The 69,330-nt window shown below is 45.6% G+C and overlaps 1 protein-coding gene across 1 annotated transcript; it reads left to right on the forward strand.

Moving 5' to 3' along the window:
- Window positions 1-607: 607 nt before the first annotated feature.
- On the forward strand, window positions 608-44,539 carry GALNT8 (polypeptide N-acetylgalactosaminyltransferase 8; the record flags this gene model as incomplete). Its single annotated transcript, XM_084616965.1, has 11 exons — window positions 608-821; window positions 9,432-9,744; window positions 15,293-15,459; window positions 21,432-21,615; window positions 24,012-24,209; window positions 28,060-28,174; window positions 32,996-33,181; window positions 35,691-35,828; window positions 39,881-39,976; window positions 41,237-41,404; window positions 43,399-44,539. The coding sequence occupies 11 exons, from the start codon at window positions 608-610 to the stop codon at window positions 43,555-43,557; spliced, it is 1,938 nt and encodes a 645-aa protein (XP_084473091.1). The 3' UTR covers window positions 43,558-44,539.
- Window positions 44,540-69,330: the final 24,791 nt, after the last annotated feature.

The raw sequence follows: 69,330 nt of genomic DNA on the forward strand, positions 1-69,330 counted from the left end.
CTCGCCGGCACAGCCCCATCCCTGATTATCTTGAGACATGCACTCCCTTTTGTTAAACTCTCTAGTTCCTTAAGCTATTTTCTCTTCTGCAGTTCTTTGGAGCCATCCATCTTCAGGGGATACACAATGATCTAACTCTACAGGATACTGTCTTCACTTGTTCTGTTTCATTTGCAGACATATAAAAATCTCATCAGATGATCCTGATCAGTGGCAAAGGAATCACTTGCAGTCTTATTGTGTGTGTGTTTTTTCTGACAGTCATCCAGCAATATTAGACCGCCGGTAACACTGGCCGCATGAGAACAATAAAATCCTTTAACTCACTAGGCAAGTCTGTAACAGCTGCGTACCTTCCTATTAAAGGGTAACCTGTATTGCACGAAGTGTAATAAAAGGCTGAAAAAGCCCATCCCTTCCAGGTACTGTAAATTGCTGTCTGCTCTGTTACACATTCAAGTTCAAAGAGATCGCTCCATCTGAGCAGTCTTGATGTCTGCTCCAAAGAGGTCTATTTGGAACTAATTTGGGGCCGCAACAACTTGCACGGATCTGCAACTGAATAAGAATCACTACCAGGACAGATATATATTTAGAGAGAGAGAAAATGGTGTCATGGAGAAGGTTACCAGGTCTGTTTCCAACCATGCTGTTTCTTGTATCCACTGCAAATATCTTCCTTGTGTTTTATGTGAAGAATGTAATACAAGAACTGAAAAAGGAAAGCCACGGATATTTAGAGGTTCGCCCCCCATCTTTCAGCCATGAAAATGCAGTAATTGAGCGGCTGGAGCACTTGGAGATGTATATTCACAACATCTGTAAGTAAAACACATTGCTATTCAGCAGCATATTTAGAACCTCTAACTTCACTAGAATTAGGTCTCTCAATTCTTTTGCCCTGTGGGTACTTTTATAGCATTTTAGAAGTAATTTATGTTTGTGTGTGTTGCTTGGGATTTGTCTGAACACATTTTCTCTGCAATATTCTGATTTAGAAAATATTTGAGGATTTCTCTGTCGTATCTACAAGGAAATGCCACTTGCCCTTACCTGCTTTGCTTTCTAGGCTGGTATCACCCTAAACTCTCATGGAGTTAGACAAGTCTTAATCGTTTAGGGGCCCATAGCTATAGATGTTGGAAACAGCAAGATTTGCAGCGTTAGCTGGAAGAGATTAAGATCAAATGTGAAACACTTGGCAGAGCTGATCACACCAGCCGATTAATCACAAGGGAAAAGAATGTTTTAGATTTTGTTGTTGCTCTAAGAAATCTATTGTGAGAAATGTATCTGTTTTGAAGGGAGGAGAGGCCTTGGGAATCCCCTTGCTCATTTCACCTGGCCTCTGCTGTCCTGGGAAGCAAAGGATTTGAACACGGGAAGCCATGACCATGCCATGTTTTTGTTCTTCTCATTCCCTGAGCTAGAAGGCACTGGCAGAATTGCTATTGGGAAAGGGGGTTGCTGAGATTGGTGACAGCTGCTGATTGACCTGTGTTCAAAAGCAGCACTGAGAGCTGAAGGGGAAGGTTGTTCAACCTTCAGAATACAGAATGAGGCAAGAAACTTCTAAGGGTCTATCTACACGAGAGCTGGAGGTGTAATTTCCAGCTCAGGTAGACATACCTGCACTAGCTCCGATTGACCTAGCACGCTAAACAAAGCAGTAGAGCTGCAGGAGGGTCTAGTCACCCTGAGTATGATCCCATCTGAAACCCTAGGCACGTACTTGGGCGGCTAACCTCCCGCTGCTCAGGTCGCTACACCTATTTTTAGTGCTCAATCTGTTTTAGCATGAGTATGTTTGCCTTAGCTGGGAATTACACCTCCTTGCTGCAGGACAGACATATCTTGAATGGGATGGGATATTTATGTAAGACAAGATCAGGGCTTTATGACTGAAGATGTAGGAAATCCCTGTGTCAGGAATTCATTCTGAGTGGGATTTTGTTTGGAATGGTGTCTCAGGGTAGCTGGCCCCTATGGATAGAATAAGTCCAGCTCCCTTGGACCAGAGCTGGTGAGTCCAATCCAGCCAATTAAAGAGAGAGATGGGCAGAGACAGATTGTGCCCTGGGGAGGGAAAGGCACACCGGATGGAGCTAGCTCCTGTGGTGGGTCCCTGGATAAAGGGTCCATAGACTCAGGGAAGCAGCTCTGGGGCTGTTGCTCCAAGAAGGGAGCAGACCCCACTGAAATTGGGAAACTGCTAGGAGCAGTAGTGCCAGAGACCCTCCAGAGGGGTTGGCCCTGAAGCCAGAAGCTAAGGAATGAGCTAAGACTGGTTTTCTGTTTGTTTGCTAACCTCCGCTAAGAAAATAAACCTCCTTGCAAAAGACTGGACATGGCAGCACGTGCTTCAGCGCTGGGTAGATGCCTAGCCTAGTGACACACAGTACTAGAAGTGGGGCTGGCAGTCAGCCCTGGAATAAAGGGAAAGATGGAGGTGGTAATCTGCCTGATAGTGGCAGGACAGAAACAGCAGACCCAGGCCCTGCTGATACAATTGATGGAAAACCAACAGAAACAGCAGGAGGCCATTTGCTGCACAACAGAGGTGACAAGAAGTTAACTACAAAGAACAGGAGTGAATACAGAAAAGGTTAGGCTGAGCCACACCTGGTAACACAGCTGGTTTTGGGACTAGGGGCTCATTGGTCCCAGGCCTGGAGAATCTTGGACTGGAAAATGATGCTGAGGTCTTCCTCTGAACATTTGAGTGGGTGGCAAAGGTGGCAGACTGGGAGGTGTTGACAGGGGTGGCCACATAGCACCTTCATAGTGGGTGAGGAGCAGGCAGCTTACCTGGTAGTAAGAGATGAGATGGTGAACTCCTATCCAGTGGTGCAGGCTGCCATCCTGGATTGATTAGGGCTGAGTCCTGAGGCATATACACACAGGTTGTGGGTAGAACTGTTCCCACAAGGGGCCCGATGGTAGTAGTGGCCCAGAAACTATGGGACCTTGCAACATAGCGGCTCTCTCCTGAGACCAGTTCAGTGGAGAAAGTCATGTTGGAGCAATTCCTGAAAGTTCTACCCAGGGGAGCACAGAACTGGCCTTAGTGGGGGAAGCGGTGGAATGAGGTGAAGTCTTCTTTGAGGAGAAAGGAGACAAGTGGCCAGGGCACTATGATAAACTGAGGTGAATTCACTAGGGGATGGCCCAGGGAAGCTCACAAGGAGGAAAGACCTTGAGTGACCAAAACTAAGGGACATGCAGGACCTACAAGGTACCCAAGTAGCCCCACTGTTTATTGCAAATACTGGTGAGAGGGAACCAGAGGGGCCCTATGGTTTGCTTCAGGTGTGACCAGTCCGGGCATAGTAAAATGTTAGTAGAGTGGGACCATGCAGTGGGAGACCACTCCAAAACTCTCTTAGGATTGGACATGGCTTACTCATTTAGGAGCCCACAGGAGCCCCTCTGCAGGTAGTAGAAGTTAGGGTGGGGGAACAGTAGTTGAGGGACTTGTTGACTCAGATTGTGGGTGCATGCTGGTTCAGGAAGATTAGGTGAGGGTAATTAGCCTTGACAAGTACACATCTCTTATACTCATGGTAAGACCTGCATCTATCCCACTGCAGAAGTTGAGCTGGAGGTTCAGGATCGAAGAGCTTGACTGCACGCTGTGGTGGTCAAGGGTCTGCCTTGGTCCACAGTTCTGTGGTGAGACCTGGCAGATTTCTCAGCTCTCGTACAACAGGAGCTAGAACAAGAGCCCAGGACTGGAAGGGTTCATGATTGACTAGTTAAAGAAGTACGGGCTGGATGAATGCACTATAAGGTGGGTAGAAAATTGGCTAGATTGTCGGGCTCAACAGGTAGTGATCAATGGCTCCATGTCTAGTTGGCAGCCGGTGTCAAGTGGAGTGCCCAAGGGTTGGTCCTGGGGCCGGTTTTGATGGGGATCATAAATGATCTGGAGGATGGTGTGGATTGCACTCTCAGCAAATTTGCGGATGATACTAAACTGGGAGGAGTGGTAGATACGCTGGAGGGTAGGGATAGGATACAGAGGGACCTAGACAAATTGGAGGATTGGGCCAAAAGAAGTCTTATGAGGTTCAATAAGGATAAGTGCAGGGTCCTGCACTTAGGACGGAAGAACCCAATGCACAGCTACAGACTAGGGACTGAATGGCTAGGCAGCAGCTCTGTGGAAAAGGACCTAGGGGTGACAGTGGACGAGAAGCTGGATATGAGTCAGCAGTGTGCCCTTGTTGCCAAGAAGGCCAATGGCATTTTGGGATGTATAAGTAGGGGCATAACGAGCAGATCGAGGGACGTGATCGTCCCCCTCTATTCGACATTGGTGAGGCCTCATCTGGAGTACTGTGTCCAGTTTTGGACCCCACACTACAAGAAGGATGTGGATAAATTGGAAAGAGTCCAGTGAAGGGCAACAAAAATGATTAGGGGTCTGGAACACATGACTTATGAGGAGAGGCTGAGGGAACTGGGATTGTTTAGTCTACAGAAGAGAAGAATGAGGGGGGATTTGATAGCTGCTTTCAACTACCTGAGAGGTGGTTCCAGAGAGGATGGTTCTAGACTATTCTCAGTGGTAGAAGAGGACAGGACAAGGAGTAATGGTCTCAAGTTGCAGTGGGGGAGGTTTAGGTTGGATATTAGGAAAAACTTTTTCACTAGGAGGGTGGTGAAACACTGGAATGCATTGCCTAGGGAGGTGGTAGAATCTCCTTTCTTAGAAGTTTTTAAGGTCAGGCTTGACAAAGCCCTGGCTGGGATGATTTAATTGGGGATTGGCCCTGCTTTTGAGCAGGGGGTTGGACTAGATGACCTCCTGAGGTCCCTTCCAACCCTGATATTCTATGATTCTATGATTCTATGACTAGGAAAAGAAATAAGAGGGCTAGAGACTGGAGCAAAGATGGCAAAGGGAGACCAAGGGGGAGGTCACAACCTTCCCTAATGACTGAGGCATCAGCTTAGAAAGTACCAACAAGAGTTGGACAATGTAAGCACCTCACTGGGGAAAATCATCAGCCAACTGGCAAGGTTAGAACAAGTGCTGGCCCGGGTTCAGGTAGAGGTTAAGAAGGAGAAGCAGCAATGCTTGGTTCTGTAGGAGGAACTGACCCAGGCCCAGATGAGGAACACTCGGCAGGGTACTTGAGAGACCCGGATCAAGTCCCAGGCTCAGCAGGCTGCTGTAGAGACTCAAACATGGTCTCTGGCTTGGTGGGACACTGGGGAGGCCCAAATGAAATCTCAAATCCCACAGGATACTGTGGGAACTCAAACAAAATCCCAGATTCAACAGGATACCATGGGGACCCAGGCTGAACTACCTGTAAAACAAGCCAGCGTGGGGATTCAGACAGGACTATTCCAACAAGTAGAGTCCTAAATAGGGAGCCAGGGGGAGAAACAGGGCTCCAGTGCAGGGAAAGAGATAGCACAGATCTGTTTTATAGCTCCCCTGCAAAGGCCTGGTCAGTTTATAGAACAACTGGAGTCAGTGGACAGCAAATTATGGAACCTCAAGTTCAAGAAAGAAAAACTAGCTACAGATCTCCAGGTGATTGAGGAGAACAGGAAACATTTACTCCTCATGGTTCACGAACTTGAGACTGAAGTACAGACTCTGCATGCAGAGACGGTAAAGCCTAGTCACGCAGGGACTCCAAAGTCCAGGCGATGGAGATAAGACTATGTAGGAACCGCGCCCAGTGAGCCTGGTTATATGACCCTGGCCCCACTGCATAATATTCAGGGTGACTGGCACTGAGAGTCTGTGCCTGGGGGCAGGACCTCTAGGGCTCAGAGAACACTCCGTGACTCGATGGGACTTGTGGGAAGCGATAGTTGAAATGTTGGTATTATGTTATACCACTGAGGGGAATGTTTGGGTTGGAGTAAGAAAAACTTTCAGGGCCTGAAATGTTGTAAAATGAATGATGCTGCAGAATGTTGGGGCAGAACAGTGTTTTTGCACTGAGAGGGGGAAGAGTGGCCCTGGGCCGGGGCTACTCTTCCCCCTCTCAGTGCAAAAACACTGTTCTTTCCCAACATTTCGGCCCCCAGGAGGCCACCTCACAAGAAGGAAAATGTATGCATTTTTTTATTCCTGGAAAACTGGGGGTACGGGTATGTCACAGGGTAGTTGGTCCCTGTCGATAGACTAAACCCAGCGCTCCTGAACCAGAGCAGGTGAATCCAATCCAGCCAATTAAAGAGGGCTGGCTGCTATAAAGAGCTGTTGGGAGAGGGACAAAGACAGGCTGTGCCCTGGGGAAAGAAATCCACTCTGGAGTGGAGCTAGCTTTTGTGGTGGCTCCCTGCAAGGGGCCGGGGCTAAGGGAAGCAGCCCTGGGGTTGTGTTGCTCCAAGAAGGGAGCAGAGCTGACTGAAACTGGGAAGCTGCCAAGGAGCAGGAATGCAAGAGACCCCTGGAACTGAAGCTAGAGGCTAAGAAATGAGCAAAGACTGTTTGTTTGCTAACCTCCGTTAAGGAAATAAACCTCCTAGTGAAAGATTGGGTGTGTCAGCACAGACTTTGGAGCTGGGGAGAAACCTGTCCTGGTGACAAATGGGTATAGTTCTGCAGCCTTACTCAAGCGAGTTGTCTCACTGAAATCACCCGAATAAGTGCTGCAGTATCAGGCCTTCAGGCCGTGCTGTCATTAGGATATTTTTCCCCATCATCGCTAGGACTTTTCTGTTCCACCAGACTGTTAGCAATGGTGGGAGGGATAGTGCAGCCAAGGCACTGCCGGCTGCCATGGTTTTAGAATCAACGTGTTATCTAGGGCAGCGTTTCTCAAATGCGGCCAGCAGGGATTGGTGTCCTGTGGAACGCGCAGCCTCCTCGGTGGGTCTGGGCAGTGCCTCTGTAGTCACTTGGGGCCAGTGTGTGCAGTGCCGGAGGTGACTCTTGTTAGTGGCTGTGGCGTTTTGGTCACCGGGGTGTTCCCCTGGGCAGCTCCCCCACTCCTGCCCGGCAATGGCATGGAGAATCTGGGACTCTGCAGGCAGCCAGTGAGTTCCCAACCCACCTTCTCCAGGGTGGGTTTCACCCAAGGTTCATGGGCTGCAGGGACAGAGAGATGGGTTGGTGTTTCCTCCACCTGGGGCCACACTCACCCTTTACAACAGCTTGATGGCTCTGGGCTGTTGCAGGGCTTGGTAGCTCCCCAGCAGGGTGAGGCACTCTCATTCTGTGACATGCTCTGAACACAAGAATAGGAGCAAAATCCATGTGTACGGAATGTGTATGGAATGGGGAATCCATGTGTGCAGAATGGGGAGCTCTACTTCTTTCATCAAATATAAAGGGAAGGGTAACCACCTTTCTGTATACAGAACTATAAAATCCCTCCTGGCCAGAGGCAAAATCCTTTCACCTGTAAAGGGTTAAGAAGCTAAGATAACCTTGCTGGCACCTGACCAAAATGACCAATGAGGAGACAAGATACTTTCAAAGCTGGAGCGGCGGGGAACAAAGGGTCTGTCTGTCTGTGGGATGCTTTTGCTTGGAACAGATCAGGAATGCTCTTCATAACTCCTCAGAACTTCTGTTAAGTTAGTAAGTAATCTAGCTAGAAATGCGTTAGATTTCCTTTTGTTAAATGGCTGGTAAAATAGGTTGTGCTGAATGGAATGTATATTCCTGTTTTTGTGTCTTTTTGTAACTTAAGGTTTTGCCTAGAGGGATTCTCTGTGTTTTGAATCTGATTACCCTGTAAGGTATTTACCATCCTGATTTTACAGAGGTGATTCTTTTTCTTTTTCTTTAATTAAAATTCTTTGAAGCACCTGATTGCTTTTTCATTGTTCTTAAGATCCAACGGTTTGGGTCTGTGTTCACATATGGAAATTGGTGAGGATTTTTATCAAGTCTTCCCCAGGAAAGGGGGTGTAGGCCTTGGGGGGATATTTTGGGGGAAAGATGTCCCCAAGTGGGCTCTTTCCCTGCTCTTTGTTTAACACGCTTGGTGATGGCAGCATAGGGTTCAAGGACAAGGCAAAGTTTGTACCTTGAGGAAGTTTTTAACCTAAACTGGTAAGAATAAGCTTAGGGGGGTCTTTCATGCAGGTCCCCACATCTGTACCCTAGAGTTCAGAGTGGGGAAGGAAACTTGACAACTTCCTGCTACATAAATAAATTACAATGATTTGGACAATATTTATCTGTTTTTCCCTAAAGTTAATTACGTATTTTAGGAAAAATTGTCAGAGCGGCTACTAGCCAGACTTAGTAGCCGTACTCTGAGGCCATCAAAAAATTTGTTTTGAGAACCCCGGTCTAGACTTACTCTGCTGTTAGATAGGCTTGTGAGTACCAGGGAAAGGGGATATAGAGCAGGGATATACAGCACAGTGATCAGCCAGAGATGAAAGAAGCCCTTTCAAATGTCTCTTAGGAAGCCCCAGAAGTTGCTCAGAATATGTGGGTTCACTTCTCCAGCTCTAGTAATAAGTACCCCAGCCCAGTGATCACACCACCCTTAATGACAGAATATGACTCCAATTCACCTGGGCACCTACTGCCTTGCATTTCTCTGCCAATTGCTATTAATAGCTATGAAAAGTAACAGGTGTCTTTGGTTCAGTATTTGAAAAAGACACTGCTTTTGTTATTCTAAATCAAAAGGCAAAATATCTCTTTCAAGGGCTATGTGGCATACAAGTCTTTAAGGGACATTTTCCTTTTGAAATACAGGAATTTACAATTCAATAAAATAAAAATCAGGAGAAATAAAGTTAAAATGTTAATATTAAAAAGTTAATATGTAACAACAACCCTGCACACACTGATGGCACTCTTGTTTAGCGAAGTCCAAAAATAAATATAAATACCTGAGATATATACCTATAGACAGTTCCTGTGAATCGCCTGCCTTTTTGATTCAGCCTAATTTGCCAGTTCCCCCAGAAATTTATCTAGGCAAGGGAGATATTATTAAGCAGCCATGTAATGGGGATAGGGTGGAGAGGTCGTTTGTGCTTTATGCTTAGAACTACTCTCATAGCCCATATTGCACAAGCAACATGGTTCAGATAAGGCCAGATGTTGATTTTAGTTACTTCAGTGTATCAGAACAAACTCTACTGAACATCCTGAGTCCTGTTTCTAATATCACTTGTACACTGATTTTCTTTCTGCATGTCTCCATTGATTTCAGTGGAGTTTCTCTTTATTTACACCAGGGAAACTGAAAGCAGAACGTGACCAATAATATTGACATTGTTAGGACTAACTCTTGGAATCCTGCCTTTACAGATTCGTTTTTATAAAGAAGCTAGAAACTGATTCTCGTCTCATGGCAGTTTCGTGGTAATTGTAACTGCATTGATTTATTCCTGATTTAAACCAGTGTGAGGAGAATCTGGCCCATTATCTTTATTACACATTATTCTCTCTTGTCATTAGACCCTAAACACACCTTATTTTTAAGCAGCAAATTCCATGAAAAAGCTCTCTCATAATGAAAGAATGAAACAAAAAGAAGATGACATAAAGCTGCCAGAGGAGTCAAAGGGTGAAATGCACCAGGCTGAGAAAGCAAAGGAGGAAGACAAGATGAAAAAGGAAAAGAAGGTTGTGCACCGAAAGCTGTTTCCAGATTCAAGGCTGTTCAAGCGCTGGGGTGCAGATTTAACAGAAGAGCAACAAACCACAGCCCAGGATCTATTCACTAAATATGGGTATAATGTTTATCTCAGTGACCGTCTGCCCCTGGATCGGCCTATTCCAGATACCAGATATCCCAGGTGCAGTATGAACCCTGTATATGTTCCTAGGCAGATGTATGAATGTAAAGAGGTGCTATCCAAGGCCCCAAGCTGATTTGGAATGGAAGGTTATAAGGGATCCATGAGCAGATCTGGATTTGTGCTGCATTTAGTTTGATGTGTTGGTTTTTTTCCATTCACTTCCTCCTGCATTTTACAAAGAGCAGTGGGTAATTCTTCGCGCACACACAATGCAAGTCAGGAGGTGAAAGCTTATAGGAGACGTATGCAAAAGATATAATAGGGAAGTTTTAAATAAAATAGATTCTTGTTAATGATACATGCTAGCACAGGAGAAAACTAAAAGCAACATTCAAAAGGCCTTCTACTCTCTGCTGTGTTTAAGCTCCACTTGAGCTCCAAGAGTGAAATTGTCCCCTATGCACAGGGCCTGCCAAGGGAGACGCAAGCTAGAAAGGACAAGGAAGCTGTATTGTGTTTATACACATTAGACCATGTCGTCAAAAGCAGAGGGCACTGTGGGGCTGTTAGGAGATGTGAATTCCATGCCAGTGATTCACTGTGGGACATTATGCAAGTCACTCAGCCATTCTGTTCTTCACTTTTTCCATCTGTTAAAAAAAAGGGGGGAGGGGATATTGATACATACATATCTTTATAATGTGCTTGGATAGAAAGGTCAATGTAACTACCTAGGTATTATTAATGGTAGGGGACAGTAAGCCCAGTATCCGATGGAAGCGTTATGATAAATGGCAGGGTGAGCTGGGAGCTGAGATTTATGAAGACGGAGAGACTGATCATGTGGCAATACATGTTAGGAGCCAGGACAAAAGTCCTGGCTAAAAAACAGTTACCCAGGGCTTATATTATCACTGGCAGTATGCTACAAGCCTCTTAAGTGCTTTCTCCCTTTCCCTAGTGCACTGTTCAAGCTCATAGACTTGATGTTCCAGTCATAAATATCACTCTTCTACAACTGTAACTAAAGATGGTCAACAAATGTTGATATATTTTTTTTAAATGAAAACCAGGGACAGATTATTTGCGAAATGTTTCATGGAAAAGTTCCCATTTTTTGATCAGCTCTAAGTGTAAGTTTATTGACTTCAGCAGCATTACTCCTGATTTACACAAGTGTAAATGGGATCAGAATAAGATCTATCCATCTGTGGAGGTATCCCCTCACCGTAATGTCTGAGCACTTCTGACTGTCCTCTGATTTGATCCCCAGAGGTCCCTGGAGCTGCAAAAGGGCTGTTTTAAAGATGGCTCAGAAACAACTTACTTGAACTTCGGGGGAGTTCAGATTCAGAGCTGAATGAAAATGTTGACACCCAGTTCCTACCTCAATAATGGGCTAAAACAAAACAATACTGAATAGCAGCAAAAAGAAACAAAACCATTAATCTCTCTGAAAACTGGTCATGTGGACTTGAGGAAAAATGATAAATTCATTCTTATCTGGTTAGGAAATCCTCCAGCTACCCGCCCAACCCTTCTCATTCATTATAAATTTATTACTTCACCGCTTTGGCCACCTGGGAAAGATTTGTATCCTGAGAAGTAGATTGAGCCTGCAGTAGTGGGTACAAAAGTAATGGAACAAAGAATGTGTAAACACTATAAGGAACAAGGCGTTCTGTTGTACTGTAGGTGAGCATCTTACATGGCGCCAGTTTCAAGGATATAGAGGAATCAGATAATGCTCTGTTTTATGAGGAAGAAGATTGTCAGTTGCCAAGTTTGCTTACAAATAAACTTACTGTGTTGTCTGGTGGATTTAAAAGAAGGAGGCACTGTCTGGTCTCTTAGAAGTAAGGCTTTAGTAGAACAAAAACAGGGTTACAGAAACCAAAGGAGAGCAGTGTGCTCCTAGTTGTGTATCTAGTGAAGCTGACTCTGGACTGCTTCCAACGGGTCTTCCTAGCCCAATCCCCTTCTCTCTGACATGTGCTCTGCTCTTAAAGTCACAGTATGTACGCCTAACACCTACAGTGGAAATCCCAGTCCTGGAGGAGCATGGTATAAATGGATAGGGCCAGATTCTTGTTTGTTACACCAGTGCAAATCTGGAGTAACTATTTTGAGCCCAGTAGAGTTAATCTGAATTTACACTGGCGTATCTGAGAACAGACTATGGGCCATATATAGTAGATGCAGGATAATTTAAGATGCGACAAGGGTACTAGACTTCAAGAATTACCTAGGTATATAACTTGGAGGCAGAACTAAGAAATGCAATGAACATGATGAAATTACATAAAGTATAAAGGGGAGGTTTTCCTAGACACAAATATGAGTCAGTTGCATGACTCCCCCCTGGGGCCTTTGAAAATCTTCCTCCATATCAGTAGGTGCTGAAAGAGGTTATAACATCCTCAAAGATGCTCAAATCTAGACACAACAGACTACAGCGCCTCTGGTTATAACTTATTAGGCAAAAGATCTAGGTGTCACTGGGCACATCTTAAGCTATGTATGTACTACACACTGCGGCGGCGGCATGTAGGTTATGTGCAACTACACTAGGACTGGCAACTTTCTAGTTGCACGAAACCGAACACCTTGCCCCACCCCTTCCCCGAGACCCCACACCTCTATCGCTGGCTCTCCTCCACCCTCACTCACTCATTTTCACCAGGCTGGGGCAGGGGCTTGGTGTGTGGGAGGGGGTGAGGGCTCCAGGTGGGGATGTGGGCTCCAGGGTGGGGCCAGAAATGAGGGGTTCAGGGTGTGGGAGGGGGCTCCAGGCTGGGGCAGAGGGTTGGGGTTCAGAGGGTTGAGTTAGGGCTGGGGATGAGGGGTTTGGGGTGCAGGAGGAGGTTTCAGGCTGGGGGGGTGCAGCCAAGGGGTTCAGAGTGTGGGAGGGGGCTCTGGTCTGAAGCAGTGAGTTGGGGTGCAGAGGGCATGTGGCGTGTGGGCTCCACCAGGGAGTTTTGGTGCGGGAGGCAGCTCAGGGCTGGGGCATGGGGTTGGGATGCAGGAGGAGTTGCAGGCTCCAGCTGGGGGTGTGGACTCTAGAGGGAGGATGAGGGGTTTGGGGTGAAGGAGGGGGATCTTGGCTGGGACATGGGGTTGGGGTGTGGGGGTGGGTGCAGGTTGCAGGCTCCGGGAGGGAGTTTGGGTGCAGGATGGGGCTCCCACCTGGGGCAGGGGTCTGGAGTATCAGAGGGGGTGAGGGCTCCGGCTGGGGATGCAGGTTCTGGAGTGGGACCAGGGATGAGGAGTTTAGGGTGCAGAAGGGAGCTCAGGCCTGGGACAGGGGGTTGGGGCACAGGGGAGGGTGTGGGCTGTGGGCTCTGGGTGGCTCTTACCTCAGGGGGCTCCCCGGAAGTGGCGACATGTCCCTCCAGATCGTAGGTGGAGGTGCGGCCAGGTGGCTCTGTGCACTCACTGCCTCCTCCTGCAGGTGTCACCCCTGCAGCTCCCATTGGCTCATTCCAGGCCAATGGGAGCCACGGAGCCGGTGCTCAGGGTGGGGGTGGCATGCAGAACCCTCTCGGCCGTCCCTCTGCCTAGAAGCTGAGGGACACGTCACTGCTTCCAGGAAGCTGCACGAAGCTGAGTAGCGAGCCTGCCAGTCCCACCAACCAGACTTTTAACAGCCCGGTCAGCAGTGCTGACGGGAGCTGCCAGCCCTTTTCGACTGGGCGTTCCAGTAGAAAACTGGACACCTGGCAACTCTAAGCTACACACTGCGGTGAAAAGCAGGCCGTGTCCAGGCTACGGTGCATCGCTACATGTCTCAGTGAAAGGCAGGGGAGGCAGCGGGGAAAGACGGAGCCTGCCGGAGCCTTTCCCTGCTGCTGTAATCTTTCCATGAGGTGGGGAAAGGCTCTGGCAGGCAGAAGGTGGTGGGACCTTTTCCCACTGCCTCTCCGTTGCCACAGTGTTCCCTGGGAATCACTGCAGCAGTGGGGAAAGGCTCCCGTAGCTCCCTGCTGCTGGAGCCCTTCCCCACTGCAGAGAATCTTCCCCACTGCCCTTAACTGCTGCCTCCCCAGAGTCTTTCGCTGTGGGAGGAAGGGCTCCAGCAGCAGGGAACTGCCAGAGCCTTTCCTCACTGCCCCCCCACCCCCGCCCAGCCAAAGCCTGTCCCTGCTGCTGGAGTCTTTCACTGCAGAGGGGAAGGGGTCCAGCAGTGGGAAGGCAGCAGGACACGGCACTGCTACTAATAGCAGTGTAGATGGGGAGGCACTGCTTCGGCGAGGAGAGCCATGCTAGGAGATGTACTGGGGTACATACCCACACCCTTCAGGTGTGTGTCTACTCTACTCGCGTAAGCCCTGCCTCACCAGCTAGGCTGCTATTTATCCCTGTGCTAGGGGAGCTCTATGCATATGTACACTACATGCTGCCGAAAGAAGCATGCAGCATAGACCTTTTAATGTGCAGCAACAACCGAGAAAATGTATAAGCCACCAGCTTTCTAAGAAGGGCCCAGGGAATAATTAGTTACGTATTTTCATGCCATTATATAAACCATGGGTCAGTCCTCACTTTGAATACTGTATCAAGGTTAAAAAAATGCAACAAACACAGAAAGCACCAGAAAAAGGCAACAAAAATGGCCAAAGGCCTAAAGAGGTATCCTGCATTTGCAAGTTTCCATATACAGAGAAGAAAAACTAGGGCTGGGATTTTCAAAGATGTCTATGGGAGTTAGGTGCCCAAATCCCAGAGAATGTCAATGGGATTTATGTGCCTGATTTTTGTGGGCTCCTTTGAAAAACCCCAGCCTAAGGCTAACATTTTCAATCTTGGCCGCCTAAGTGCATAGGTAGGCAGTGAGTGGCCTGATTTCATCAGGGCTGAGCACCCGCAGGCCCTGCTGGCTTGGCACCTTCTGATTAAATCAGACCTCTTTTACCTAAGTGGTTAAATATGGATGTAGGTGCCTAATTGTAGGGACACAGCTTTGAAAATGTTTTGCCTTAGACAATTGTTGGTGGAAAGGAGACAAATAAGAAGAGGTGATGGAGCTACATAAACTTCCATGCTAAAATTAATATTCAGGAAACCTTAAAGCTGAAAATAGTGGTGAGAAGGCAATGTGGGAGGATCAAGGTGACTCCACCCTTTATATCCTTTTTTGGAGGCATGAGGAAGTACAGGGCCCATGCTCCATCCCAACTTGTCACTCAAGTCCACCCGGCACACGCATACTTAAGAGGGATTTGTGCAATCACTTAAGAAGAAATGTAGAATTAAAGTAAAATGGAATTACTCTGAATCTACTCCAACAGAGGGAAGATCAGCCCTTTAGATTTCACTGAAATTCACGTGGCTGTGTTTAAACACTCACGTTTTCCTCTGTCAAAGAATACTTGCCTTTCTGTGGAGGGGCAAGATCTTTGCAAAGACTGGGGCCTGGTTCTCAGTTATGTGAAAGCCCCTTTACACAGAATCAGGCCTTCAAGGCTCTTTTTCATGGGTAGCCAGTGTTCAGAACAAATTATTTCCCGCTTTGTGCTAGTTGTGTATAACCCTGAAGATGAAGATGGCTGCTTCTCTACTGGGTCTTTTCAGGAATCCTGCTAATATTCTTCTCACTCTCTTACAGCTGTAAAGAGAAAAAATATTCCCACGACCTCCCGACACTTAGTGTCGTTCTCATATTTATGAATGAGGCAATGTCGATCATCTTGCGTGCAATTACCAGTATAATTAACCGAACTCCTTCTCATTTGCTGAAAGAAATTGTCCTGGTAGATGATTACAGCTCAAATGGTAAGTGACACAGTTAAGGCAGAGACATCTTCATTTGCTTTTGGGTGCCCCTTGCAGGTGACAAACCATGTTTTAACAGTGCAAAGTACTGAGTCTGACTCTGCATCCTTTTTTGGTAGCTGTTTTATGATTTTAATATCATTTTCCACCAACCCACTGGATTGTCGTTACATGTCTAAACCCAAACTGCACTGGAAATTACTTAAACTCATGCTCATTGAACTGCAGCCCATTGTCAGGCATTACTATACTAGATATAGATATAGTCTAGCAAAAATAGATTTGACAATCACCTGTTCAGCTGTAGTATCTTCCAGTAAGGCTATCTCTGAGAAGTGAGAGAAACAATCTAGGACAAGTACATAGTTTTTTCCCGTCAACATAAACAAATCTATGCCTACTGTGCTCCAGGGGACTAGTTTTATGGCTCTTTTACTTGACATGGCCTGTATTTTTGGCATATGCAACAGGCCTTGACAGATTCCTCAATATTGCTCTTCACTTGAGGCCAGTAATAAATTGTCTCTCACCCTTCTCTTAGCTTTGTTCAATCATTAAAAGACCATCATGTAGCCTTTTAAACTTATTTTTCTGTAACAGTTTAGTAATCCCATCTAGGACTGAAAACTTCCCCTGAATCAGTGAAAGGGGCTGGGAACATGCTGTCCCAGCCACTCTGTTCCAATAACCTTAATTATTTTCTGTAGGGTCTCATCCCGAGCAGTAGTTCTGGCAATCACAATCCACATTTCATGTGAGATTGGACAAGGTTGTTTTTTTCCCAAACAGATTGACCTATACAATATCTAGTTCTGGACTTGCTCCACTGCATTTTTTTGTCAAATGCTCTAGAGTGTGTGTCTGCAGAGACCAAATCGCTCCCAGTTTTGTACTGAATTTACAAATCAGACATTTGTAACTGAAAAAAGCAATCTCTGTATTCTCAGGGAGTTGTTTGCCAGACCCCTTTTGGTAATGGCAATAAGTGGTATATGGTCAGTTTCAGCTAACACCTGTGTCCCATAAATAAAGACATGGAACATTTCACACTCATGAATGAAGGTCAAAGCCTCTTTCTCTATTGGGTGTAACTGATTCTCAGTTTTTGTAAGGGCTCATGACACATAAGCCACTGCTCTCCAATTTTGACCATACTGCTGTAGGAGGACTGCACTCTTACTCTCCTTGGAGGTGTCTGTGGACAACTTAGTTTTGTGCTTAGTGTTCTGTTACCTCAGGATTGGGGCCTCTTTAATTAATGCCTTCAGTTTCTCAAACTCTTTATTAATATTTGCATCCCGTGTCCACTGGACATCTGTGTACAACAGTGTTCTCAGTTTGCTGGCTTGATCAGATACATTAAGGACAAATTTCCCTGTGTTGTTTGCTGTTCCAAGGAATCATTGTATCCCTTCCTTGTCTGTTGTCTGAGGTAGCTCTCTCTCAGTCAGTCCTGTTGAAGCTGTTTCTATTGTATGAAATACTTAGTCATTGGAACCTGGGTCTCACAGGTGGGTGACCTAGCCACTAGGGTATAGAGTCATTGTTACTCTCTTCCTGGCCCAATTAATATTTAAGTATGTTATACACACCTTCAACAGGTGAGACTGAGACAGATCTACCCCAGAATACCCTATACCCCAGTCATTAGGGCACTGTCCTGGGAGGTGGGAGACCTGAATTAAGTCCAATGAGTGCTCTAACCATTAGTATATAGGATATAAGGGGACATCCTTCTCAGTTTTGTGCAGAAGGTAACTTCTGAGAACTCCTGTTGGATTGGGCTTTGCAGGCAAGATAGATGTAGGAATGCCCATTCTGAGGATCCCACTGGAGTTTAGGTGCTGAGCAGCTAAGTGGCATCAGGACTTGGGTGGCTTTGCAAGTGTCCGTTGTCAGAAATGTAGACATCTAGGGGATTTCACTTGCAGAAACTTAGGTGCCTAGAGAATTTAGGAGCCAATAGGCTTAGGTGACATCTGAGCAGGGTTTTGGAAGATCTAAAGTTTGAATTTAGATACCTAAAGTGACAAGTTAGATGTTTAAATCTCTTAATGGATCTTGCCCCAACTTCCCCCCCAGATCAAAATGTCATGTATGCAAACGTTAGTACCCTCTAGACCATCAAAAAGTTGTATTTTCTAGGTATCAAACACAAACCAAATAGCATTCTACAGATATAGTGTCTGCCAAAGCGAGTGTTGACTGCACAGTCATGTGCTCTGTTTTTCTAAGGGAACCTGACAGAATTCTGCTGACATGTCAGGCATAGAAGAATATTTGGCAACAGGCATCTCTCCAAAAATGTCTCACTTTGTAGGTAGTGGAAAATGTTCCCTTTTCACATATATTTTAAAATGATTTTGGGTCTGTACATAAGCGAAGGGTTTCATCTTTTTCTCTACCACTACCAACAAATGTACCCATGCCAGTGGCCCCTACTTGCTCTATGATCCCCAGAGCAATGAGCCTATCCAGCTCCTTTTTTAGCCTCTGCCTCTTGGGTAATGAGAAGTTTCCTAGGGGTGTGAATTGTGGCATGGGTTAGGCTCTTTCAGTTCTATTCTGTACTCTGCTGAGAGCTTTCCTATCCTCTAGAAGGAACTCTCAAACTCTGCCTTAATTGTTTTGGTCCCTTGTCTCGCCAGTCTCTCCTCTTGATAGGACCAAGGGTTTGACGTGTTTTTACCCAATAACAGGTTCTTTTTTCCCCTGGTAATATTGCATGCTGTATCGCTTCCAGTTTATTTACCCATACGTCAAGTTTGTATATTCTATAAGCGAGGATCAGCTCACCATTGCAAACCCTGTGTTTTACAAGCACAAAAGTTTTTCCCTTCCACATACAGGAGAAGGGCCAATAAAAGATATTACCTTACCTACCTTCTCTCTCCTGTCTTGGATTGGACACGGCTACAACGCTGCGAACAGCTGTGTTTTACTTGCTTATCTTTCACTACCTGTGACTTTTTTTGTGTGTGCTAGTAACACTTTCTGGCAACATGGCTTGTGCAAAAGTATACAACTTAAAATTAATAAGTGTCCCATTTTCTTTCAGGGTGGCAGGCCAAGAACCTTGTGCTGCAATGTTGTCCATTACTCCTAGGAAGAATTCAACTGAGCTAGTTTCAGAGTAACAGCCGTGTTAGTCTGTATTCGCAAAAAGAAAAGGAGTACTTGTGGCACCTTAGAGACTAACCAATTTATTTGAGCATGAGTGAGCTGTAGCTCACGAAAGCTCATGCTCAAATAAATGGGTTAGTCTCTAAGATGCCACAAGTCCTCCTTTTCTTTTAACTGAGCTCGTGGTGCTGTCAATGTCTCCTTGTCCACGCTATGCACCATCTGCTGGCATTTGCAAACTCTTGCAAAATGATGTGCTCAATTGCAGTTCTTTCATCTTTTCTCATATGCTGGGCATTGTTTTGGCTTGTGCTGGTTGTCACCGTAACCATGTACTGTTTTTGCTGGACTCTGACTTTGAGAGCTATGTGCCTTTCTGCCTCAAGTGTCTTTTTGTGTGTGTCACGGGGTCCACTCACCAAAGGTGGTGCCTCCTCCTGGCCACTCTGGGGATTAGCTGATTCCAGGTCCGACACCTCCTTTCTGCTTCTTGCCACGCACCCTGCCTTCTCTTCCTTGCTCTCAGAGAGGCAAGATGCTTGGTGTTCGTGGCTTAGCCCTCCATTCAAGTCACATGTGTCTTCCCCTTCCAGGGTATCAAACTCTTCCAGAGTGAACTGTCCCAGGCAGTCTGCTTTCCACTGCCTGGTCTATGCCACTTCCCCAGTGGCTGGTAGGGGAACCTGGGCCTGCCCTCTGCTCCAGGTTCCGGCACCAGGGACCCTCCAGCACCCAAGGACTGTTCTGTCCTGGACATTACTTCCTGTTCCCTGAGCCTTTCCTTACTTTCTGGCTTTTCCTCTTTCCCTGGGTTTGCCAGCCCCACCTTCCAGGGAGTAGCTATAGCAGGGGTAGGCAACCTATGGTACGCGTGCCAAAGGCGGCATGCGAGCTGATTTTCAGTGGCACTCACACTGCCCGGGTCCTGGCCACCGGTCCGGGGAGCTCTGCATTTTAATTTAATTTTAAATGAAGCTTCTTAAACATTTTAAAAACCTTATTTACTTTACATACAACAATAGTTTAGTTGTGTATTATAGACTTATAGAAAGAGACCTTCTAAAAACGTTAAAACGTATTACTGGCACGCGAACCCTTAAATTAGAGTGAATAAATGAAGACTTGGCACACCGCTTCTGAAAGGTTGCCAACCCCTGAGCTATAGGTTACTTGACTCTATAGCTCCAAACATACGTCCCTTCTCCTAGGGAGTGACCGCAGACTGTGGTATTTTGGATTCTCTCTATCATGTCCACAGTGGCAGAGCCCTGTCCACTCTCATTCTGGACTGGATGACTTCTGTTGCTTGCAAATTTCCAGTTGCTTAGTCAAGGATTAATTCTGGGTTTCCCAGTAATGTCTCTCTGAGTTTTTTGTTCCAGATGTCAACCGCAATCAGGTCCTTTGTTAGAAGTTTAGGTGGGACCTTCTGCCTCCAAAATTGCAAGATTGTCTTTTCAGCTTTAGTTCAGTTGCAAGCTCTTTATAGTTTTACTTTCTTTTTGTACCCTCAGGTTAAAAACATCTCTCCCCTAGGTCTCATTTTTACATGGAGTGCAGAGCTCCTCAAATTTCTATACTGCACCTTCATAGCTGGTCCTCTCTGCCTGAACTGAACGCCATTAAATGCATCAAGTACATCACAACCTGTTATTGTCAGAAATAAGGCTACATTCTATTGTCCTTTTCTCAGGACTTCATTGCTTACAGCTGCACAGTGAAGTGCTTCTTAATTCTCTTCTGATTGACTTCCGTGTTCCCGGAGAGTTTTAGCTCTGGTGGAGCTTTTAACTGCTCCAGTCTTCCACGCAGATTTCTTTAATTTCTTTCTTTAATTTCTGTTTACTCCTGGTGCCATGTGATTGCTCTGAACCCAAAGTGCTTGAATTGCTCTGAACCCAAAGTGCTTGAAAGAGATCCTCTGTATTCAGTGACACAGTTCCCAAATGCCTCTGCATAACAGAACATGGGTTCTGCGGCACCCTGCTCCCTGCAAGCTGCCTGTCTTTGAAGCTAAGCCACTTAACGGTACAGTTCCCAATACCACATGGTGTACTGGGATATAGCTATGAGATGAAAGCAGCAAAGTGAACATTTTAGCTGATTATCTGGATAAACTTCCTAATGGTGATATTTTAGGCTGAGGAATAGGCTTCCTGGAGAAGTAATGGAAGCCTCATTGCTCTTAAAATTTGACTGGACAAAGCATTAGGAAATCTACTGTAGGGAACAATCCTGCACTGGTCCACAAGGAGATGGACTGGTTCATCCATGGATCTTTCCCGTTTTGAATTTCTATAATTTTCTAGGTAGATCCTTCTTATTTCTGCCTTTGGAGAAGGAAATGGTGGCCCCATGTCCCAGGAGAGCACATCCCTACTCATATTACATAGACTCGTGTTTAGCATTTTCATGTTGGTATATTCTTTTGCAGGTGCAGTTAACTGTAGACACAAATGCTAGCAGTTAGACATCTAATTGCCTGCTCTTCGGGAACAATCAGGTATTTAGAGGTGTAATGTCTGGTACATGTGCCCATAATTATAGTGGGTGCAATTAAGTTTGGGCTCAAAATTGTGGTCTCCAAAATAGAAGCTGGGTTTAAAAATCAGGTCTATTAAGTCCTGGATGAGCTGTTACCCTAGGTCAAGGTTTACTTCCTGAGGAGTTCTTCTGAGTAACCAAATAATTCTAGCCATTATTTTTGAAGGAAGAAATTTATAGTGATGTCGGGGCTGGGAGAAGCTGGAAAAGGTGTCATCTAATTAGTCTTTTCTGTTTTCCAATTTCAACAATTTCCATTAATTGGAAAAAAAAACCCACCCTAAAATGTGCCATACTATTTTTAGAGGCTCTAAAAGGAAATTTGGATGAACAGATAAAAAATTACAATGCAAAGCATCCTGGATTGCTAAAAATTGTGAGGCATCAGAAGAGAGAAGGCCTAACACAAGCTCGGATTTCTGGCTGGGAAGCATCTACTGCTGATGTTGTTGCAATCTTGGATGCCCATATTGAAGTAAATGTTGGATGGTAAGATCATGAGGGAATTGTTTTCTGGGAGGGAGGAGTCTAACTGTGGAGCTCAGGTGCATGGCTTTGCCTCTGCCTTACCAAAAAGTGCCATTGTGTACAGGGCTGGCCTTAGGGAAAATGGTGCCTTGGGTGAACCCCCTGCAACTTCAGCTCCTTCCCTAGCTGGGAGCCAGTTTGACCGGCTCACCCCTCCACCAAGTTGGGCCATGGCGCCCATGGTGCCCTGGGCAGTCACCCACGTCACCCACCCCGAAGGTCAGCCCTGATTGTGTATGGCAAGTAGAGGCCACCAGCTGGATGTTTACTTTTGATTGGCAAAGGGATGCACTGGTTTGGAAAAGAACTGGCACATTCAAATTAGGGAAGCAGTCAAATAACTGAATAGGCTATTTAGAGAAGTTCAGGCAAGCAGCGCCCAGCTTCTTTGTATCTGTATTTGTGAGCAGGAGATTGTCTCCCTTGTTTATACACATACAAAAGGACACTCAATCAGAACTTATGCAGATTGTTTTCTTTCAATACCAAAGTCCTGATCTATTCCTTTCTAGGTATTTGTAAAGAGCAATAGCATCCATCAACTGTTAAATAGGAGTTAAACCAAACTAATGTGTACTTGTGGTCTATTTAGCATGGTTAATTATTATTACCAATTAATGATTGCATATAGAGTTATAGATGTGCATAGCTCATTACAAAGAGAACCGAGACAAGGTCCCTGTTAACAGGTACTTATAATATAGTTTAGATCAGTGTATTTACCCTCCCTTTCTGTACCATATCTCTCTAACATACGTCTACCCTGGTTGGTTGGGTTCAGTGCTTGACCACTCCCCACATTGTTTCATTTCCCTAGTGGACAGCATTTAATCTCTGAGACTGTGTTGCATCTCTAATCTCACCCTATCTCATGCTATGGTGGCCTTATTCGTCACAGATAGCACAACAAGGGACTCCTCCAATTTGTTGTTGTTGTTTTTATTGCAATAGCACCTAGAGGCCCCAGTCAGGGGTCAGCGCCCCATCATGATAGGTGCTGTGCATACACAATGAAAAAGAAGACCCCTGCCCCCAACAGTTTAAAATATAAATCTATGGTGAGAGGCAACATAGTGGTATAACAGACAGGCAAGGTAACAGAGAGGTGATTATGGCTAGAGAAATTAGCAATGGTTATGGTGCATGAACTGCTGGGATGGCCTGGGAGAAAGTGTAAGGCTACTAGAGAGAAAGATGGATTAGTAGTACATAAAACCTGTGTGACTGGGGTCCCAGTGGGGGCCTTCTGTGGTCACTCAATTAGGGTGAACTGCAAAGAATGGGACAGACAATCCCCTGAAAGCTGGTGGACATTCCAATACTTAGCCAATACCAAGCCAGCATAAAACAGTTTCTTTTATACCTTACTGGTTACTCAGAAGTTCAAACAACACAGTGTCCTTAAAGTGATCCAGCCTCAGGCCTCCATCCACGTACCCACGTCAAATATGATGAAGATTTCTGAAAATATTATTTCATCATATAAAAGAAAAGGTTCTACCAATCCCAAAGGATTGGACACATTGCCTTCCAGGTTAATGAATGTTTTAGGTTTTCCCCAAATACATGCATACAGCCAATTCTTATTAACTAAACTAAAATGTATTACAAAACAAAAGAGAGAGAGAGAGTATGGTTAAAAGATCAATATACATACAGACATGAGTTCAGTTCTTAAGATTCAGATTCATAGTAGAGATGGTGAGCTTTGTAGTTGCAAAGAGTTCTTTCAGAAATAGTGCATAGGTTATAGTCCAATGTTTATATTTCAGAGCGATCCAGTTAGAACTGGGATCTCAGTCCTTATGGCCTAAGTTTCCCCTGTATGAAGCCATAAGCAGATCTGAGAGGAACAGGATCAGGACCCAAGGGTCTTTTATACAATTTCAGGTCCTTTTTTGACAAGTTGGAGTTCCTCTGGAAACAAAAAATAATTAGGATGACTTTGAAGGAGATCCCTCACCAGTACTTAGCTATATGAATTAAACATGAGGCAATTTACTTGTTCCTCCACCATTCACAGTATATTTCAAAGAGAGATGAATACAGGGATATCCCATGTTTACAATTCATTTAAATGTCAGGATGTTCTTTTGATCTTCTGAACTAACAGAATACAACATAGACAGGGACTGTTGATTACATTGTTGATCCTACTCATACATATGTAAATACACAAAAACACAAACATTATCTCCCCACATGTTTTTAAGGGTTGTTTAATTTGCAGGATGTTTAACCCTTTCTGGCCATCCATCACAACCTGTCATTGCTTGGTAGAGCTGAGACAGGAACCAGGGTTCATCAGGTCCATACTTGCTGCAAGGTGAAAATAACGTAATTGTTCATTATCTTAGGGCTGAACCTATTCTGTCTCGAATCAAAGAAGATCGCACTGTTATAATATCTCCAGTATTTGACAATGTTCGCTTTGATGACTTTGAACTTCTTGAATATGCTGTGGCTGCAGATGGATTTGACTGGGCACTATGGTGTCTCTATGAACCATTACCAAGAGAATGGTATGAGCTCAAAGATGAAACGGCTCCAGTCCGGTAAGTCTGAATAGTATTCTTGAAGGAACAAAGACCCCAGACATCTGAGATGTTTTTAGACTTACCTTTAAAACTAACAAGGATAGGGTTTTCTCACGTGGGTGGGTAAGATATCTGCAAAATGCAGGTGAGTTGAAACTGTCACTGATCTGAAAGTGGTGTAGTAACATTAGAGATCTCATGTTGTCCCATGTGGTCTGTGTAAAAGGCTGGGATCCAGGCTCTCCTGCATTCTAAGTCTGGTCCTAAACATTTCTCCCTCTGCAATCTTGGGCAAATCATTTAATCTGTCTGTCCAAATTTCCCCATCTATAAATGGATAATAATACTTACCTACTGTCACAGTTGAGAGTTAGCTGTACCTTTGGCTCCTCTCTAGGGGTATGTCTGCACTGCAGACAGACACCCATGACTGGCCCATTCCAGCTGATTTGTGATCATGGGTCTTGGGCTAAGGGGCTGCTTAGTTTTCATGTAGACATTACAGCTTCGGCTGGAGCCTAAGCTCTAGTTCCCTCCCATCTCACCCGGTCCTAGAGCCCATGGTCCGGCCCAAGCCTGAACATCTACACCACAGTTAAACAGCCCCTTAGCCCAAGCCCCATGGGATCAGCCATGGGTTTTTAATTGCAGTGTAGACATACCCTATGTCTGCCTGAGTGCAACCTCTCCAAGTGACAGGCCCTGTGCCTTTTCTTTACCTCCTTGTGGTGGAATCTCACATTTTTCCCACTCTGACAGGAGTACCAGATTACAGGCCTCTGAAGACCAACTGACTCCTCAGCAGGCCCAATTGGCTTCAAGCCCTGCAATTCTTCCCTTGGGAAGCTGTGGCCAGTATATGACTAGAGTGATGTGAAACAACCTTTTCGAAACAAAAAATTGTTTCATTGTAACAGCAGTAACACAGCATAACAAGAAAAGGGTTTTGACACAACAGTGTACATGCATAACTGTCTTACCTACAACTTAGATAGGCTTAGCTTACCCGAATACCCCCACTTCTGGGTCTGGGGTTCAGTCTGCTTCTCCACAGTCCCTGTGTCTCTCTCAAAACAGTTTATATATCTTACTGGGTTGCTCTGAGATAACATCACAGTTAATAGCTCTTGATGTTTGCTGAAGACCATTTATCTGGGCCTTTCCTTCCTTTCCTGAGGTCTAGCCCCTTATAACCATGTAGCAAACCATATAATAACAAAGAAATAGAATATTCATGAGCTATGACAGGCATCTTCCAAGTCCTTCACACCTACCTCTAGGGTTGCCAACTTTCTAAGTGCACTAAACTGAACACCCTAGCCCCGCCCCTTCCCTGAAGCCCTGCCCCCTTATGCCGCTCCCATTCACTACATTTCCTCTCCCTCAGTGGCTCCTCTCTCCCACCTTCACTGAGCTGGGACGGGGGTTGGGGTGCGGGAGCAGGTGAGGCCTCTAACTGGGGGTGTGGGCTCTGGGGTGGGGCCAGAAATGAGGGGGCCAGAAATGTGGGAGGGATCTCTGGGCTGGGGCGGGGAGTTGGGTTGCAGGAGGGGGTGCGGGCTCCAGCTGGGGGTGTGGGTTCTGGGGTGGAGCCGGGGATGAGGGGTTTGGGGTGCAGGAGGGGGCTCTGGGCTGGGGCGGAGGTTGGGGCGTGGGCTTACTTCAGGCAGCTCCCAGTCAGTGGTGCTGCAGGTCTAAGGCAGGCTCCCTACCTGTCTTGGCACTGCACTGCACCCCAGAAGTGGCCAGCAGGTCTGGCTTCTAGGTGGGGGGTGGGGAAGGGCAGAAGGCTCGGCGTGCTGCTCTCGCCCGCAGGCACTGCCTCCAACAGCTCCCACTGGTCGCGGTTCCCAGCCAATGGGAGTGCAGAGCTCAGGGCAGGGGCAGCATGCAGAGTCCCGTGGCCCCCCTGCCTAGAAGTCAAACCTGCTGGCCACTTCTGGGGTGCAGCATGGTGCCAGGACAGGTAAGGACTAGCCTGCCTTAGCCCCTCAGCACCACCAACCAGACTTTTAATGGCCTGCTTGGCAGTGCTGACTGGAGCCGCAAGGGTCCTGTTGCGACTGGGTGTTCTGGTCGAAAACCAGACACCTGGTCACCCTACCTACCTCACATGTGGTGGTGTGAACATTCTCTTTTAAAGTAGTGCATTTTGGAGATGAAAGTCATTATGTACATTATGTCAGCTGGACTGCTATGGATACACGCATGGTCCCTCAGTATGACAACATTTTTATGGCTGACTTAGCTTCCTTAGCTCTTGTCCCCTAACACCACTACTCTGCTTGCGCTACATTGATGACATCTTCATCATCTGGACCCATGGGAAGGAGGCTCTTGAGGAATTCCACCAAGATTTCAATGATTTCCACCCTACCATCAACCTCAGCCTGGACCAGTCAACACAAGAGGTCCGCTTCCTAGACACTACAGCGCTAATAAGCGATGGTCACATAAACACCACCCTATACCGGAAACCTATTGACCGCTCTACTTACCTACATGCCTCCAGCTTTCATCCAGACCACATCACACGATCCATTGTCTACAGCCAAGCTCTAAGATACAACCGCATTTGCTCCGATCCCTCAGACAGAGACAAACACCTAAAGAATCTCTATCAAGCATTCTTAAAACTGCAATACTCACCTGGTGGTGTGAAGAAACAGATTGAGAGAGCCAGAAGGGTACTGAGCAGTCCCTACTACAAGAGAGGCCCAACAAAGAAAGTAACAGAACACGACTAGCCGTCACCTACAGCCCCCAACTAAAACCTCTCCAGCATATCATCAAGGGTCTACAACCTATCCTGAAGGACGGTTCCTCACTCTCACAGACCTTGGGAGACAGGCCAGTCCTGGCTTACAGACAGCCCCCCAGCCTGAAGCAAATACTCACCAGCAACTACACAGCACACAACAAAAACAACAACCCAGGAACCAAACCCTGCTACAACCTCTGGTGCTAACTCTGTCCACATATCTATTCAAGGGACACCATCATAGGACCTAATCACATCAGCCACACCATCAAGGGCTTGTTCACCTGCACATCTACCAATGTGATATATGCCATCATGTGCCAGCAATGCCCCTCTGCTATGTACATTGGCCAAACCGGACAGTCTCTACGCAAAAGAATAAATAGACACAAATCTGACATCAGGAATCATAACATTCAAAAACCAGTCGGAGAACACTTCAGTCTCTCTGGTCACTCAATAACATACCTAAAAGTGGCAATTCTTCAACAAAAAAACTTCAAAAACAGACTCCAATGTGACGGTGCAGAACTGGAATTAATTTGCAAACTGGATACCATCAGATTAGGCCTGAATAGAGACTGGGAGTGGTTGGGTCATTACAAAACCTAAACTTAATTTCCTCAATACTAATTTCTCCCTACTGTTACTCACATCTTCTTGTCAACTGTCTGTAATGGGCCACTATCTTACCACTTCAAAAGTTATTTTTCCTCCCTTGGTATCCTGCTGTTAATTGATTTATCTTGTTAGACTGACCTTGCACTTCGTAAAGCAACCCCCATCCTTTCATGTATTTATACCTGCTCCTGTATTTTCAGTCCATGCATCTGATGAAGTGGGTTCTAACCCACGAAAGCTTACACCCAAATAAAGAGTCATGGTAGAAATGAAATGGGAAGAAACCAAATCTAGCTAAAGAGCAATTTATTAGGGACCCCCAAACTAGCACAAACAAAATAAGAATCCCAACGAGCCCAATACTCAGTCTCCCACTGAACAGGAAATTCAAAAGAGCATAATTAATTTTCAAATGTTTGTTTATTCCTCTTCCTGCTTATTTCATAGTTATTTCTTCTCTCCAACTGTATCTATTCTCTTTCCCAGGAGCCCTTCTATTATGGGGATACTTGCTGCACATAGAGTGTTTCTGGGTGAGATTGGGGTACTGGATGGCGGAATGCATATATATGGAGGGGAAAATGTGGAACTTGGCCTGCGGGTAAGTTTAATTCTGCTTCTCTTATAAAATAAATAACGTAAGTGTGGGAATCTGATTTTCAAAAGAACTCAGGGTCAGATTTTGAAGTGCTCAACACAGATAATTGGGCTAAGTTTTTCAAAAGAGCTCAGCTCCCATTTCAGTACCAAAATGAAATGGGCAGGTTTTCAAAAGTACTGAGCACCTAGCAGCTATTGTGGTTAGATGTTTGGCTGTGTGTGTGTTTTTTTCCTGTGTGTTGCCCCAGCTCTGCGCAGACAGCTGGCACAGCAAACTTTGAGTGCACTGCCCAATGACCACAAGATCTGTTAAGATATGAAGGTACCAGGCCAGATTTATTGTTGACAAAGCACGGTAATAGTACCTGGCAGACTCTACGAGGATACTAAGACATGTATACCCATGACAATGGGCGCAGCTCAGTCAATGGTGGAACTTCCCATTCCCCCCGTGGCTGTACAAAGATACTCCCTCTGAGATACCTCGTTATACCCAGATACAAACAAGTTACGTATTGCCTCTCTGACATAGTTACTAGCTAGTTATCACCCATCACCTTGCACACGTTGATTTGATCAAAACATCTCTATTATGTACTGTCATCCTGACCTTATCTTTTGAGAGGGGTCAGTGTGTTTCTGTTATCCTTGGGGAATGTTTTTGTACCATCCTTGATATCAGGATGTGTTTGTGTGAGCACTCTGTGCCTAGCACTTCTTAGGAATGTGTATTTCTGAAATATCACCTCTGTTCTTGCCAGATTCTGTGAGCAGGTCCTGCCTCATACCAGGCCTCTGATACAGGGGCTTATTTCTCAGGCTCTCTTCCTACTACAGCTGTCATTGTGACACTTATGGCCGGACATTCTAAAGAGTTCAGCACCTGACATGCTGAGGCCTTGTCTACATGGCGAGTTACTGTGTAACAAGGCAGAGTGTGAATCTACAGCGCAGTAACTTGGTGTGGTGTCCCGTCCCACGTGGACACTGCTACAGCATGGCGGAACTCCCGGAGTGCAGCTTGGCATATTATGCTTTCAAGTAGTCAAGCTGCACTCCGGGACTTTCATTGCACAATGGTAGTGTCCACATGGGGCGTTGCGGCATGGCAAGCTGGTGCACAGTAAATTCACACCCTGGTTTATCATACTGTAACTCACCATGAAGACAAGCCATGAGCTCTTTGAAAACATGCAATATGAACTTATTTTGATGCCTAAAAAAGGAACTAAGTTCTCTTACAAATCTGGCACAGTGAACAAATATAGAACTGCAGAGTGTGGTATGTACAGCTCTCTGCACAAAGTTACTGTGATGGATGCTTGCTATCCTAACAGAACTGGATTAATCTTGCACATTTTAGTCTCGAAAGTGGTAAGCATAAGTTCAATGGCCATGAAGTTCTCAAAGGTTCAAACAAGTCCACCTTTCCTATATTCAGAATCCACAGGCAAGGTTTGAGTTTGCACTGGTTTATGCATTGTTACACAGGTTTCCTGATTCATCAAATGTGGCCTTAGTGGCCAGGCTGGAAAATATTATTTTAGGTTTTAATTCCGTGATAGAGGAGACAGCAAATACACGTTCAGAAAGAAATGTGGATGACAGGTGCTGGCTAAGTGTGGGAAGGAGTTTGAAGGAGAGGACTGTGTACATCAGGGGGATCACTAGAAAAAATTAATCATGACAGGTAAATGTAAAGAAAGAAAGATGGTAAGATAGAAAACCAGGAAGGGAAGAATTTCGCACGAAGTGTACTCAGCCTGGTATCTTCACTGCCACAGTAAGTCATAAAGAACATTGCTAAGATTGTATAGTTTTATGTCCATTGATAATATATGTAAATATGCAAGCTAAGATAACAAGTGTAAACTTCATGAGTTTCTAAGCTAGAGGCAGGAGGTAAATCCATTTCATGTGAAATATTACCCAATTGGAGAGTGACACTATGGGTTAGAAGATCTTGCCGTGTACTCCTCAAGAGCATTATCTGTTGACCCAGCAAGTCACCAGCCTGATTCAACATAGGAAGTGCTGTAAGAAGGGGCCGAGGTGTTAGGAAAGAAACATCCCAGAAGGGACCCTCCCCACATGTTCATCAGTAAACCTCAGAAGCCTCTCCTCAGGTAACATCATGTAGTACATGAGATGAAACCAAAGGAGGAAATGACCCTGCTCTGGACCTGGTTTCTGAGCATGAGCCAGCAGCTTGAATCCCATATAAACTTGACGCTGCTGTGGGGGATTTAGAAAGGCAGAAGGTAATTACTCAGATAGGAACTGAGCCAGGAGCCCAGGGCTACCACCTCAGCCCAAAGTGCCAGGGGGATCTTTGAAAACACAGAGGTCAGGCTCTTGGTTTTACCTTTCATTTAAAATTCAGCACTTACAGCTGCACAATGCTCCTTGACTCCTTGCCACAGCCATGTTGTCTCAGTATGGATTTAAAGGGAAGGCCGTTGAGTCTTAAATCACCAGCACTAATTGCTGCAGCATGTAGGTTTTCCAGTAATAGAATTTCAGACACATTTATTTCCTTTCAAGCTGCCAGCCTCCAAAGTAAACTGTCCCTTTCCTCATATTCCATGTCCCCTCTTCTCAGATAAATACTGGTAACGGATTTGTAAACCATTTGTTGATGGCTAATTAAGGTTTAGCAGCAGCAGTGGGAACATGTTGCATATAGTGATTACACTAGAAGAAGGATGGTCCAGTCGTTAGTTTGCTAGCCTGGGATTTGGGAGACCTCAGGTTAATTCCCTGCTGTGTCGCAGACTTCCTGTGTGACCTTGGGAAAGTCCCTTAGCCTCTCTTTGCCCCAGTTCCCCATCTGTAAAATAGGGATACCAGCAATGCCCTGCCTTTCAGAGGTTTTGTGAGGATCAGGCCCACTGACGGGGGCGGCAAAGGTGGCAATTGCCCAGGTGCCCGGGCGATTGAAAAGGGCCTGGGAGACCCCAGCTGCCACTGCCGACAGCCGTGCAATGAGGCTAAGGCAGGCTTCCTGCCTGCACTCATTCCATGCTGCTCCCGGAAGCGGCTGGAACATCTTTGCAGTCCTTGGGGAGGTGGTCTTTGCGTGCTGTCCCTGCCCCGAGCACCGACTCCGCAGCTCCCATTGGCTGAGAACTGCGGTCAATGGGAGCTACGGGGGCGGTGACTGCAGGCAGTGGCATGCAGAGACCCCCTGAGCCCCCTGCCTAGGAGCCACTGCCAGAGGGGTGTGCTGGTCGCTCTTGGGAGCTGCCCGAGGTAAGCGCCGACCCCCTGACCCACTCCTGCACCCCAACCTCCTGCCCCAGCCTGCACCTCTCACCCCTCCCGCACCGCAACCCCCAGCCTAGAGCCTGCACCACACATCCAAACTCCCTCCCAGAGCCTGCACCCCATACCCCCTCCTGCACCCCAACCCCCTGCTCCAGCCTGGTGAAAGTGAGTGAGGGTGGGGGAGAGTGAGCACCAGAGGGAGGGGGAATGGAGTGAGCAGGGAGCAGGACAGGGGCATGGTCTCTGGGAAGAGGTGGGGCGGGGAGCAGGGCAAGGGTCTTTGGCTTTGTGCAATTAGACAGTTGGCAGCCCTACCGGGCAGGCATGTGGAAGCCCTGGCCATGCCGGAAGAGCACGCCCAGCAGTGCAGCTGGCAGCTCGCTGGGCACCAGCCAATGCAGGCGCAGCATCGCCCAAATGTCATGTGGATCATGTCGGCACCGGCGCGGGCTTGTGTGTGCGGGGGGGGGGGCATTGACTGTTCTGTCCTGGGGCCCGGAATTGCTGTCGGTGGGTCTGGTGAGAATATATACATTAGAGATTGTGAGGTGCCCACTGTTACTACAGCAATAGGGGCCATTTTGTATCTAATTTATAGGCAGAATGTATTTTGTCTTATTCAACAGCAACTACTGCAGTGACTAAAGTGACATAACTGACATCCTGTGAGGAGAATCCCAGGTAGTTTTCTGTGGCTAGAAGGGTAGTGACAGCATCTCAAGGACTCAGGTGTGAAGTGTGGGAGGAATAAATATGGTAGATTCAGAGTACTCAGGATCCACCTAGGGAAAAGGTGGGATTGACAGGGGATGAACTCCTTTCCACTTTTAATACATTAAAATACAGGGAGGCCTCATTCTTCATTGCCCTGATACATGTATATTCATTTACACCATGCAAGGTGGGGGTAAAGCATCACCATATCAGAATGGTACCATTATACCTCTTCTCTGTGCTGGTATATCTGACTGCACAAAATGCAGGGGAATGGAGAATCAGGCCCATTAAATACATTTCTGCACAGAAAAGTGACTTCAAAAATAGCATTGTAGGGCTCCTTTTGCATTGTCCCTCAATGATTTCTTGTATCAAATGCTCTCAGTTTGTAAGCAGATTGATGAGGTGGGGGAGTGGGGTTTCTAGGTGCCAGCCCTGTAAACAGCTTGGGATAAGCACCCTTCTCCTGCACCCTCACTCATAATTAAGATTCTGAAGGGCCAGTTGTGCTCTTTGTGACACCTGTATAACCTCCTGCAGAGGATTTACACGGGAGTAACTGCTAGGTCCTGTAACTGGAAATTAATAATGATGCAAAAGATTAAATCGGCTCCACCTCACTCTCCTGTACCTGTGTTGGCTCTGCAGGGCCTAAAAGAAAAGAACTGAAAACTTCCCTTAATCGTTAAAGTCAGGAGAAATTACTCTGAATGCTGACAGTGAGCAGATCTGAGGTGCAATTTTTAGTCACTTGTGTAGAACAAAATCATGTTAACGACTGGTGAAAAGAGCCGAGTCCAAATGCACATTCATTGAAACTCCTGCTTCATCCATACAGGTTTGGCAGTGTGGTGGCCAGATAGAAGTCTTGCCCTGTTCAAGAGTTGCTCACCTGGAAAGAGCGCACAAACCCTACTTGCTGGACTTGAGCATTGCTGTGAGACGCAATGCCCTGAGAGTGGCCGAAGTGTGGATGGACGACTATAAATACATGGTTTATTTCGCATGGAATCTTCCTGTTGAGGTGGATATGCTTGTTTGGTTGTTTAGAATTGGTTTCTTTAAACTGAGATGGTAATTCGTATGGGAGCAAATGACTAATAGTGGTCTAAGCAGGCCAAGAAATCATAATGAGGCCAGACGTAGCAAACAGAGGTGTTTGTGAGGTTTGTCCCTTTAAAACCTTTAATATTATTATTATAGTGCCTAAGTGCAGGAGTCATGGACCAGGACCCCATTGTGCTAGGCGCTGTACATAGAACAAAAAGATGGTTTCTGCCCCAAACAATGTAATAATTTCTAACTTTTTTAAAACAAAAAGTATGTTGTTTGGATTTTTGCAAGTTATGATAATAGAGCAAATGAACTGGGCATCCTTTAATATCTTTTAAAAATGCACTAACATATAATAGGCAAGTCAGTTACTTTTCATCAAATGACCCAGCAACACCCTACACTAATTGACATCCATGCCCAAAATGCTGTAGAGTCCCACATCCCCACTATCTGACTCTGATTTTCTCACAGGCAAGGGATAAAGAAAGAGAGGGCCTTACAGCATGCTCTGCAGGCTGAGAAACATTTGTGTTGGGAAATCAAGTACTCAGAATTAAGGAAATTCAGAGAGATGGTTGAAAGCTCAACCTTAACTTTCCTCCATTGTTGTGCTCATGCCTTCAACTACAGTCTCTCTACATATCATTATAAGTTATGCCAATTAATACTATATATAATGCAAACTGGCATTTCTTATACATCGTTATTATAGTAAATCCCAGTGCAGTGCTTACATTCTTCAAGTTTGGCTAGATTTGTAAATCTCATAGAGATCGACAAAGCACACCTCACCAGCGTGGCAAAATGGCAGCTTCCTCTTTATACTTCGAGATATTTTTGGTTCTATTTCACACGTGTAAAATACGTAGTGATTTACTGTTCTTCATAACTAGTAACAGATCACATTTTTGTACACTGCCATTTTCCTTTAAATGTGACCTGGCAAAGGTGGTGGTGGTGGGAGGTTTTGTGACCTTATTTCCTTTATTTCTTGATGTAAGAAACTCTGCATACTGTTTTTAATTTTTATTTCCTCCCATTTAAAGACATCAGGAATGTCAACTCATTTTTTAATGGAAGAATTTATAGATCAAAGGTGTGTTACCCTTACCTGGAATAGTGTTTTGAGTCTTTAAGAAAAGGAGATTTTTTTTTTTTTTTTTTGCCAGTGGCGTAGTTAACTAGATGTTAATGAAAACAAAATAGCTTGAATAAAAAAAACACTTATTCTCTCAATTAATTAGTTTTTACATCCATTGTATCTGTGATTTCATAGTGTTGGATCATATTAAAGAAGTTCTGTATTAAAATCACAAATGAGTTTGATTCCTCATAGTTTAAATTCCAGGGTATTACTAATTAAGAGGTCTCTTGGTTTTTGATGCTGTTTCTCTCCCTCTATGTGTGAAACTTGCAAGCTGCTAATTGTGTTAGTACATTCTAAGACAGAGTCTGTTCTCAAAGCAATTCTTTGTAACAACAACTACTCACACAGAGAGAGACTCAAAGCAATACTCTGTAACAACAGAAACAGCACCCAGAGACTCCCCGCCCTTTTGTTGTATTCATCTTGCTTTGTTATCAATTGTGATTAAAATAGAGATAGAGGATGTGTGTGGATGGATGCTTGGTGTGGATAACAACTGAATGATCAGGGAGGTGCCAGCCTAAGAATCCAGTGTCCGTTGGCTGAAGAAGGCGTCAAGTGGAAATAACCAGAGGACCCCTGGAGGGCAAACTGGAATCCACCCAACAGCCTCAGGAATGGGAGAACCAAAGAACAAGATAACATCTGGCAGCACGGAGCCGTCAGGAATGTGCCATCTGCTGATTGATTCAGCAACAGCATGATGAAGCAATTCCCACAGACTGACATAGGAAGAAATTCCTATAAAAATGGACTCTAGAAAGTGAGAACTTTGGGGTCTAATTCTGCAAACCAACTTCCAGGAGCATCAGATGTGCATCTGACAAGGCCCTGCTCCCTCCTCATGTCCAGGCCACCTGGCCAGTGGCTTGGCATGAGCAACTCTAAGGCTGGTAACTATGATAACAAGCTTTCAGAACCTGTGTGTGTGTGTGTGAATAAATATGAAATTGAATGGAATATTATAGCTATAACTAACTGCTTACTATGATTCTTTCTGTATTCACAATAAATGTGACATTTTGCCTTTTTCCCCTTTAATAAGATCCTGCTGGTTTTTATTTTATTGGTATAACAATAGACATACTCATTCTTCAATCATCCATAGAGCCTTCCAGGCAAAACACAATCTGAATTTCTAATGTGAAAGTCATCAGGGATTTTTTAAAAGCAGATTTTAGATATTCTTTATATATTATGAAGAAGCAACAAAAAGGGGATGGGGGCACAAGTCCATTTTCCCTCCTCTCTTCCCCCCTCCCTCTTGCAGGTCACTTTTAAAATTGTCTGAAAAAATGTGTTTTTTTGTTTTTTTGGGTTTTTTTTTTAGAATCCTGGAATAGACTATGGAGATGTTTCTTCCAGAAAGGAGCTAAGAAAGAAACTGAACTGTAAAAGCTTTGACTGGTACATAAAGAATGTTTATCCTAATTTAATACCTTTGACCACCATTGTTGGCTACGGAACAGTAAGTACTGTGCATGTCTACTGAATAGATGCAACAGTTAGATATCTGCAGTATTATGAAGGTTGTTGAAGGCAATTTCTTCTGTGTTCCTGATCAGTCTAGCCCGGGTTGCTCTTGTAAATTGGTCATATTCAGGTATGTTTTACTAGAGGTTTTAGAGACATTTAAAGTGGGTGTCGTCTTTCTGTAAAACTTTCTGTATCTATTGCATATCTAAACTGTGCCCATTGCATGTCTACAAGCATACGCATTACATAGCGTAGGAAAATATTTAGAAGGACACATTTTTGTGCCACATAAGAATGCTCATAGAGCAGGGAACAACAATGGATGAAATCTCTCCCTATAATTGTCTGCAAGGTTCAGTAGAATATTATGCAGACGCATCACAGAAATTAAAAGTTCAACAAAGTAATCATTGCTTGCTGTACAGCTATAAATCAAGGGAGGACAGTATCTTCTAGTCACTCATTTCAGAGTTGTTAAGTTGCTGTTTTAATTTGGACTGGAACAATAATCATAAACGTCATGATAGAGGGGAAAACTATAGCTACAGAAGAGTAAAATATACAGACTGCGAAAGAAACAATCGTCAATTTAAAAACAATGGACCACATTTCCAGACCTCCTCTGGCTGAACTGGGCATACGCAGACTGTGCCATATCCAAACTCAAATGTGCAGGTTTTGCCAAGGGCAAACTTAAATGCATGCAAATCTTTGTTTTGTGCACAATGAAACTGAACACAATTGTTTTTAAAAATTCAATCAAATTATTTTTTTTTCATCAAAAAGACATTTACAAAAAGTTTCAATGGAAAAAAATCAGCCTTTTCTATTGGTGATGCATATAGTGATGTGGTTTATATGGGACTGCTCTATGATTATACTGTGTCAGCGAACAATTGTGTTATAGCAGGGTTCTCTGAGGAGTTGTCTACACTGTAGAGCCTTTGCCAGAACCCCTAATGGAGATGCCCCATAAGTTAATTGAATGAGTTCTTCTGCCAGTGTACGTAAAACACTGTTAGAGAAGAAATGAGCAGGTTGAGTATGGGCTTCTTTATTGCGATACTTGTTCCCCTTGACCCAATTGTCGAGTAAGCACTGGAAAAATTACAACACACTCTTTTTATCTAAGTTAGTATGTAAATTCCTACATTTACTACAACGCCCCCACATCTTGAGTAGTATGAACGCCCATACAATGAATATTAATAACTCTATACTGAATATAATTATCCCCGCCCCCGATTACTGTTTACAGCATTTGTATTCTACAAATCACTTTTACTTTGAAAATACATTTCTTTACAATAATTGCAGCCACAAATTCACGTACAATCAGGCAGGCAGTTCAGTAGCCAGTTGGAAGGCATTCATTCCTTGAAGGGCCTGGGCTTCTAAGACCCGCGTTCAATGTTGCTCGACCCGGAGTTGCCCATACACCTGCATTAAATAGTCCCAGTTCATCCAGGTGGGTTCTGGTACCACCGTAGTCCAATTAGTGGGTATCTTTGGGCGTCTGGTTACATTAAGCTGTCGCACGGCTGGTATATGAATCTGATAAGTGTAATTTCCCAGCTGCAAGGAAAAGTTTCCTGGTCCAAATACCACCCTCTCCACACTCCTTCCACCCTCCAGAACCTGGCCATTAAGCATGGCTGATCCCTCCTAGCAAATTTTATTTCCCTTTTCCACCCAAAGCTGAGTGGGCATGGGTTCTATACACTGTAAGGGGGGTGATTTCTGTGGCCATCCTTCCCATGTATTTCCCTGTCCCACCTGCACTAAGCCTATGCGTGGATAGTACACCTCGGACCCCATTAGAAACTGTGTGTCATTATTTTCCATTAGCACCTGCCATATGGGTTCTTGGGACCATTTCCATTTGCATCCAGCCCCAAACCCTAGCTGTAAAAGGGTGGGCGAGGTCTATTTTCCTCCAGCCACTCCCCTGACAGTAAGGGTACACTGACCCAGTGTACAGTCCCCCAAGGCTGTCTGCCAGGTGGCTCTAAAGGGTCAATACACCTTTAATTGATTTGCTACATTGGTTCCCTCCAACCCAGATGGCCATGAAGCCCGGCGGGCATCTTGCAAGAGATTTACAAGATGATTGGTGAGGGTTTGTTGAACCTGGCCACATGCTTCTCCCCACAAAATAGTTTTCACACTGTTTACCAGTTCACTCATAAGGGATTCTGAAATATTTTTGAGAGTTTGAATGACATTTCCCAACAGTCAGTCAGCTGAGCTAAGTGCAGACCCCTGCAATAATCCACCCTGTCCAGTGACCCCACAGCATGTTTCAGGCATTGAATTCAAGCTGCTGAGTCAGCTTCCTGCAGCGAGTTCCAGCCTTCCCATAGGTAGTTTGTAAGAGCTCACCATTTTTGGATGTTCTTTTCTACTGAGTTTGTAATTGCCCATAGCAGCATTCTTTCACCTACTTTGGTAAACCGAGAACAGTTAGTAAATGCATTACTGAGGTACCAGTCAGTGGGGAATGGAGTAATAGATATTTGTAAATCTGATGCGTTAAGAGCCACAGGTCTTTGGATGGGGGTAGACCACCATGGGGATAGGTGTGTTACAGACAATTTGGAGGGAGGTGGAGGAGTAGGGAGGGGGAAAAGGTTCAATTAAAGTGCATTTTCCCTTGGTCCAAAAGGAGGCAGCACGACATGTCCAATAGAAAGGGGGTGCCATGCCTAAAGAATTTAGGGGAATCCAGAGAGGGGTGAGATTTTCATCCCATGTCCACGTTCCCCAGAGAGCCGAATCATTTCTCCGCAAGGTTAACGAGAGGGGAAAGGCACAGACCCTGCATAAACAATCGCCTGAGTGGTTTGTACAAAGGGACCTAAGGGACCACCCATTCTTCCCACCTTAAACGTCCACTTTGCTGAATTATTGTGGGTATATTCGGGTGCTTGTAAGAAGCCATTATTAAACCACTGGAAAAAACAATTGGTTAGGCTGCATCCATTTTGCAAGTATGCTTGGCACCACGCACTGAGGGTGTCAGGGTCAGCAGATGGTGCATTAGGGGAAAGGGAGGGGAGAGTGGATTGACATGGGGTATCCTTGGGTGCCCCATGGGCCATGGTGTGTGATAGCATGGAAGATGTAGGTTTACTGACCACTTCGGGTGCTTTGGGTAAGGCAATGCACCCTATTCCCACCTCTTTGTACCCACAGTGGTGAGGATAGGGAATGAACCCCAGGTGATATGCAGTACCACAATATGAACACCTTTCTGAACCACAAGTTCCTCCCTGCCACCAAGGAATTGTTCACCTTTGATACTAGGGCCACTGTCAGACTTGTAGTAGTACTTTGGTTCCTATTGCTTTTCAGAATTTGCTGGATGCTCCGGGGTGTAATACTTTGATTCCTGTTGCATTCCAATATCCACCGGATCAGGGGCTGGATAACGAGGCCGATCAAACCTGATGCACAGGAATGGCCATAGTCCTGAAAAACAGAATCACTTCATTCCTTTTGGCATTTGGTTAAGGCATTATAACGCTTTACCTGAGAGACATGAGCCCACCAGTGCTGACCCTCATGCTGACCCCCAGAGATGGATGAATCATGTCAGCTACCAGATAAGGACCCTTACATATCCCAACAAACACCTCCCTCTATGACATTAGCTAAGCGAAGCACTCTTTGGTCAGTATAGTTCCGTCTACACGGGGGTTTTTGCTGGCATAGCTACATTGGCCAGTGGATCTGATTTTTTCGCTCGTATAGCTAGGCGAGCAAAACTTTGTAGTGTAGACCAAGCGCCATTGTTTCTCTGATGTATAGACACTAGAAAAGCCTTTAGATTTGCTTCTCATGTTTTCTGGGATTAAGTCAACTCTGAAAAGCTGTTTTACAGTTTCTTCTTCTAAATCCATTCTATGTTCTCCCGTTACTTCAGAGCTCTGAAGCAAAACTGCAAACCAGCATAGCTCTCAGCAGAGCTTACAAAAACAGTGGTGGGAACAGGAAGATGTGGTCGTTATTCCATGCATTAATATGCCTGTTTTATCTCTGTAGATGAAAAACACTCTGAATGAGAACATCTGCATAGATCAAGGCCCTGTCCCTGGAAACACTCCAATAATGTATGGCTGTCATGCTTACTCACCACAGGTATTAAAAACAAGCTATTTAACTGCAACCAGAAATCTTTTGTTAGCCTTTGCTTTGGATTCTTAGCTAGACATTGAAATAGACTCCTGAAAATTGTTCTTCATGTGCTGTCATGCAGGGAAGACTACATTTTATTTTGTAAGTTGCATTGGCCTGCTAAACCCGGGGTTGTGAGTTCAATCCTTGAGGGGGCCATTTAGGGATCTGGGACAAAAATTGGAGATTGGTCCTGCTTTGAGCAGGGGTTGGACTAGATGACCTCCTGGGGTCCCTTCCAACCCAGATATTCTATGATTCTATGAAGTAAAATCCCAAATCAAAAATGAATGGCTGTAGTCTCATAGACTTTAAGGTCAGAAGGGACCATCATGATCATCTAGTCCGACCTCCTGCTCATTGCAGTCCAGGGCAGATTCCATCATGGTCTAAGTACATTAAGTCAGTTCCATCTTTATGGGGAGGTGACCTCACTTACCATCTCCCCTTCCCATACACATATTGACAATCATTGTTCTTGCCAGTGGTGGTTCCACCAGAGAGGCGAAGGTCTGAATGGGATGCAGACGGAACTCTCACTCTTCACTTCTTGTTCTGTCACTAGGAAGGACACTAGTGTTTATAGTTCCACTGTAATAATCTACCTGTTTTCTATGAACAGAGGAGAACAAGAGTGATGTCATAGATCTAGTGCAGGGGTGGCCAACCTGAGCCTGAGAAGGAGCCAGAATTTACCAATATACATTGCCAAAGAGCCACAGTAATACATCAGCAGCCCCCTATCGGCTTCCCTACTCCCAGGGCCTCTCATCCACCGGCAGCCTTCCTCCCTGCACCTCCTGATCTGCTGTTTCCTGGTGTGCAGGAGACTCTGGGAGGGAGGGGGAGGAGCGAGGGCATGACAGGCTATGGGGTGGGGGCAGGAAACGGGGGAGTGGGGGCAGGGCCTGTGGCAGAGCCAGGGGTTGAGCAGTGAGAACCCCCTGGCCCATTGGAAAGTTGGCACCTGTATCTCCATCCCTGGAGTCGGTGCCTGTACAAGGAGCCGCATATTAACTTCTGAAGAGCCACATGTGGCTCTGGAGCCACAGGTTGGTGACCCCTGCTCTAGTGGGTCAAATTCATCCTAGTTTAACTTCAGTGATATCAGTGAATTTGGCCCTATGTATCCAATGTTAGTCAGTTTCACAAATGTCTGGTATCCTCCTTTGGGATTTCGTCAATGTCTTAGCTCACCTACTCCAATGTAACGTTCCCTTTCAGCACTTGTTTTATCTCAGCACTGGAGAAATGTATATAGGAGGCCTACGGTCTCGACAGAATACAGTAGATCGGTGCCTAACTGACCCTGGCACAGGGGACCTGCCATTTATAGAGCAATGTAATGAGGCTGTGAAAAAGGGACTGAACATGCATTGGGATTTTAAGCAGGTAGGTGAATTTCTATGTCCCTACATTTCAATGGCATCTTTCATCCTGAAGGAGCCTAAAATGCTTTACACACAAGAGGACAAATTTTTATACGGGGAAGTCCCAGCTGTAGGATTTGCACATGCAATTCAAGGAGCCAAGCTGATGTCACTGGGAACAGCAGGTGCTTCACACCTAATGGATCAGGACCTGGATACCTTAAACTCTGTTTTATCCTCTGCTCTCCCAACAAGACACCCAGCCTCCTTAGCAACAACACAGCAGGACGGACCCGGATTCTGACCATCACTCGCTGGGATCAGGCCATTCTCAGCCGCAGGAGCTTGGCTACTACTTGTCAGAAGAGATCAGAGTGGGCTGACGTCTGTTCAGTACAAAGTGATCTGATAAAGCCTTCACCCAGGACAGACAATTTTTACAAAGGCAAAACAGCCCGACCCAGCAAAGTCATACTCCTCTGCCCCAGAAAAATATCTTTGGATTTGGGATTTGAGTTCCTTAATTTTGTGCGGTACTTAAACACCGCAGTGATAGCTGGCCTCAAATCATTAGATAGACCGACTCAAGTTCTGGGCACAGGGCCTCCCTCTGCTTTTTGGGGATCTGGTCTAAAATACTCAGATACTACTGTGATGGGGTGGTATAAAAATGTAGGCAGGGAGAGAGAGAAGAGCATGGTGAAGAGTTTGACAAGTTCTTGGCAGAGAGAATTGAGACCAGGCAGAACTCAGGCCAGCCTGGCTCTGCTCCCCAGAGTTCTCAACCAAGTATCCCCTAATTGCAATCCTCTTTCTTCCCCCCGCCATCCCTGCCGCCAGTTAGCCTGCCCCGCGGGGAAAAATGTTTTGAAACATTGTAGATCACCCACCTCAGCAATATTACTGATCTGGCATGAAGGGTGGGTTTCTGACAGATTTCTTTTGTCCTTAATCTGGCTTGTGACACGTGCCTGGAGACAATTTAAAGTAGGGAATGGATACCTTTGAAAGGTTGCCAATGCATCTTAAAAGCAAACCTATAATTCATATAAGTCATATACAAGGCTATGCTGTGACACACAAAAAACTGAGTTTTGTAGCAGGGCCCATTGAAGCTGGGTGGACCAACCCTATTTAAAAGGTAAACTATATTAAAGTGTAAAGCTTTGGGAGCATATTGATATCGCTATGATTTCACCTCTTTAAATTACTCCACCCTACAGAAAACATTTCACATTCTAGTATTGACTTGTGAAAAACCAGCTGCCTTGAGTGAGTTCCCTTTGATGTTGGGGTTCTCCTTGTGCAACATGTGCATTAGTGCCAGCCTAAAGACCTATCCAGTGATTTATTTGAACTCTAAAGAAGGTAACTGTATTTGAATAGGCTTTATAGATTTCCCTGTAATTTTCCTCTGATCTTTCTTTGTCAGTACACATGAAGACTCTTCTGTTTACCAGAAAAGACTTGTTTTTGTATCTCTGATTAATTTATAGGGATCACATCTGTAAATATTGTCCAGGCTTTGAATACTTGAATAACTTTATCATTCTGCTGTGTCTCACTGGTTTGTCCTCTTCTTTGCTGACCTATAGAGACATAGATTTTAAGACCCAGAAGGGCACCTAGATCATCTAATCTGACTTCCTGTATAGCACAGGCCACGGACCTCACCCAGCACCTGCACACTATTCCAACAAGTGAAATGAGACCAAAGTATTTTTTTCTATTACTAATTTATTGCTAACTGGCAGCCTGATGCTAACTTCACTCTAGAATAATAACTTTCCACCTGAAGCTGCACAGTTTGGTTCACTCAGTCAAACCAAGAAACTTTCTTTCCTACTTATGACCACAGTCAAGCTAGATGCAGTGACAAAAATGTATTCTGTCTGTGTGCGGAGAACACTTTCACTGACCTGATATATTACAGAAATCAAGAGAATTGTTTACTGCCTTGGCACTCAGTTCTGAAATGCAGACTGCAGCTTGTCTCATGCTTCTTTCGTTTTGCAGGGATCATCCGTGATGAACAAGAAAACTAGGAGATGCCTCGAAATTGTAAAGGACAATCCGTCGTCGCCTGACAGACTTGTAATGCAGAACTGCAGTGGACAAAAATGGAATGTTCAACACACAGTTAAGGATTGGGGTAAGAGAAGTGCTCTGAGATAGCTTATTTATCCCAACCAACAGATGACTTGGCATTTACTCTAGGAAGTGGGGAAATTGGGATCACCAGGAAAACATTTTCTTCAGAGGTTTCCAAAGAAGAGCAAGACTTCTATGTTGCTAGGACATTACATGATGGAGATTACCTCAGGTAGACTCTGTAACATTTTGGGGAGCACATAATTAGTATGGAGGAATGTATGCTCTGAATTATGGGAGGATATGGGCACATAAACAGGAGGGTGACAGACATATGTACCATAGGTAGTTAGTTATCGTTGTGTGTATTTAAGTTGGCAGTCAGTGAGGACAAACTGGAACTGAAGACTGGATGAGAGAAAATTCATCTTGTGTAGACCACTCGGGCAGGAGTTTGAAGATTCTGTGGTAGAGGGGAAACTAAGGAAATACAAACAGAGATGTTATGAAGCAGGGGTTCTCAAACTGGGCGTCACAAGGTTATTATATGGGGCGGGGGTTGCGATCTCTCAGCCTCCACCCCAAACCCCGCTTTGCAACCAACATTTATAATGTTAAATATATAAAAAAGTGTTTTTAATTTATAAGAGGGGGTCACACTCAGAGGCTTGCTATATGAAAGGGGTCACCAGTACAAAAGTTTGAGAACCCCTGTTATAAAGAATGTATTATTCAGAGGTGACCAGGACCTACAGCTCCCATTAATTTCAGTTGGAAAGCCGGGTGTTCAGTACCTCTCAAAATCAGAACCAAGGTTTTTTGTTTGTTTTTTTACAATGTGAGCCTTCTAAATAAGTGGCCTGATTTTCAAAAATGTTGAGCTCCCATTGAAACCAATAAACTACTTGCACTGGCCTCTTATTTTTGAAGATCTGGGTTGAGACCTATACATGATATCTGTACCCTGCCTTTTATATTCAGGGGCCCTTCAGTGGATGGGAAATTACCCTGATTTCAGCTTGACCTTTATACACTAATATCCAGTGATGAGCTACCAAAATCTTAACAACGGGTTCCCTCCTCACCCCACGAGGGGGTTGTTGCCCACCCCCACCCCCCGGGACCCCTGCCCCATCCAACCCCCCCGCGTTCCTTGATGCCCCCCCCCCAGGACCCCTGCCCCATCCATCCCCCTCCCCTGTCCCCTGACTGCCCACAGAACTGGGCAGGAGGGTCTCGTGGGCCACCGTAGTGGGTGCCCACTCCACCCCTAAGAGCCAGAGGGACCTGTCGGGGGGTAAGGTGGGGAGTCCCGGAGGTGCTTATCTGGGGCAGCTCCCAGGAAGCATCCGGCAGGTCCCTCTGGCTCCTAGGGGCGGGGGAGCATAGCTGGGGGGGAGCAGGGGGAGCAGCCGCTCCCCCCCACTAATTACATCAAATGTGGCACCTTAGGTGCCGACTCTGTGGGTGCTCCGGGGCTGGAGCACCCACGGGGAAAATTTGGTGGGTGCAGAGCACCTACCGTCAGCTTTCCACCCCGCCCCCGGCCCCAGCTGACCTCCGCTCCGCCTCCGCCCCTGAACGCACTGCCCTGCTCTGCTTCTCTGCGCCGCGCCCCACTCCCCGGCTTCCTGCGAATCAGCTGTTCGGCGGGAAGCCTGGGCGGCTTCACACTCAGGCTGAGGGTGGTGAAGGTGAGCTGGGACGGGGAGCCGTTCCCCTGCGCCCCCCTCCCTGGGTTACCTGCTGAGGCGCGGGAAGCGCTCCTCGCGCCTCCCCCGCCCCAGCTCACCTCTGCTCTGCCTCCCTGGGTCTAAGCAGGAAGCCGCGACCTGCTTCTCTGCCCACCCCGGCTTCCTGCATGAACAGCTGATTCGCGGGAAGCCTGGGGGGGGCAGAGAAGCAGAGCGGGGCGGCGCGTTCCAGGGAGGAGGTGGAGCGGAGGTGACCTGGGGCTGGGGGTGGGGTGAGGAGCTGCCGGTGGGTGCTCTGCTCCCACCAAATTTTCCCCTTGGGTGCTCCACGGCTGGAGCACCCATGGAGTCAGCGCCTAAGGTGCCACTTTCAACCGGTTCTAAAAGGGATTCTAAATTTAACAACCAGTTCTTGCGAACCGGTGGGAACCGGCTCCAGCTCACCACTGCTAATATCCACTCATCCAATCTGTTAGCCAGTGATGCAATGGACCAGTGACTTGGTGGCTTCTGGGAGCTTCTTGTCAAAAGCCTGCTGCCAAATTGAAGTGAAGTCTGGGGTGATTTCCTTGTCTCCAAATGAGTTACCCCCGTTCTGTGGATACTGCCAAACCATCCCTGTCAGAAAAGACTTATCCTTGGGGCTCATAAAAATACTTCTGAGAACGGAAGCAGAAAATGTTGTTAGCTTTTGGAATTGAGCAATGGATTGCTCCAGATTGTAGGTGTTTTGCAAGCATTTCTTGGAGCAGCATTTTCCTACATGGTCTTCATACCCATTTTATCTTCAGTTTTACAAGCTGAACACTACACTGTCCCATCAGTACATTTTTCAGGAATACAGAGTAAGCATTTCCAGTAAAGGACAGTTTAATAGTGGTTTGTTCGTTACATGCTGCCTGCCTCTCTCTTTGGTTATGGTGATGAGTAAATGTGTTTGTTTAAATAAATTGATTCCATGTTCCCTCACCCCTGATACACAGGGTTGATTTCAGGCAAATTGTACTTGTTGGTGAGAGTCAGATGGACAGCTCAACACTGCTTCATTTTCTGCTTTCAATTTGTTATTTGATAGGATCAGCTGTAATTACTCCTGTAATAATCACTCTTATTTTCTGTATTTGTTTGCCCCGTGCAAATGTTTGTCACTGTGAACACCTGTAAAAATTAAATTTCAATGGAAGTTAAATGTGGTGAGTTTCTTTGGCTTTCCTCCTTTCCCCCCTGTTGGTTAAATGTAATTACATTATGGTCGCTATTACCAAGTGGTTCAGCTATATTCACCTCTTGGACCAGATTCTGTGCTCCACTTAGGACTAAATCAAGAATTGCCTTTCTCCTTGGGGGTTCCAGGATGAGCTGCTCTAAGAAGCAGTCATTTAATGTGTCTAGAAATTTTATCTCTGCATCCCGTCCTGAGGTGACATGTACTCTGTCAATATGAGGATAGTTGAATTCCCCCATTATTATTGTGTTTTCTGCTTTTATAACCTCTCTAATTTCCCTGAGCATTTCACAGTCACTGTCACCATCCTGGTGAGGTGGTCAGTAGTATATGCCTAATGCTATACTCTTATTGTTCAAGCATGAAGATTCTATCAGTAGAGATTCTCTGGTACAATCTGAGTCACTTAAGATTTTTACTTTATTTGACTCTGTGCTGTCTTTCACATACAGTGCTACTCCCTCACCAGCATGACCTAATCTGTCATTCCTATATTTTTGTAGCCTGGTATTGCCACATTCCATAGATTATCCTCATTCCACCAAATTTCTATGGTGCCTAATGACTATTATAATAATATCTTCATTTAATGCCAGGCACTCTAGTTTATGCCAAGTTTGAGTTTGTACTGCATTTGCCTCCTTAGCATCCTTTGCTGGTGGTGTTAGTTTATTTAAATGATAAAGGTATGAAATGATAGTTGCACAATGGAACGATTAGATCCTTGCCCTGGAAACAAAATCATGGAACAGATCACTGATGGTGGCAGACATGTGAATGGCCAATCAGACTAGTACTTCACAGGTTCAGCAAAGCAACTCTTCTCTGAACCTGAAACCTTGTCTGTACTAAAAAAACATGGTTCCAGGACTGTAGACAGATACTGTCAAGGTTCCTTCCCTACTCTGAACTCTAGGTACAGATGTGGGGACCTGCATGCAAGACCCCCAAGCTTATTCTTACCAGCTTAGGTTAAAAATTCCTCAAGGTACAAACTTTGCCTTCTCCTTGAACCCTATGCTGCCACCACAAAGCGTATTAAACAAAGAACAGGGAAAGAGCCCACTTGGAGACATCTTCCCCCCAAAATATCCCCCCAAGCCCTACACCCCCTTCCCTGGGAAAGGCTTGATAAAAATCCTCACCAATCTGCATAGGTGAACACAGACCCAAACCCTTGGATCTTAAGAACAATGAAAAAGCAATCAGGTTCTTAAAAGAAGAATTTTAATTAAAGAAAAAGTAAAAGAATCACCTCTGTAAAATCAGGATGGTAAATACCTTACAGGGTAATCAGATTCAAAACATAGAGAATCCCTCTAGGCAAAACCGTAAGTTACAAAAAGACACAAAAACAGGAATATACATTCCATTCAGCACAGCTATTTTACCAGCCATTAAACAAAAGAAAATCTAACGCATTTCTAGCTAGATTGCTTACTAACTTTTTACAGGAGTTATGAAGAGCATTCCTGATCTGTTCCCAGGAAAAGCATCACACACACAACCAGACCCTTTGTTCCCCCCCCTCCGCCCTCCAGCTTTGAAAGTATCTTGTCTCCTCATTGGTCATTTTGGTCAGGTGCCAGCAAGGTTATCTTAGCTTCTTAACCCTTTACAGGTGAAAGTGTTTTGCCTCTGGCCAAGAGGGATTTTATCATTCTGTATACAGAAAGGTGGTTACCCTTCCCTTTATATTGATGACATGCCCCCCAAATCACAGATAGGGTGAAACACTGGCTGTGATTTATTCCTGAAGCTCTAGGAGAAAACAGAGTTAATAAGACACATGCACCTCTAAATATACTACCAAGTGTATAAAGACTAACAATATTTTCCACATCTCAAGGACGATTTTAACCAGTTGATTCGGGGAAACGTTCACGGGAGAGTGCATCAGCCACTTTGTTAGAAGCTCCTGAGGTGTGTTGTATGTCCAAATCAAAATCTTGGAGAGCTAAACTCCACCAAATAAGTTTTTTGTTATTTCCCGTGGCGGTATGAAGCCACTGTAGTGCAGCATGGTCGGTTTGCAGGTGGAAACGCCGTCCCCAAACGTATGGACGAAGCTTTTCTAGAGCATAGACAATGGCGTAACATTCTTTTTCACTGATTGACCAGTGGCTTTCCCTCTCAGACAGCTTCTTGCTGAGAAACACGACAGGATGGAATTCTTGATTCGGTCCTTCCTGCATTAAAACTGCTCCCACACCATGCTCGGATGCATCTGTGGTTACTAGGAATGGTTTGTCAAAGTCTGGGGCCCTTAGCACAGGGTCAGACATGAGTGTCGCTTTAAGCTGGTTAAAGGCCTTCTGACACTCTTCAGTCCACTGAACGGCATTTGGCTGTTTCTTTTTGGTTAGGTCTGTCAGTGGGGCAGCAATTCAGCTGTAGTGCGGAAAAAATCACCTGTAATAACCAGCCAAGCCTAAGAGGGATTGGAACTGTTTCTCTGACTTTGGGACAGGCCACTTTTGGATAGCATCCACTTTGGCCTGTAGGGGGTTGATAGTTCCTTGACCCACCTGGTGTCCAAGGTAAGTCACTTTAGGCGTATTTGACACTTCTTATCCTTAACAGTTAGTCCTGCCTCCCTTATGCGCTTGAAGACTTTTTGTAGATGTTTCAGGTGTTCTGCCCATGGATCAGAAAATATGGCCACATCGTAAAGGTAGGTGACTGCACATTCTCCTAACCTTGCTAGGAGACTATCTACAAGTCTTTGGAAGGTGGCGGGTGCATTCCGCATCCCCAAAGGGAGTACATTAAATTCATACAGCCTGACATGTGTGGTGAAGCCTGACCTTTCCTTGGCGGATTCATCTAGCGGTACCTGCCAGTATCCCTTGGTTAAGTCCAAGGTAGAGATGAACTGGGCCCATCCCAGTTTCTCCAATAGTTCATCTGTGCGTGGCATTGGATAGTTGTCTGGGTGAGTTACAGCATTTAGCTTATGGTAATCCACGCAAAAACGTATCTCTCCATCTGGTTTGGGAACTAGAACCACTGGAGATGCCCATGCACTGCCAGAGGGGCGGATTACCCCCATCTGTAGCATATCCTGGATCTCCCATTCTATAGCAGTTTTAGCTTGAGGAGGTTGGGCTTTAATTGGGTGAGCATTACCTTTGTCAATGGAGTGGTATGCCCATTCACTCAATCCTGGGGTGGCTGAGAACGTCGGCGCATAGCTAGTGCACAGCTCCTTGATCTGCTGTCTCTGCATATCCCCAAGCGTCATGGAGAGGTTCACCTCTTCCACGCCACCATCACTTTTCCCTTTGTAGTAGACACCTTCAGGCCACTCAGCGTCATCTCCTCCCTGGGCTGTAAACTGACAAACCTTTAATTCTCTGGAATAAAGGACTTTAGAGAATTAATTAGTCTTTTGGTTGGAGGTGGGGAATGCTATGAGATAATTAACAGCTCCCAGGCGCTCTTGGACCATGAATGGCCCTTCCCATGATGCTTCCATTTTATGGGCCTGGAGCGCCTTTAAGAACATGACCTGGTCCCCTACTTTGAAGGAAAGCTCTCTGGCATGTTTATTGTACCAGGCTTTTTGCTCTTTTTGAGCACCCTGTAGGTTTTCTTTAGCAAGGGCTAAAGAGGTTTGGAGGGTGTTTTGTAGGTTGGTTACAAAGTCCAGAATGTTAGTTCCTGGAGAAGTTGTAAACCCCTCCCATTGCTGCTTCACCAACAGTAATGGCCCATTAACCTCACGGCCATATACAAGTTCAAATGGTGAAAACCCTAAACTGGGATGGGGTACAGCTCTGTAAGCAAAAAGCAACTGCTGCAACACTAGGTCCCAATCATTGGCGTGCTCATTTACGAATTTACAAATCATGGCCCCCAAAGTTCCATTAAACTTCTCCACCAGGCCATTTGTTTGATGATGGTAAGGGGTGGCAAGTCAGTGATTCACCCCATAAGCTTCCCAAAGACCTTTCAGGGTCCCTGCCAGGAACTTAGTTCCTGAATCCATAAGGATGTCGGAGGGCCAACCTACCCTGGCAAAAATGTCTATTAGTGCCTGGCACACACTTTTAGCCCTGGTGTTGCTTAGAGCTACTGCTTCTGGCCATTGGGTGGCAAAATCCATGAAAGTCATGGGTGTCTTTTTCAGAAAAGGACCCAGAATATCCACAGCTACTCGCTGAAATGGAACCTCAATGATGGGGAGTGGCTGGAGAGGGGCTTTGACCTGGTCTTGGGTTTTCCCACTCTTTGGCATACCTCACAAGACCGGGCATAGGTAGAAACATCCTTGCCCATTCCCTCCCAGTGGAATGACCTCCCCAAATGGTCTTTGGCCCTGCTCACCCCAGCGTGGCCACTAGAATGATCATGGGCTAAGCTCAAGAGCTTGACCCGGTACTTAGTTGGAACTACCAACTGTCTCTGAGGATGCCAGTCTTCCTGGTGTCCACCAGAAAGAGTTTCCTTGTATAAAAGTCCTATTTCTACAACAAACCTGGATCGACTAGAAGAGCTGAGAGGTGATGGGTTGCTCCGTACTGCCGTCCAAGCTCTTTGGAGGCTTTCATCTGCTTCCTGTTCAGTCTGGAACTGTTCTCTTGAGGCTGGAGACATCAGTTCCTCATTGGATTGCAGACCTAGGCTTGGTCCCTCTGGAAGCAATGCAGGTGATGGGGCTGTTTCAGTTGACTGTGAACCGCTCTCTGCTGGTGCACTGTGTTGGGGTTCAGGCTCCAGCTGAGCCTCTTGTGTAGGGTTATCTCCTGCTGCTGGTGCAGGTTTGGTGGAGCCCTCTGGTGTTGGGGTTGCAAGCACTGGATTCAGTGTGGGCACTGGTTCTGGTGCTGGTTGTTCCGCCGGTTCCAGTTCTGGGACTGGCTCTGTCTGGGTCTCTGGGACTGGATCCACTACTGCTGTAGCTGACATTGGAATGGGGTCCGGTTCCATCACCTCTGACCGGTTCCTGGTAGAAGTTTCCGGAATAGAGCTAGTTGTGACAGCTTGCTTAGCCTGGCTGCAGGTGACCATTCCCACCCTCTTGGCTAGCTTCACATGATTGGCCAAGTCTTCCCCCAACAGCATGGGGATGGGATAATCATCATAGACTGCAAAAGTCCACGTTCCTGACCAGCCCTTGTACTGGACCAACAACTTGGCTGTAGGCAAATTGAAAGAGTTGGACTTGAAGGGTTGAATCGTCACTTGGATCTTTGGGTTGATTAAATTGGGGTTCACTAAGGAAGCATGGATAGCCGACATTTGTGCTCCAGTGTCCCTCCACACGGTGACCTTCTTCCCGCCCACACTCACAGTTTCCCTCTGCTCTGAGAGTATCTGGGAGTTATCTGGGCCTGCGGACCTCTGGTGTGATTCCGGTGCAATGAACTGTAATCTGTTGGGGTTCTTGGGGCAGTTGACCTTTACATGCCCTGGTTTGTTACATTTAAAACATCGTCCGGCTGACGGGTCACTGGGGTGAGGTGGGTTGCTGGAGAACGGTATGGCGGGACGATAATGTGTCTGGAGTGTTCCTTGGGGTGTAGCTGGGGCCCTGGGCTGCCCCCGGTAGTAGGGTGTGGTCTGAGGTTGTCCCTTCTGGTATCCGCTCCAATTGTGACCAGCTTTTTTCTTTTCTGCCACCTCCATCCATTTGGCTCCAATCTCCCGGACCTCGATTACAGTTTTGGGCTTCCCATTTAGGATGAATCTTTCTATTTCCTCAGGAACACCCTTTAAGAACTGCTCCATTTGCATTAGGAAGGGTAAATCTTCTAGAGATTTAACACTTGGTCCTGATATCCAGGCATCCCAATGTTTCACAGTGTGGCAGGCATGTCGGGTAAATGACACGTCTGGTTTCCAACTTAGGGCTCTGAACCGCCGACGGGAATGCTCGGGTGTTAGCTCCATTCTGACTCTCACCTTGGTTTTAAACAGTTCATTCTTGTTCATGTGTTCCTTCAGCATTTCAGCCACCACCTTGGCTAAGGGTCCACTGAGCTGCGGCCTCAGCTCTACCATGTATTGGTCTGTAGAGATCCTGTACCCAAGGCAAGCCCTTTCAAAGTTTTCTAAGAAGGCCTCGGTATCATCACCTGCCTTGTAGGTGGGGGACTTTCTGGGATGGGAAGTGGTACCTGGAGAAGGATTGCTAGGGTTTGTTGGTATATTCAGCTGAGCCTTTGCCTTCTCCATCTCCAGTGCATGCTTCCTCTCTTTTTCCTTTCCCTCCTCAGCATGCTTCCTCTCTTTTTCCTTCTCCTCCAGTTCTGTTTCCCTTGCCTCCATAGCTCTCCTTTGGGCAGCCTCTTGGGTTTTTTCTGCCTCCATAGCTCTCCTGAGGGCAGCCTCTTGGGTTTTTTCTGCCTCCAGTTCTCTCTGGTGGGCAGCCTCTTTGGCTTTTGCTGCCTTGGGTTCTGTCATCTTAGCCTCTCTGTTTTTAACTAACTTTACACCCGAGAGTTAGAAAGAAAACAAAAAAACTGGCTTGTAAATTTTTGTGCTGTAATGTGATACCTATGATCTCTGATAGCTATTCTCAGCCTACAGAAAAATCCTTTGTCTCCAGGCAAAAAGACAGAAAAACCCTCTAGTTGCTCTGAGCTAAAAAAAAGAAAAAACAACAACAAAACCTCTTCGGGTCTATAAAAAACTTGTGAATTTCTCTGCAGGAGGTTAACTACCCTGCCTTTAGGTAGAGAAAACTCCAGCTCAAAAAGAACGATTCCTTTTGTTATGCCTGCTGCTCTGGCTCCCAGGCAGAGACAGAAAAACTGTAATTGCTTTCAGCCTAAAACCTGCTTCCAAGCAACCCAAAGGAAAAAAAAAAGTCCTTTTAAAATCCTACTGTGCTTCTGCTTCAAAATGATCTGAAAAAAAAAATCTCAAAATGATCTCAAAATGATCACACCACTCTGCCATCATGTCAAGGTTCCTTCCCCACTTTGAACTCTAGGGTACAGATATGGGGACCTGCATGAAAGACCCCCTAAGCTTAATCTTACCAGCTTAGGTTAAAAACTTCCTCAAGATACAAACTTTGCCTTATCCTTGAACCCTATGCTGCCACCACCAAGCGCGTTAAACAAAGAATAGGGAAAGAGCCCGCTTGGAGATGTCATCCCCCCAAGTCCTACACTTCCTTTCCTGGGGAAGGCTTGATAAAAATCCTCACCAATCTGCATAGGTGAACACAGACCCAAACCCTTGGATCTTAAGGACAATGAAAAAGCAATCAGGATCTTAAGAGAAGAATTTTAATTAAAGAAAAAGTAAAAAAATCACCTTTGTAAAATCAGGATGGTAAATACCTTACAGGGTAATCAGATTCAAAACATAGAGAATCCCTCTAGGCAAAACCTTAAGTTACAAAAAGACACAAAAACAGGAATATACATTCCATTCAGTACAGCTATTTTACCAGCCATTAAACAAAAGAAAATCTAATGCATTTCTAGCTAGATTGCTTACTAACTTTTTACAGGAGATCTGAAGAGCATTCCTGATCTGTTCCTAGCAAAAGCATCACACACACAGCCAGACCCTTTGGTCCCCCCCTCCGCCCTCCAGCTTTGAAAGTGTCTTGTCTCCTCATTGGTCATTTTGGTCAGGTGCCGGCGAGGTTATCTTAGCTTCTTAATCCTTTACAGGTGAAAGTGTTTTGCCTCTGGCCAGGAGGGATTTTATAGTTCTGTGTACAGAAAGGTGGTTATCCTTCCCTTTATATTTATGACCGATGCCCAGACCTTGTTCACGTAAGGAAAAGTTACTTGTTGACACCAGCTGTTCGCCATGGGGACAACTAAACTGATGCTGCATGTGGTTTAATTGCCAGCATAGCCAAAGACAAGTTGCATTCAGCATATCAGAAGCCATGTTTAAAATCTGGTTGAACCCTAGTTGCTGAATGCTGTTTGGAATTGGCTACAGTTACCCTGGTCAGTTGCATCCCTTTGTCAGCAACAGATAATTTTCCGAGGGTACACAAAGCTTGTGGATCTGCTTATATGCCTGGAATCATGTTTGTATAGCACCATGTTTCAACACTCATCTCACCTGTCACAGGGTGACTGCCCCCTTTAAGGAGAAATGGTCCCAGCTATACCTGTGCCATAATTAACTGCCTTGCAGCCAGAGGGGACAGGGCTAATGAGGTCAGGTGTTAGCATGGCAGACACATGGAACTCATAATAAAAAGCCTTTTGAAATCAACGTCAGGGGGAAGCTGTGATAGGAACCAAAGGAAACAGGTTAGGCTCCTACAGGAGGCCCTGCAATAGGAAGCAGGGAAGTTCCTGGGAGGGGAGGCAGGGAGAAACCCCTGGGAGGTAGTGCTCATTTAGAAGGAGCAAAGAGCAAGTTGCAGAGCCAGGGAGTAGTAGCAAAGGCCAGGGAACTTCAGCGAGTGAAAAGTAGACTGAGAGAGGGGCTCCAGGGGAGCAGCCTGGAGTCAGCATTCTAGGAGTGAGCAGAAAAGGACAGTAAGGTAGCCAAGCATGGCAGACAAAAGGGAGTGTGAGGGTGGAGGAATCCTTGCAATGTCATGTCCTAGGTCAAGGGGATGCTCCAGTGGTGAATTGCATCCATGCCATCGCCCCAGTACAACAAATTAGATTTCAGCACATCCATACTGCAGCAGTGACCAAATATACATTTCCATGGTGCAGGGGATACATCTCAGTATTGATGCAAAAAGAATGTTAGGTTACTACTAGATTGCCTTTTAGCAGATACTTACCAGTTACTTTCATATACATGATGCTTGAACAACATGATAGTTCACGAGCTTATGACTTTGGCGCTTATTCAATTAAACAAAATGTTCAAGAAACCTTTGCTTTGTGTCAACCAGAGATGTGCACCAAATATGTCAGAATAATCATAAAGCCATATTTATTACCTCTAAGTGTGTTCACTGACTCTGGAATGTAGCTTTACAACTTCCGTTTTGCTTTAATTTTCTTTTATACTACTTTTAAAAGATGTAAATGAATGTTAGTTATTGTGATTCACGCTTTGTATCGAGTATTTGATAGAAATCTTTAACTGCAAGTTTTAAATGTATGAAACATGGTAGGTTGTAAATCTAGGAACTATGCAATCAAAAGGAAACCAACTGATAAGAGCACCTTATCGAATTCCAGGATACATCAGGGGTCTCAAACACATGGCCCATGGAGCTTTTTCCTGCGGCCTGCCATAGGCACTGACTCCCCACCCTCTGCCTCCACCCGAGTGCGCTGCATCCCTGCTCCTCCACCTACCTCCTAGTATATCCCACCACCAAACAGCTGTTTGGCAGCGCTTAGAACTTTCCAGGAGGGATGGGGGAGGAGCAGGGACATGGCGTGCACAAGGGAGGAGGCGGAGAAGAGGCGGGACCAGGGTGGGGATTTGGGAAAGGGGTTGGAATAGGGGCAGAGTTGAGGTGGGGACTTTGGGGAAGGGGTTGGAATGAGGGCGGGGAAGGGGCATGGGCCTCATGGGGAAGGCGGTGGAAAGAGGCAGGGCATGGGCGGGGCCTCATGGAAGGGGTGGAGTGGGGGTTTTGCAGTTACCAACCAATTTTGAAGGTGGATTACTTGGCCCGACTGCCACACCCTTGTATCTAGCTGCCACCTCACATATCAGCACTATCACCTACACAACAACACAAACAGCAAGTCCAAATACAGATAGCCCCTCAGCCCAGCACACACCCCTTATTTGCCACCAACACAAATCAACCAAAATCTCCCAGCACAACACAGCCAGGCACAAATCAACACAGCTTCCCATCACAGCACACATTCATCACCACCCTCACTCATACTTACCATAAACCTGAGTGGCAAGTCCTTTGCTAGTAAGCATATATTGGGCTACTGTGACAACGCAATAAAAGTCAATAGACAAATCACTGTAAGATGCTGTACAATTTAAGGGTGTAGAAAAAAGGTATATATTATATGAGAAACAGTATGTGACTCTGTAATTAAAAGATTACATGATAACACATAGTCTCAAAGGGGCAGAGAAAAAGTTGTATGTGCAACCCTAATTTTGGCATGTGTGCTTCACTGTGCAGTCTTAACATTCTCTTGGGATATGTCTTCACTACCTGCTGGATGGGCAGGCAGCAATCAATCCAGCGGGGATCGATTTATTGCGTCTAGTCTAGATGTGATAAATCAATCCCCGAGCACTCTCCCATCGATTCCTGTACTCCAGCATCACGAGAGGAGCAGGCAGAGTCGATGGGGGAATAGCAGCAGTCGACTCACCGCAGTGGAGACACCACGGTAAGTCGATCTAAGTACGTCGATGTCAGCTCCATTATTCATGTAGCTGAAGTTGCGTAACTTAGATCGATCCCCTCTCCACCAGTGTAAACCAGGGTCTAGTGTAGTTTTTTGTATGGAATGTGGTACAATTTGCAAGCCACGCTGAGACTGGTTTCATCTCAGGATATCAAACCTAATATTGATGCTCTGGTTGATGCAAAACGCTGCCAGCTATGTGGCCAAAAATGAAATGACTGTCAAAATTAGCACTGACTTTTCGCATTACAGTTTTAAAAAAGTTAATACATTGACTTTTAATAGCATACTATATTACTCTTCATTTTTTTCATTTTTGACCATACTTTTATATCGTTGTATGAAAAGGTTTCAGTGATGTGGCCCTTGGGCTAGTGTACTAGTACTCATGTGGCCCTCGTAGTGATTTGAGTTTGAGATCCCTGGGGTACATCCTCCTTGTACAAGACACCATCCTGGTACAGGTGTGATCTTTATCTCAAGAGGACAAACTCTGTAAGATAGTTATAGTTTAGAAAAACTGTAAACTAATTTAAGGCTGTTCTTTATTTGGGATATTCCAAAGAGGAGTGATCTTTAGGGTGTGTTAGGAGAGCTAAAAATGGGCCTCTTTATGCCATCTCTTTGCAAGAAAAAAAGTCTCTCATTTAAATCCACAAAGAATTTTAGATACAGCCCTATTGAAACTGATCTTTTTTAGGTTTCAGAGTAGCAGCCGTGTTAGTCTGTATTCGCAAAAAGAAAAGGAGTACTTGTGGCACCTTAGAGACTAACAAATTTATTTGCGCATAAAGTGAGCTACAGCTCACTTCGCACTCTAAATTCTTCATTTATAAGTGGGAAACATTTTACAGGAGATATTGGTTACTTCTAACTCACGTTTTCTCTTAAATGTGAAAACCTTTGTTGTCTCTCAACTGCTTATAGTGGCAAAAGCTTCCTATGCGATATTTATTTGTAAATGTTTTGTATCTAAATGCAAGCATCCATGTAATAGGTTCCTGATGCCATTTTTATATGAATAGTAAGATGCTTAATGTACAATTACAGCAAGGTAATTTGATTCTATGACCAGTTACAACATAAGAAGCCATTTGAACAATAAAAACATCAATAAAATATTGATATTAATATCAAAATCAAATATATGAAATAATATCAATAATAAAAATCAAAAATATAAAAATCAATAAAATATTGATATTAATATCAAAAATCAAATAGATCAAAAATAATATCAATAAAATATTGATATTAATTAGGGAATTAAGTAAAAATCTAGCAGTGCTTAAAGAAGTTCTTGCCAAACTCAGAAAGACAAGATGAGTCTCTCCAAGGATTGCTAAGAAGAAAATGCACTACTGTATCTGATGACTATTTAAGTTCAAACGCTAAATCACTTAAATTGCAAAAAGGCTAGTTTAAGGGTTGAAAGACTTTTGTATAGGAAATAGGAGTGTTTGGACTCATTTGAAACAGGACTTCAATATTAAACCTTGATGGAACTCAAAGGAACTCAGAAAATGAACTGAATAAAATAAAGTTAAAAATCTAATGTTAAAGACGTGTGAATTTCCCACTACACAGACAAAAGCAATCTTCTAGAAAGGCAAGTAGCCTGGATCTGAACACATGAAGAGAAGGAGCATCCCCTACTTCCCTTAGTAGTTAGTTTCAATAATCAATCACCCTCACTGTTAAAACTTTGTGCCTTATTTCTAATTTGAATTGGTCTGATTTCATTGGTTCTTCTACTTTTCTGTAGTAGTTTAGAGAGCACTTTAGTACTTGGTATTTTCCTTCTGTGAAGGTACTTATACACAGTATTCAAGTCACATCTTGATCTTCTTTTTGGTAAATTAAACAGATTGAGCTCTTTAAGTCTTTCACTGTAAGACATTTTCTCCAGACTTTGACAATAATTTCTGTGGTCCTTTTCTGCACCCTCTTCAATTTTTCAGCATCCTTTTTAAAATGCTGACACCAGAACTGGGTGTAATAGCCCAGTACTGGCCTCACCAATGCTCAATACAGAGGTAAAAATCGCCTCATTATTCCTGCACACAACTCCCCTGTTTATACATCTAAGGATTGCATGAGTCCTTTTACCCACAGCATCACACTGGGAGCTCGTGTTCAGTTGATTATCCATCACAATCCCCAAGTCCTTTTAAAAAACACTGCTTTCCAAGACAGAATCCTCCATCTGTAAGTATGGCCTGCATTCTTTCGTCCTAGATGGATAACTTTGCATTTGGCTACAAAAAAAAATGCACTTTGTTTGAATGGGCCCAGTTTACAAAGCAATCCAGATCGCTCTGTATGACTGTCCTGTCCTCACATTATTTACCAATGTGTCAATTTTTGTCATCTGCAAACTTTAGCATCACCAATGAAAATGTTGAACCAGCCCTAAAACCACCCCCTTTTTGAGAACTGTCAGCCAGTTGTTGATCCATGTAGCGTGTATCTTATTGATTTTTTGGTGTTGAAGCATTTGGTGTTAGCACAGAGGAGTCCACAAGCCCAGAAATAAACCTAATCGCATCTTTCTAAACATTTCTAAACATTCCTAATCTACTTACACATTTGGGAGTTTCAAATAAGTAGTTCTAGGTATGATCTGATGATTTATGATCATATCTGGCTTAAAGCTTCTCATAGCATAACTGTTCACTGTTCCCCTCTTTCCCAGAGAACAACATAGACAAAAAGGGGACGTTTTTTCCCATTTTAAAAAGTTTTAGCCTTCCCATTGGCTCTTTTGGTCAGGTGCCCACTCCCTTTCCTTTACCTGGGGGACTTTGTTAACCCTTTACAGGTAAAGCAAGTAGAGAACAGCCACCAAGAGGGACTTATAACTAATCGGCTGGCTGGGCATCCATAAAAGGGAGCTACCTCCCCCGCCTTCATTTACCACCCTCCCCGCAAATCACAGACAGTGCTGGCCAGCCTGGTTCAGGTCGGATCCACACCAGCTGGGATTTCTTCCTGGAGGTTTAGGAAACAGAGTTAATAAGATACATGCACCTCTGATTTCACTAATAATTACATGAAGAACTAAACACTACTTTTTACATTTCAAGGACTACAATGACTTAGAATGCGGGGACATTTTTACCTGGCTGATTCTGGGAAGCCTTCCTAGAGGAGCGCATCAGCCACTTTGTTAGAGGCTCCTGAAATGTGTTGTATTTCAAAATCAAAGCCTTGAAGAACTAAACTCCACTGAAGAAATTTTTTGTTAGTTTCTTTGACTGAGTGAAGCCACTTCAGTGCAGCATGGTCAGTCTGCAGGTGAAAACTCCGTCCCCAAATGTATGGGCGTAGCTTCTCCAGAGTATACACAAGGGCATAACATTCTTTTTCTGAGACTGACCAGTGGCTTTCCCTCTCAGAAAGTTTTTTTGCTGAGAAACATGACAGGATGGAATTGTTGATCTGTTTCCTTCCTGCATTAAAACTGCTCCTTCACCACGTTCGGACGCATCTGTGATTACGACGAATGGTTTGTTGAAGTCCAGGGCCCTCAGTACAGGGTCAGACGTAAGGGCCATCTTAAGCTAGTTAAAGGCTCTCTGACACTTCTCAGTCCACTGAACTGCATTTGGCTGTTTTTTCCTTGGGTAGGTCTGTCAGTGGGATGGCAATTTGGCTGCAGTGTGGTACAAATTGTAGATAATACCCGGCCAAGCCCAAGAAGGATTGGACCTGCTTTTTTGACTGAGGAACAGGCCAATTTTGGATAGCATGTATCTTGATCCTGGTGTCCAAGGTACGTTACCCTGTTTCGGCCTATTTGACACTTTTGGGCCTTAATGGTTAATCCTGCCTCCCTATGCACGGGAAGACAGCTTGGAGGTATTCCAGGTGTTCTGTCCATAAATCTGAGAATATGGCCACATTGTCAAGGTAGGTGACTGCAAATTCCCCAAATCCAGACAGAAGGTTATCTACCAGTCTCTGGAAGATGGCGGGTGCATTTCGCAGTCCGAAAGGGAGCACATTACATTCATACAACCCTACATGGGTGATGAAGGCTGACCTTTCCTTGGCTGGGTCATCTAGCAGCACTTGCTAGTACGCCTTAGTGAAGTCTAAGGTGGAGATGAACTGGGCACATCCCAGTTTCTCCAATAGATCCTCTGTGCATGGCATTGGATAGTCTTCTGGGTGAGTTACTGCATTTAGCTTATGGTAGACCACACAAAAGCGGATCTCCCCATCTGGTTTGGGAACCAGAACCACTGGAGAGGCCCAAGCACTCTGAGGGGCAGATTACACCCATCTGTAACATGTCCTTGATCTCCCTTTCTACTGCGGTTTGGGCTTGTGGAGCCATTCAGTAGGGTTGGGCTTTAATTGGGCAAGCATCACCTGTGGAGTGGTATGCCTGTTCTGTCCATCCTGGGGTGGCTGAAAACATTGGTGCGAAGCTGGTGTACAGCTCTTGGATTTGCTGTCGCTGCTTATGCCCAAGGGTGATGGAAAGGCTCACCTCCTCTACGCTACCATTGCTTTTTCCTTCATAGTAGACTCCTTCAGGCCACTCAGCATCGTCTATCTCCTGGGCTGTAAACTGGATAACCTTGATTTCTCAGGAATAAAAGGGCTTTAGAGAATTAAAGTGGTATACTTTAGGTTTTAGGGTAGGGTCTGGGAATGCTTTGAGGTAATTAACAGCTCCCAGGTGCTCTCGGACCATAAATGGCCCCTCCTACAACATTTCCAGTTTATTGGCCTGGAGTACTTTCAGGACCATGACTTGGTCACCTACTCTGAAGGAATGCTCTCTGGCATGTTTATCATACCAGGCCTTTTGCTCTTGTTGAGCATCCTTTAGGTTTTCTTGAGCAAGGGCTAGAGAGTCTTTCAGGGTGTTTTGCAGGTTGGTTACAAAGTCCAAAATGTTAGTTCCTGGAGGAGATGTAACCCCCACCCATTGCAGCTTCATGAGCTGTAATGGCACCTTAACTTCATAGCCATAGACCTGGTCTACAGTACACAGTTATTTCGGAATTAGCTGAGTTACCTCAAAATAAAACTGGTTCCATCCACATGACCAAACCAGTTTTTTCAATTTAAAGGGCTCTTTCCTCCAATTTCTGTACTCCACCGTGGCAAGTGGAGTAGCACTAAAATCGAGATCGCAGTTCCAAGTTACAGGTACTGTGGACACAATTCGATGATATTGGCCTCTGGGAGCTAACCCAGAATGCTCCCTTGTGACCGCTCTGGACAACACTGAACTCCGATGCACTAGCCAGGTGGGCAGTAAAAGCCCCGGGAACTTTTGAATTTCCTGTTTGGTCACCATCAGCACAGGTGACCATCAGCACAGTCCACCATCACAGGCAACCATGCAGAGTCCACTGTCACAGATGACCATGCAGCGTCCACCATCTCAAGAGACCACGCAGTCCTGCAGTCTTAACGCTGGAACCAATAGCCTTCCCCTACTCCCAAAGCATGCTCCTGGACCATGACCCTGGAGAAGGCACTTCTGGTGAGTGAGAGCTTGATCGGAGCCACACGGTGGGGGGGAAACCCAGCTGCAGTGGGGGGGAAACCCAGCTGTGCTGGGCTGTTCGCGTTTAGTTTAAAGGACTCATCTCTGCTCAGAGCCTCATCGGAGCTCCATGGTGGGTGTGGGTGTGTGGCGGGGGGAGAGTAGGGGAGGTTGTTGTGTGAAGTGATCATCCCAGAGAGCCTGAAGGCTGCCTGCAAGCTGAATTCTGTTGCCTGGACGCATGTGATGGCTTACTCACACCAAAGTGGCAGGCACTTCAATATAATAGGCAAAATGAGACCTTGTACAGAAAGAACATGTGCTGTGTATTATGAATTGCCTGTTTCACTGAGAAAAAGTGTCCCCTTTGTTCTCTAAAATGTATTTTTTAAAATACTATCCTCCCTTTTTCTCCTCCTACAGCCGGTGAAAACGTTTCAATGCAGCGCCTACCTACTCCATCCCAGAGGCTGGTTCAGATTAGAAGGCAGAAAAAATGAACTCGGGATGACATGTTTGCAGAGCTCATGCAGTCCTCCTGCACTGATAGGGCCCAGTTGAATGCGTGGAGGCAAACAATTGCGGAGTCGCGTAAAGCATTACATGACTACAAAGAGAGGAGGGACGTGCGTGATGAGAGTAGGCAGGATGCTATGGTCAAGCTCACGAGGGAGCAAACTGACATGCTCCGCTGTATGGTGGATCTAATGCGGGAAAGTCAGCAAGACCACAGACTGCCACTGCAGCCCCTGAATAACCACCCTCCCTCCTCCCCAGGTTCCATAGCCTCCTCACCCAGACGTCCAAGAACACGGGGAGAGGGACGCTACGGGGATCCACACAGTCAACCCCAGATGATTGCACAAGCAGCAGAAAGCTGTCATATTCTAAATTTTGATTTGGTTTCTGGACTTGTCCTTCCCTCCTCCTCCACCCCCCCAACCCAATACCCCCTCCCCTGTCTAGCTTCTGATTTCTCTCAATGTTTTTTGCAACAAATAATAAAGAACAGTTTTTAAACAATTGTGACTTTATTTCCTTTCATATATATATATATATATATATATATATATATATATATATATATAGGGGGTGGGTAACCTTAAGAGAAACAAACACAACTCTCACACCATACCCTGGCCAGTCATGAAACTGGCTTTCAAAGCTTCTTTGATGTGCAGCGCGCCCTGCTGCGCTCTTCTAATCGCCCTGTTGTCTGGCTGTGTGAAACTGGCCGCCAGGCGAGTTGCCTCAACCTCCCACCCCACCATAAACATCTCCCCCTTACTCTCACAGATATTGTGGAGCACACAACAAGCAGCAATTACAATTGGAATATTGGTTGTGCTGAGATCTAACTGAGTCAGTAAACTGCGCCAGCGCGCTTTCTAACGTCCAAATGCACATTCTACCACCATTCTGCACTTGCTCAGCTTATAGTTGAACTGCTCCTTACTACTGTCCAGGGTGCCTGTGTAAGGCTTCATGAGCCATGGCATTAAGGGGTAGGTTGGGTCCCCAAGGATAACTATAGGCATTTCAACATCCCCAACAGTAATTTTCTGGTCTGGGAAGTAAGTTCCTTCCTGCAGTTGTTCAAACAGATCAGAGTTCCTGAAGATGCGAGCGTCATGCACCTTTCCCGGCCATCCCATACTGATGTTGGTGAAACGTCCCTTGTGATCCACCAGTGCTTGCAGCACATGGAAAAGTACTCCTTGCGGTTTATGTATTGGCTGCCCCGGTGTTCCAGGGCCAAGATAGGGATATGCATTCCATCTATCACCCCACCACAGTTAGGGAACCCCAGCGCATTAAAGCCATCCACAATGGTCTGCATAGTTCCCAAAGTCACTACCCTTGAAAGCAGCTGGTCAATGATTGCATTGGCTACATGCAGCATAGCAGCCCCTACAGTAGATTTCCCCACTCCAAAATGATTCCAGATTGACTGGTAGCTGTCGGGCATTGCAAGCTTCCACAGGGCTATGGCCACTCGCTTCTCAACCGTGAGGGCTGCTCTCATTTTGGTGTCTTTGCGCTTCAGGGCACGGACAGCAAGTCACAAAGTTCCATGAAAATGGCCCTATGCATATGATAGCTTCTCAGCCACTGGGTATCATCCCATACCCACAACACTATGCGATCCCACCAGTCTGTGCTTGTTTCCCGGGCCCAGAATCAGCGTTCCATGGCCAACAGCACCATGATCTCCCACTCACCACATGCCGTGCTGTCTGTGTCCATGTCCTCATTAGTATAGTAATCGCGCTCTTGTCGCTTCCTCGCCCAGTTTTGCAGGTACTGCACATACTGCTGGATAATGCGTGAGGTATTTACAATGGTCAAAACTGCAGCAGAGATCTGATCGGGCTCCATGGCTACGGCGCCTGTACGAGTAATCCTGGAAAAAGGGCGCGAAACGTAGGAGAGCAGAGTGGCAGTGGAAGCTATGCTGTTTGGTTCACGGTAGCCGAACAATGGCTGAAAATGTTTGTCTTCTGTAGCTTTCACGGAGGTGGGAGCCAGGACAGACAACATGGAGAAGCTCAGAAGCGTGGCAATAGCAGGAGAGCAGAATTGGCGGTGGAAGCTGTGCTGCTCGGTTCACGATGGCCGAGCACAGATGAGCTGGAGAGGTGGATTCATAGTAGCAGGAGAGCAGCGGTGCACCATCTGCTGAAAGCAGTATGGCGTCTGCACGCCAAAAAGGCACGAAACGATGGTCTGCCATAGCTTTCTGACGACACACACCCAGAAACACCTGCGAGAATGTTTTTGCCCCATCATGCACTGGGAGCTTAACCCAGAATTCCAGTGGGCAGCAGGGACTGCGGGAACTGTGGGATAGCTTCCCACAGTGCACCGCTCTGACATTCGATGCTAGCCTTGGTACTGTGGATGCAATCCGCCGAATTCACGCACTTTAGTGAGGACACAGAAGACCAAATGTATAAAATAGCTTCCAAAAATTCGAGTAGAATAATTTTGAAATAATTTCGTACTGTAGATGTACCCATAAACAAGTTCAAAGGGTGAAAATCCCAAACTGGGATGTGGTACAGCCCTGTAGGCAAACAGCAACTGCTACAACACTAGGTCCCAATCATTGGGGTGCTCATTCACAAATTTATGTATGATGGTCCCCAAAGTCCCATTTAACTGTTCCACTAGGCCATTCATTTAATGGTGTAAGAGGTGGCAACCAAGTGGTTCACCCCATGAACTTCTCAAAGACGTTTCAGGATCCCTGCCAGGAAGTTAGTTCCCGAATCCATAAGGATGTCGGAGGGCCAACCTACCCTGGCAAAAATGTCTGCCAATGCCTGGCTCACGCTTTTAGCCCTAGTGTTGCTTAGAGCTACTGCTTCCGGCCATCAGGTGGCAAAATCCATGAAAGTCAATATGTACAGCTTTTGTCTGGGTGTCTTCTTAAGGAAAGGACCCAGAATATTCACAGCTACACACTGAAATGGAGCCTTAATTATGGGGAGTGGCTGAAGAGGGGCCTTGACCTGGTCTTGGGGCATTCCCACCTTCTGGCACACCTCACAAGACTGTATATAGGTAGAAATGTCCTTGCCCATCCCCTCCCAGTGGAATGACTTTCCCAAATGGTCTTTGGTCCTGGTCTGCCTGGAACTGATCCCTTGATGCTGGAGACATTAGTTCCTTGCTGGGTTGTGGACTTGGGCTTGGTCCCACTGGAAGTGATGCAGATGATGGAGATGTCTCTGCTGACTGTGAACCACTCTCTGCTGGTGCACTGGGTTGTATTTCAGGTTCCAGATGAGTTTCTTGTGCCGGTTTAGCTGCTGCTGCAGGTTCAAGCTCTGTGGCAGCCTTTGGTGCTGGCTCCCCAGACTCTGATGGGGTTGCAAGTATGGGCTCTGGTGCTGACTGCTCTGCCAGTTCCAATTCTTGGGCTGGTTGTGACTAGGTTCCAGGAACTGGATCTACAACTGCTGCCATAGACTCTGGTCTGGGGTCTGGTGCCACCACATCTGACTGGGTCCCTGTAGGAGGCTCAGGAATGGAGTTAGGTGTGGAGACCTGTTTAGCTTGGCTGTGGGTGACCATGCTTACCTGTTTTGTTAGCCTCACATGGTTGGCTAAGTCTTCTCCCAGCAGCATGGGAATGGGATAATCGTCATAGACTGCAAAAATCCACATTCCTGACCAGCCCTTGAACTGGACAGACAACTTGGCTGTAGGCAAGTTACAAGGGTTGGCCTTAAAGGGTTGCACCATCACCTGGGCCTCTGGTCAATGAATTTGGGGTCCACCAGGGATGGGTGGACAGCTGACACCTGTGCTCCAGTGTCTTTCCATGCACTAACCTTCCTTGCGCCCACATGCATAGTTTCCCTTCGCTCTGGGGGTATTTATGAGGTATCTGGGCCTGAAGGCTCTTGGTGGGACTCTGGGGTAATCAGTTGCAGTCAGTTGGTGCTCTTGGGGCAGTTGGCCTTCACATGCCCCAGGTCATTACATTTAAAGCATCTCCCAGCTGACTGTGGGCTGGGGCGAGGTGGGTGGTTGGAGAGTGGGGTGGTGGGACGAGAGGGCATCTGGGGTCTCCTTGGCTGTGTGGAGGGCTCCTCCTTGCAAGGTGGGGCTTTGGGCTGACCCCGATGGTGGGATGTCATCTTGAGTGTCCTCTTCTTGTATTCGCATCAACTGCTACTAGCTTTCTTCTTTTCCACCACCTCCACCCATTTGGTTCCGATCTCCTCCACCTCGATTACAGTTTTGGGCTTCCCATCTAGGATGTACCTTTTATTTCCTCAGGAACACCCTCTAAGAATTGTTCCATTTGTATTAGGAGAGACAGATCTTCCAGAGATTTAACATTTGCTCCTGATATCCAGGCATCCCAATTTATTACAATGTGGTAGGCGTGTTGGGAAAATGCCATGTCTGGTCTCCACCTTAGGGCTTTGAACTGTTGATGGGCATGCTCGGGTGTTAGCCCTATTCTAATTCTGGCCTTTTGTTTAAAAAGTTCAAATTTGTTCATGTGTTCTTTAGGCATTTCAGCTGCCACCTCTGCTAAAGGTACACTGAGTTGTGGCCTCAGCTCCACCATATACTGGTCTGTAGGGGTGTTTTACCCAAGGCAGGCCATTTCAAAATTTTCTAAGAAGGCCTCTGTATCATTGCCTACTTTGTATGTGGGGAATTTCTTGGAATTGGCAGCGGTGCCTGGAGAAGGACTGTTAGGGTCACCTGGTGGATCCAGCTTAGCCCTTTCCAGCTCTAAGTGCTTCAGCTCTGTCTCCGCTTCTAACTCCAAGCGCTTTGTTTCCAATCGCTTTGCCTCTCTCCTCTCCTCCACTTCCACCTCCAAGTGTTTCACCTGCATTTCTGCCTCTGAACGCTTCGCCTCTCTTTTGTCCTTCGCTTCCAAGTGCATCATCTGTAGGAAGAAATCCCTGTCTTCCACAGTTAGAACTCGGTCTAGGTTAAAGGAATCCCTCCATCTTGGCACATGCATCTCAGTCAGGGAAGGGCTGACCCTTCCCTCCTGGGAAGTCCCCATTCCCCCGTCTCCTCCCTTCATTTCCCTCATGGAGCTGGATGTCTGGGCTTGATTTGGGTCTGTCTTCTCTGTGGCATGCCACCTTGGGAAGACTGTTTTTTCTAAGGTTTCAGTGCCTGACCTCAGCCTCATGCACAGGGCTGCCCTAGTCTAGCCTCGCTATTTCATTGCCAGGAAGACAGAAAAACAAAATAAAATAAACTGCTTGTTGGACTCTCTGGCTTGCAGGTTGAACCATTTGCATGCCTGTTCCCCCTCAGGCAGCCAAGAAAAAAAAAACCTCCCTGGCTTTCAAGCAGCCAAAAGGAAAAATGTGTCCTTTTAAAATCTTGAGGTCTGTGCTTCTGGTTCAAAATGATCCCCCTGCTCTGCCACCATGTCAAGCCTGATTCCCCGCTCTGGCTCTTTGAGTGCAGAAGGTGGGGACCGCAAGGATTTAAAAAATTAATACTGGCTACTCCAGGCTTGTATTAAACTCCCAAGGTTACAGCTTTTCTCTGACCTTGGCTTGGAAAACATGGCCACCACCCAAATGCAAAATCCCTTTTGGAACCCAGGAAGATGCACTTGGGAATTCCTTCCTATGGGGTACCCTCAAGCCTTTTCACCCCCCCACCCCGGGGAAGAGATGAGAAAGAAAACAAAGGAAATTAGTTGTTGCCACCAGCTAATTAAACAATACATGCACAAACTTCTCAGGACACCAAAAATCCAATCCTGTTCTTAAAAAAAGGTAAATTTTATTAAAAACAAAAAAGAAAGAAAATACATCTGGAACTTAAGCTTTTGCTAGATTTTAAAAGAGCAATTCCAAAAATTAAGCACCCAGAATAGTTTTCTTGAGGGTTCATCTTAAAGATTACAAGCAAAACAAAAAGCATTTGGGGTTAGCATAGAGGAGTCCACAAGCCAAGAAGTAAAAAGAAATAAACCTAATTGCATCTTTCTAAACATTCCTGATCTACTTACACCTTTGGGAGTTTCAAATAAGTAGTTCTAGGTATGGTTTATGATCATACCTGGCTTAAAGCTTCTCATACCCTAACCGCTCACTGTTCCCCTCTTTCCTGGAGAACAACAGAGATATGAAGGGGAAGTTTTTTTTTTTTTTTCATTTTAAAAAGTTCTAGCCTTCCCATTGGCTCTTTTGGTCAGGTGCCCACTCCCTTTTCTTTACCTGGGGGACTTTGTTAACTCTTTACAGGTAAAGCAAGTAGAGAACAGCCACCAAGAGGGACTTATAACTAACTGGCTGGCTGGGTGTCCATTAAAGGGAGCTACCTCCCCCGCCTTCATTTATCACACTTTATCTCTGTTTCCCATCTTCACACCTCATTGCCTCTTGTGGTACGATAGCAGTTATCCAGCAGCTCTCCTTCTGGTTACAATGGGCAAGTCTGGGCTGGACACTCAATGTTAATTCTCTTCAGGCCCCTCCCACACTCACCCATTGCTGGGGAGCTTGGACAAAGACTTAGGCCTGACTGATAGGCTTCTCCTGCTCACTGTGCCTGATATGCACTTAGTTAAGTATCATACTAATCTGAGATATCTGTGTGACACTGCACCCCATATTCTTCACGGTGATATTATGATACGATCAT

The sequence above is a fragment of the Lepidochelys olivacea genome (assembly GCF_965140295.1).
Source record: "Lepidochelys olivacea isolate rLepOli2 genome assembly, chromosome: 1".
NCBI lineage: Eukaryota > Metazoa > Chordata > Testudines > Cheloniidae > Lepidochelys > Lepidochelys olivacea.